Raw genomic sequence first — 72089 nt, 5'->3', positions numbered from 1 at the left:
TGCATTATAATGTGAGACACTCTTATGTAAATTATCTTGTAATTTCATTGTAATGTGGCACACTCCGGTTGTTACTATGTTTGTACACAGACGTAGTGATTTAATCTTGATTAGGGTCTAATTCTCAAGATTCCATATACTTATCTATTTTATTGTTTCATATTAGTTTCGTAGAACCAATGTCTCTCCTGACCTATTTTATAATTTCATATTAGTTCCATAGAACCACCAATGCCTCTCCTTGTGGTAGTCACATGCTAAATCAAATTCATCACAGAATGAGATGACACCGATAACACTAGTGATATGTCACATAAAGTATTTGAATTCCTCCTCCTCCACACTAAGCAAGAGCTAGATCTACCAGAATTATTTATGTTGATTTTTTGGATTTAAAGTTAGTTCCATCCAACTTACCATTGACAATTAGTGGAGGTTGAGCCCTTGTGTGGGTGTGTTATTTGTAGGTTAAGACTTTTCTCTGAATCTTTTGAGTCCTATCAAAGTACCCCAACAAGCCTTCCCTAGATCCTGTGTTGTAATACCATACAAGGAAAATATAACAGTATGCCTTCACATAAACATCAAAATTTTCCACAAGGTAAAGAAGTTAATGCAATAGAGATGGATAATAATATTGAATTACTATTACAAATCAAATTTACAAATTGATGGCGTTTTCTCGCCAGTGCGCTTTGAGTGCATTTGTAGTGTTCTTTGAGACTCTAAATAGGTCTGAATAGAGAATGTCATGCATTGGCAACAGTGCATAATACAATGAGGAAGGATAGATTTAAACTTGATGATCTTAAAATGACTAAGGATGCTAATGCAAGAGAGATGGAGAATAATATTGAATTACTATTATAAATCAAATTTACAAATTGATGGCATTTGCTCACCAATGTGCCACAAGTAGCTTTGATGGCGATCTATCCAAACTCTAAATAGGTCTGAATAGAGGATGTTATGCATTGGCAACGGTGCACAATATAATGAGGATAGATCTAAACACTTGATGATCTTAATATGACTAAGAATGCTACTAAAGACTTCTATTTATAGTACCAAGGGTTGGTCATATAGGTCCATCATGTTCCGCCATCACCGCCACCCTAAAATGGTCCATATAGACTAATACTACAACAAAATGAGGGTGTAGCAGCGAAAATAGCAGTGCTTTTATAACTAGAAGGATAGGGAGATGTCAGACTTGCTATTTTTGTTGCGCTAACGGGATCGCTGCTTAGTAGCGAAAATAGCCACGATATTTTGATGTGCTAAACAGCAAAATGTCAATAATATTTTGCTGCTTAGTAGCGATTTAACTACGTGAAAAAAAAAGCTGGGACAAGCTAGGGAATCATCTCACAGGACTTCCCTATCTGCCCTAAATTTTTTTTAAATTATACAAATATAGTAAAACTAATACAAGTTCATGTCCTAATCATCGTCATGGACACATGTAATGTAAAACTTTACAAATAAAAAGAAAAAGGACAATTGCAATTCATGGTTAAAAAATGTCATAATTCTATTACAATACTTGGCAAAATTACATAAGTGTATGAGTCCAAAAAGGTCATATACAAAATGAAGCATAATAAAAATATATGGAGTTAGGAGCTACATTAAGGGGGTTTACATCTCATGCATTTAGATTATTATTGTCCCTTTCAACTCCACCCTCTTCTCTCACATTTCCATTACTTCTTGCTTGCATTAAGGGGGTCTACATCTCATGCATTTAGATTATTATTGTCCCTTTCAACTCCACCCTCTTCTCTCACATTTCCATTACTTCTTGCTTGCATTAAGGGGGTCTACATTAAGGGGGTCTACATCTCATGCATTTAGATTATTATTGTCCCTTTCAACTCCCTTTCAACTCCCCCCTCTTCTCTCACATTTCCATTACTTCTTGCTTGCACATTTACACCACCGTTTGTAGTAACACCATTTATAGCAACATGATTTTAAAACACAATAAAACTAACACAAGTGAAAACCAATTTCGCAAAAACAAAGAGGTTATGGTTTTAGGAATTTACTTACTTGCCATGCTTGCCAAGCATGTCCTCTAGTAATAAAAATCGATCCTTTGTCTTACACCCTTTCAAAGAGATCTTCCAAGCCCCATTGTAATGTAAAATCATATTCATCTTGCGTAGGGGAAGATAAGATACAGTTTGAGGCAAATATATACTTACAAATATTGTTAGGATATCTAATCCTCCTTCACGTGTAACATCGCACCGCAAGTTATTTGCCATCTATCCAAGAAGAAACATAAATACTTAAAACTCTTAGTACTTGGAAGCTATCGGCATGCCTAGGTAGCACCCGGCATGCATTGGAAGCTACCCATCATGCTAATGTATAGGCCTCATACATGAGGCTTATACATATGGCTAATGCATATGGCCACCTCTTGAGAGATGCATAATGTATAGGCCTCATACATGAGGCTTATACATATGGCTAATGCATATGGCCACCTCTTGAGAGATGCATAGCTCTCTAAAGACTATGCATAGAGGCTTATGGCTAATGCCTAAGCCTTATGGCTTATGCATGAGGCTTTGTGCACAAGTCTCATGTATGTGGCTTATTAATTAGCCTCATGCATAAAGCTTATGTAATGTATGCCGGACATATAGCTTATGCATGAAGCTAGCACATAATCCTCATGCATGAGGCTTATGTATTAGCCCACTGCATAAGGCCATATGTATAAGCCTCATGCATGAGGCTTATACATATGGCCTTATGCAGTGGGCTAATACATAAGCCTCATGCATGAGGCTTATACATATGGCCTTATGCAGTAGGCTAATACATAAGCCTCATGCATGAGGATTATGCGCTAGCTTCATGCATAAGCTATATGTCATTGGAAGCTACCGGCATACCTAGGTAGCACCTGGCACCCGCCATGCATTGGAAGCTACTGACATGAATTGGAAGCTACCCGACATGCTAATGTATAGGCCTCATGCCTCATGCATTAGGCTTATACATATGGTTATGGGCCTAAGCCTCACGCATAAGCTTTATACATGAGCCTTATCCATGAGGCTTTGTGCATAAGTCTTATGCATGTGGCTTATTCATAAGCCTCATACATAAAGCTTATATACAAGCCTCATGCATGAGGCTTGTATATGCATAAGCCTCATGCATGAGGCTTATGCATATGGCCTAATGCAGCACGCTAATGCATGAGGCTTATGCACTAGCCTCATGCATAAGCTTTATGTCTAGCATGCATTGGAAGCTTATGCATTAGCGTGCTGCATTAGGCTTATGCACTAGCCTCATGCATAAGCTTTATGTCTAGCATGCATTGGAAGCTATCGGCATGAGGCTTATGCACTAGCCTCATGCATAAGCTTTATGTCTAGCATGCATTGGAAGCTATCGGCATTGAAAGCTATCTGGAATGCTAATGTATAGGCCTCATACATGAGGCTTATACATATGGCTAATGCATATGGCCACCTCTCGAGAGATGCATAGCTCGCTAAAGACTATGCATAGAGGCTTATGGCTAATGCCTAAACCTCGTGCATTAACTTATACATGAGCCTTATGCATGAGGCTTTGTGCACAAGTCTCATGCATGTGGCTTATTCATAAGCCTCATGCATAAAGTTTATGTACAAGCCTCGTGCATGAGCCTCATGCATATGGCCTTATGTATATGGCTAATACATGTCTCCTACATAAGGCTTGCACTAGTAGCCTCATACATAAGCTTTATTTCTGGCATGCATTGGAAGCTAGTGGCATACATTGGGTACTATCGGCATGCCTAGGTAGCATTCGACATGTATTGAAAGCTACCCGGCATGCTAATGTATATGCCTCATGCATGAGACTTATACATATGGCTAATGCATATGTCTCATGCATATGGTCCTGAGAATTGTGGTGTGCCAAAGAGCACATGCCAAAGGGCACAAGGAAGAGGTAGGGAGTGAGTTGAGTAGTCAAGAAAGTACAAAGCATAGCATGAAGCCACATGAGCAAAGGGATATATCGCACATTGATGTACAAGCCCAAGGGTGTACCTTCTCATATAAAAGGAGGCCATTTCCAACAATGAAATCATATCACTCGCACACATCTCAAGCCTCTTTATGAGTACAAGTATTAATCTTGTAACCTAATTGTGCTTGAGTCTGCTGCATATACTCATCATCATGAGTAAGCTTAGTTTACACCCACCTCAGATTAATTCACTCTAATCACATTAGATTAGTGTAGGATTAGTACTAATCATCTTGCTCATGCACATGATATCCATGGATTTCAACATGGTATAAGTGCCTTCCCTATCCCCACATTACTAATCTCAGTCCGAATTAGTCTAAATCCTTTACTAATTAATTTCTTAATCACTAATTATAAGCTTATCCTCTAATCCTCTTTGTCGTGCTCTTTTGCCAAACCCATTTCTCCCAATGCTCATCACCATTGTTGAAACCTTTTTAGCTGTAGCTTTACCACACCAAGGCGGCCTCCCACTTGCAAAGGAACCGCCTGATTTTGTCGCCGTAAGCTCACAGTAACCAGATAAGTCGTTGTTGCCTTCTCATTCGGATTCGTCACCTGCAGTTGAATTGGCTCAAGCCCTACTAGATGTGTCTTCCACATATCCTAAGGCATCTACAAATCACATCTTAAGATAAATGGTTCAGTACATTGGCTACTACGAACAAAAAATCGATCGCCTAAAATCTGTAGAGTACGGTCATTTTTTGTGATTTTGAGCTAATTGGCTTAGTCTAGCCTTTGATCCCTTTCCCTTGATCCTCATCAAGGGAAAGAATCTAAAGCAAAAAGCCCCATCAAAATTGACTTCCTCAAGCTCAATTGAAGCCTCCAATAATCAGGCCTGCTAATCACTATGTTTAAGCACTAAGCACTCATCACTATCATTAGTACAACATTAGTAAAAATTAGGCCAAATTAGTATTAAATTGGATAATTGGAGCATCAATATACTGCTGGAAGTTCTCTCAAGTGCATTAAAATCCATTGCACCCATCTTCATTGCTCAATTTGAGTAATTTTGACCACATTTAGTGCGGGTGAAGATCAACAGTCTTCATAAAACAAAAACAGTTGAGAGAAGTAGGCCTTCGACACAAGTTTAGGTAGAGGACGAGGTAGAGGTCGTCGTAGATGTGGCCAAGGTGGTGGCCGAACAGGTAATCAGAATTATGGTCTCAACAGCAACAGTCCCAGGATTCTTGCAACAACAACACACAGGTGGTGGACGAGGCTAGTTTAGAGGCAAGAGGAGTCAACAAGTTTGTGGGTGGTAATTGGCAAAGGCACCATAATGAAACACGAGGCTATTTTTACGATGGTAAGGCTGGACATGTGTAGGCAAATTGCTATGAGAAATAGACTGACATGCAAAATGGAAAAGTGCAGCAAAATAACTATATGCGTCCTCTAGCTGAAATAATGAGGATAATGAGAGGTTGTCTGTTATGTAACATGTTATTAATGATGTGTCTGGAAATGATGTAGCAGCATGTAAGGACGATGTATGGTACGTTGATTCAGGTGCTTCGAGCCACATGACATCTCATGGTGAGTGGTTCAAGGAAACGAAGAGTCTTGAAAGACCAAGTTTTGTTGAAACAGGGGATAACACTGCTCATCCGATTGCCCATGTTGGAGATGTGCCATTGTCTATACATGATGGTAAGGTGAAGTACCTTGCAGATGTACTTCATGTTCTGAACATTACAAAGAATCTGGTTTCTATTGGCCAGATGATTGAGCAAGTTTTGCAGGTTGAGTTTAACCCTGATGGGGCTGTTATGTAGAAGACTTTAAAGATAAGTGCAGGTAGGTTGCAAAAGGCAATAGAGTGGACAGAATGTTTACATTGAATGTAAATATACCTAAAGTGAGTGCTGCAATGTTTGCAAATAGTTCAGGAGTTGTTGCAAATACATACATTTGGCATAAGAGAATTGGGCATGTAAATGTGCAAAGAATGAAGTCTATGCAGACTAAAGAAATTGTTACATGTCTGCCTATATTTAAGGTTGAAGGTATGTAGAAAGTATGTGAAGCATTTAAATTTGGAAAGAAAACAAAGCGTGTATTTCCACATGACAAAAATGTGAGCAGGAATGTAGTAGATGTTGTGCATTTAGATGTATGGGGTCCTACAAAGACTATGTCTATGGGGGGCTATAGGTACTACATAACATTCATTGATGACCACACGAGGAAAGTGTGTGGGTGTATTTCATGAAGGAGAAGAGTGAAGTTTTCACTCATTTTCAAAATTTCAGAGTGATGGCTAAAAAACAGACAGGAAAGCATGTGAAGTGCTTAAGGTCAGATGGAGGGGGAGAATACTTCTCTAATGAGTTCTCTGAATTCTACACTCCGCAGCAAAATGGAGTTACTGAGCAAAAAAACAAGCACATTGCATAGATAGCACGAGCATTGATGGCAGAGAAGAATATGCCGCATAGCTATTGGACTGAGGCTATGTCTACAATAGTTTATATCATGAACATGACTCCTACTACAGCCATACATGATGTAACACTAGAGGAGAAGTTTACTGGGAAGAAACCTGATTTGTCTTACTTAAAAGTTTTTGGATGTACTGCATATGTGCTTGTGCCAGATGAGTTGCGTACTAAGCTGGATCCAAAGGTAGAAAAATGTGTGTTTATTGGGTGTTCCCTTGAGAAAAATGGATATAGATGCTATAATCCTGCTACATGTGAATTGAGGGTAAGTAGGGATGTTGTATTTGATGAGATGAGTAGCTAGTATGGTGCTGAAAAAGACGTTGGGGCTGATGTAAGTGGAAATGTGGTTGCACAAAATGCAAGTTAGCAATCACAGTCATCATTGAGTGGACCAGGAGAGTTCTCATCATCCAGCGGTTTTGTTGATAGACCATGGAGTGGCAGGCTGCGTCATAATACTAGTTCTGGAAATGTAGTTGGTACATCACATAAAGGCAAAGAGAAAGTGGTTGAGCCCCTTAGTATGTCTAAAGTGGCTCAGAGATAAGCCTTGAGGAGCTTGGGATTCTAGCAATGAGGACACCTGGTGTGAAGAAGGCTATGGAAAACATGAATGCAAAGTTACGAAGATCTGGAAGAGTCAAAAACCCGGTGCAAAGGTTGACTTATGATGGTTATATGGCACATCACTATGCTTTGAGGACATGGATGCATTGTATGGAAATGAGACTTGGGATTTGGTGCCATTGCCTGAAGGCAAGAAAGCTATTGGTTGTAAGTGGGTGTATAAGGTGAAACATAACAGTGATGGTAGCATAACCAGGTATAAGGCTAGATTGGTAGCCAAAGGATATGCGCACACATGGGATTGATTTATGAGGAGACATTTTTCCCAGTTCCAAATATGGCAATTGTGAGAGTTGTGATTGTAGTGGCTGCAGCTAATTGTTGGTTTTTACATCAGATGGATGTAAAAAATGTGTTCTTGCATGGTGACTTGCAAGAAGAAGTGTATATGGATCAGCCACCTGGTTTTGAGGATACATGTCACCTGGAGTATGTATGTGAGCTTCCTAAGGCTTTATATGGGCTGAAGCATGCTCCACGAGCATGACATGACAGGATTGTTGAGTATCTTGTCACTATTGGTTTTCTATGGCAGATGCAGATCACTCTTTGTATGTGCGCAAAAGTGATAAGGGTATTGTGATCATCACCATCTATGTAAATGATCTTATTAATGGGGGTGACAACTTGGATGAGATTAAGCATGTGAAAAGGAAGTTTGAGATGAAGGATTTGGGAGATCTGCACTACTTTTTGGGAATTGAGGTCATTTGTACACCTAATGGTATTTTGCTGTCACATAGACAATATGTATTGGACATGTCCAAGTATGGGATGGCTGATTGTAAGTCAATCTCAGTGCCATTAGATCAAAATGGCAAGCTTAGTGCGGATGCAAGTTATGTGTTGGAGGATCCCACTATGTACAGGAAGATTGTGGGGAGTTTGAGCTATGTCACGATCAACAGGCCAGATTTGAGTTACACTATTGGCTTAGAGAACTAGTTTATGCAGATTCCTCGCAAACCACATCTTGATAGTGTGCGACGCACACTTTGGTATTTGAGGGCCACTGTTGATTATACATTGTTTTATATAGAAGGTGTACCATTGGAGCTATATGGGTACACAGATGATGCAGATTGGGCAGGTAGCATCTCAAACAAGAGATCTACCAGTGGATTTATGTTTTCATTGGAGAGTGCTGCTATGACATGGAGCAGCAAGAAGCAGCCCATAGTTGCCTTGTCAAGTACAGAGGTAGAGTACAAAGGAGTTGTGGTGGTAGCGTGTGAGGTAGCTTGGTTACGCAAGCTACTTTTTGTTGATTTGGGATTGCATGTGGAGAGAAAGGTTGTCATATATTGTGATAATCTTAGTAGTATACAATTGGCCCAGGAGCCCAGTTTACCATGCGCGGACAAAACACGTTGAGGTACATTACCACTTTATCAAGGAGAGAGTCTTGGTGGCAGGCGACATCGACTTGGCCTATGTCAGCACATAGGATCGGGTCACTAACATCTTCACGAAGGCCTTGGGAGTTGAGAAGCTCTGTAAATTTGGAGATATGCTTGGAGTTCATGAGTTGGAGTTGAGATTGAGGGGGAGTGTTGAGATATCAAGCTCAACATGAGCTAACACTCACGAGGTGCCTATATGACGTTCGACATTTACATCACTGGCGGGTTTGGTAGCTGACACTGACATATCTTCGCTAGAGATTCTACAACTGGACTACACCGACTAGTCCACACCTACGCACTTCACTTAGCGTGTTAACATTATAGACCGCTTGTATATACTCTACTATGTGTGTTAGTCACTTTATCTTCTTTGTAGACCTCTTTTGTTGTGTGAAGAAGAAGAAGAATTTTCAGCTTCTCACCTTTTATGTTCTCTTCTAAGATTTGTGTGAGTGTGTGCGCGCTTGGAAGAGCTCAAGCCCTCTTCTCCCATGCATCTTTTCACTTTTTAGCTCTCTACTCTACTTTCCCTCTTAGGTGTGTTTTATGTCCTTCTCTATGTAGGTTGTTTTCTTGGAATCTCTTGTTTCATAGTGCTTTTGTGAGTGTCTACATGTGAGCATTTCCATATGGGAACTTATGTGCTGATTTTTCGCAAGGGGAAGGAGAAAGTGGTGCCTATATGAAGGGTGAGGTTTATGGCAGTGTTAGAAGTTTCCATAGATTTTGTTTTGAAGCGGTGTGCACCTCTTGGGATCTGAGCACATGATAGAGAGGAGTGATGCCTAGAGATGGGAAGTGAGTGAAGCTAGGGAGATAAAATCCAGAAGATATGCATGAGAGGAAGATGAAATAGTAAGAGAAAATGTGGGGCTGAAGAGTGGGATTGTGGAAGTGCTTGTAAGAGTCCAGTGGTGGAAAAATCTTCAATTGTTTCACCTTATACAACTTGTAGTAGGAGTTTCACAACTTGGGTAAACAATACAACACTTTACTTTATTCATCATTTCACCTTGCACTCGCACTCACACTCGCACTCGCAATCACACTTGCACTTAAACTTATGGACACTTCACATCTACACTTAAACTCATGCACACTTCACACTCACACTCATGATTGTAAACACTTCACACTTGCACTTACACTCATGCTCATCATGCACATGCTTATGCTCACACTCATTCTCATCCTTGAAATCACTTCATGCTTATAATCACTTTGTGACTGTATTCATGTTCATGATTAAGTTCATACTTCCCACTTATTTAGTTAAGTTGAGTTTACAAGAAAGTAACAAGTATAAGTCTATTGAGCTTGGTTCTTGGATTCACCTTTGAGAAATAAGATCTTGAGCCAAAAAACTCTAATATTTCTAGTAAAACAAATGGGATAAGACTAGAGTGTAGTAGTATTTGATCACGTGTCCTACATTGTATTAGAGCTCTGGTTTGGTACAAAAGTTCCTTTTTAATTGCTATCTAGTAGTCCCTTAGATAAATAACACCTTCTGCAAGATCCTTAGAGTCTTCTTCTTATTTTTATTCCTTTTGTAGCAGCATAAATTTGATCATGTGCCCTTTCCTCTTACATGAGAAGCATGTCCTTGGAGCCTTCTTCCTTTTGTAGAAGTATAAATTTGATCATGTGTCCTTTCCTCTTACATGAGAAGCCTGTCCTTGTGGAGCCTTCTTCTTCTTCTTGTAATTAACTGCAAAAGCTTGGTCATCTATTCCTAAAGAGGTAGAAGACTTGCTTGCTTCTTTTCTAGTATCTTCCATAATGAGTGTAGAAGAGGATGAAATAAGAGAGAGGTTAGGCTAGTTGGCAATCATAGAAACAAACTATTCCAAAAGTAGGGGGCCTGCTAGAAAGGAGCACAAATACAGCTTCCTCCTCATCTACCACAACACCAACTCCACAGAGCTGTGAAAGATGAAAATGTCCATAGGGACCCCTCCCATCTTCAACTCCCCCAAGATTTTTTTTGTGGAAGATTGGAGGGTTGTTATGTAGAGTGGGGATATGCCTTAGCATGACAAAGCCTCTGCATGCCCATACAGATGTATGTACCTCCAAGGGTGCTAGTAGTCCTTGTAAAACACGGGGGACACCAGGCACATGTTGGCCAGCCACACCACAGTTCTTTCCCATTACATAGTATCATGACACATGTCATGGGCGGCATGGCCACTCTTGGTTTCCAAGATAGGTGACATGACCACACCCTTGGTTTCCAAGATAGGTGACATGGCCACACCCTTGGTTTCCAAGATGGGTAACATCGCCAGACTCTTGGTTTCCAAGATGGGTGACGGCCACACCCTTGGTTTCCAAGATGGTATATCCGAGCCTAGGCTCATGGTCTGGAGCCACTGAATTAAAACTTGCAAGTTAGCATTGATTAGGGTGGATAGGCTCAACATTTTGGTATACTCTAAGTAAAAACAATAATGATAAGGTAATAATAGTGCTAGAGAGTTGATCTCACACACAATTTCCATTAGAGGGGGGTCTTTAAATAGGTAAAGGTACATCATCATTAGCCCATGGATTAGATTAATCCTCACCTAAATAATATGCTCTAAATCATCTCCCTAGATTCTAGGTCCACCTCTCTTTATTTAAGGCTCATTCAATGTTGATTCAAGACTTTTGTGCTCTCTTGCATGCCCACTTGAAGTTCATGGGAATCCACCATATGTTGATACCTTTTGAAGTTTGTTGGAAGCCCTTGCACCATAGAGAGAGTGCAGGAACTAACCAAGGTCATGGGGCTTTTCCCAACCGCACTCGGGAGCCTTAAATAGCTTAACCAAGAAGCTAATCTTCCATAACCTAGCTCACAATTGCAAGGGCAAGGTGTGTCACTCACCTCGTGAGCGCTTGTGCTCAGATTCTTGTAGGAGATGATGTTTCCATGTGGCTATGATGTTTCCATGTAGCAACACTTCCAAACTTCACTCCAATGCCGCTGCCGCACTCCAATGGAAGCTTGACCCTCCTCTGACTCAATTTCCCTCTCTCACATGCACTCACACATACACAATGAGCATATAGTAGCTGTAATTGAATTAGGCAAGCAAGAAGACACACAAGAGTTTCCTTCGCTGCTTCTTTAGCTGCTGCAGCCTTTATCTCTAGTTCCTTTTGTGCGAGTTCATGATTTTGCTTCCTTCTAGCTGAGCAACTTAGTTTTGATTCATGAGAGACATCCACCTTAGCTATATCAATCAGGGGTGTTCTACAACACTTGACCTTTTGTAACTCCTCTCCCCAATCGTCTATGAACTTTCAATGTAAGTCAATTGCACCCATGTACTAGAGCCATTGGGCGGTAGTTGTCCTTTCTTGCAGTCTTTTATGATGATTCACTACATAGTGTTTACATCTCTGCCATCTTCAGAGATGCCCCTTGGCATCTTGACAAACTTTATCCCTTTCATTAGATTAAGAATCCGTATCAAATTCAGAGCTATTCCTTGCAGTTTCTTTGAATGTTGTGGGCTCTATTTTTCTTGTGGTGGTGACTGAGGAGTTGGTGTCGCTTTCAGTCTGAGTTTTAGACCCCTCACCACTATTGGTGCTTAAGCTTGAGTTATCTCATGTTGACTCAAGTTCACTATAACCAATCCCCTCGGTATCCAAAGGTAGAGCACGAATCATTCGTAGGGGCATGACCTTAAAGAGCCCCTCTCACCATCAAGTGTAACCCATGTAGATCCTCCAGCTCCCCAGCTATCAATTGTAGCCATCATCTATATCTAGTTTAAATCATCTTCAGGTTCAATATCTTGTTTCTTAGCATCTTTGTAGGGTGGATCCTTCCCTACATTGGTCTCTTCTCTACAAATATAGCATTATTGCAAAGGGGTTGAATGGATGGTAGTATTAGATCTCTGGTCAAATAGTCCACCACTACCCATTCGATGCATGTGATGAGTCTCGCCAGGTCTACTCTAAGAATTGAGTCATCAAATTATAGGTAGGCATGGTTTTTGGACCAATCATGGACCATTTTAGCTTCACGCATAAATGGTCTTCCTAAGATCATTTCATAAGAATCAGGTTGCTTGGAAAAGTCCATCACAATGAACGTATGTCTCACCTGATCTTTCAACAACTTGATCTTAAGATTATGTATCATCCCCTTTGTTTTGGTGATAGTACCATCAGCCATTTTAACCACAATGAAACTTTAAGCCTAGGTTTGGCCATTTTTTCCCAACATTTTTAGGTGATTATACTAACTCCCGCACCACCATCAAGGACTACCATTATTACTGTGATACCCTTGGCATTATAATGTGTTGGATTCATCATCTTCAAAGTATTGACCCAATTTGTCCAATAGAATTTTGACCATTGATTTGGAGTACTCATCCTCTGCTTGGGCTCTTGGATCTCCTATGACTTGAGTTGGTGAAATTCCATATTAGGGTTGAGTCTTGTGGATTTCTACAAATGGTGGTAGTCCATGTTTTCTCCATTTAAAAGAGATTTCAATGCTCTGTAGAGTTCAGGATCTCCACACAAGCGCATAGTCATCGCAGTCTTTGTTTCAGAAGCCATGAACTCTAGCAATTTAGGCATGTTCAAGGGAGTACCCATCACCTCTCTACCATATGAGGGTGTTGGTGATATTGGAATTTCCACCTCTTGAATGGGTTCAAGGTTCTCATACTCAAACATTATCCTACAGAGTTGAGAATCCATGCTTGGGACAGGTGAGTTCTCACTGACCTCAAGGATAAAACTAGGTATATCCAAGGGTTTGTGGGTTACGATCGACTTTAGGTTATTTGGATGCACAATGTCAGATATGTTTACTTCTTTTGGTCTTGTTTCAAACTCCTTGTGATGATGAGTATGTGTGATCATATCCCTAAGTTCATGAAGTTGTTTCAATTATTTTACAAGATCCGGATATGAACCAAGTTTCTCTTTGTTTGGTTTCTTGGGGGCTTGAATCCCTTCCTTTTTGGTCTCCTTAGTTGTTGTTTGAGCTCTAGTTTGCTTAGAACTAGCATGTGTGTCCACACTGAAAGAGAATCCTCATTAATATCATTCATGTAGGCTAGTTTCTCAAGTGTTCCCAAGTTTTTCATGGACATCCTTAGGTCCCCTAGCTCCCTTTGGAGTTAGGCTAATTCTCCAAATGCACTCACAATGGTAGTCGAGGTGAAGGGTTATATGACCCAACACTTTTCCTCTTGACATGTAATGGGACATTGGGGTTTGGGTGATGAAAGTGTGTTGGGTGCCTTTGGCTTAGGGGTGTGGATGGAGCTATGGTTGAGTGGCGACTTTTCCACCACCAACCCCTTCCTTGATTGGTTTTTAAAGTAGTATTTTGTGCAAGATGGTGTTTTCAAGGTTTTTGATAAATTGAGCTCAAGCTTTGAATGATGGACCTATTTTCTCTCTTACACATGATGTGTCTCTACTTGGGTGGTCATGTCTTGAAATTAATGTAAGGGTCTAGTAGAAGACAAGGTCTCTTGGATTACATGTTTAATAGCATTGGGGAAAGCATATGAAGAAAGATTGATTACTAAAGTATGAAACTATTGAGAGCATAAGGTAAATGGGACATTAGTGCCTTGACCTTAGTGACAAGATTGCTCGCGATTTTTCCCTTTGCCATCTAAACATTGATTAGCTTGTGGATGATGTATATTGGCCACCAATACCTTAGCCTCATGACCGCTGACTTGGTCATCGTCATCATTTCTCCTAAACATTATTTAGCCCATGTGGATGAGAAGGTCATGTTAATTTCCTAGCTACTGAAAGGTGGCATGCACACAAACTATGATGTGAGGTTGTCACAAGAAGGCCATAGAGGGGAGAAGCTCCCTATATGATGGCACACTCAAGAAGATATAGTAACAATTGCATATTTCATTTATTTTTGTATTATATGATGCTAGGAGGAAGAGGAAAGGAGGAGTAAAGATAATTTCATTTGTGAGGCTTAAGTTCATGAGCATGGGGTGTGTAGCGAAGGCATTGGTGAAAGCTTTATTTTTTATTAGGTCAGTAAAATGGAGGCAAAGATGAAAGGTGTGGTAGATGAAAGGTGTCATGGGTGGATGTTGTGGCTAAATAGCCCCCAATGACTTCTTACCCACTTATATTAAGCAGTATGGAAATAATATTCTAATTGTAATGGATGCAAACACAGAAATGCATTTTCCATTTGAACCTCTATATCAAAAGTAAGCGCCAAAGATCAAAATTGTCAAGAAGGAAATACACTATGATGGAATGGGGGTGGCCTGATGGGCAAGAGAGGAGGAGGGGAGACATGGAAGAAGGTAGTAAGGTAAGCATAAGGATATGAAGGAGGGAGGGTGAAGCTAGTATAAATAGAGTCTAGAGAGGAAAGTTTAAGGATATGGAGGAGGGAGAGTCTAGTCAAGCTAGTATAAATAGTCTAGAGAGGAAAGTGTAAGGATATGGAGGAGGGAGGGTGGAGTCTAGTTAAACTAGTATAAATAGAGTCTAGAGAAGAAAGTGTAAGGAAGGTGAAAGGGAGTACTATTGTAGTGATGATAGTGTGTGAAAACACCAAAGTTTAGGCCGTTTACACATTGCATGGATTGTACATTTTTGACAGGGAAGGTTGCCAAGAGTTGCAAGTAGAGCCTAGAGCCTTTAGACACTGTCTATCTAACAAGTTAAACTCTTGGGCTCATGCACCTAGCAATTGTTGTCTTTGCTTTATTGTGATTCCTCATGTGTTGATATATTTGCAACTCTTGAAGTTATGAATTATTAGTAAATTTTATAGTTTTACTTATGAGTACCTTTAAATTTCTCAAATGAATAAAATAAACTTCAATGCTTATGGGTGTACCATTTCAACAAAAATATCTTTACCCTACCTTACTTGTGTTTTTTTCTTGCCTTGGGAGGAAAGGAAGCTATTGTGCATAAAAGTGTAAGGGCTTCTAGAAGTTTGAAATATTGTGTATGTTTTGTATACATAAAGAAGTCGTAAGTCTAGATAGTGAACATTGTGAAAGTGTGTTTGGGAAAGATAGGTTTGACTTAGCAAGTTAGCCTAGACCTTATTTAATGTTTTTTCTTGTTGAACTCCCGGTGGAGAGAAAGTTGCCACCTTAACCAACCCACTTTTTCCCCCACCCTTGCCTTATTCAATCTTCAAACCTTCTAGAGTTCTCATGTTCATGGGAGAAGAAAAAATTATTCCTCAAAAAACGCCTTCTTGAGTTCTCATGTTAAGGAAATATTCTTCCCCAAAAAATTCAAAACTTAGTTATAATTCGAATAAAGTAAAATATGGTGTGAAGAGAATGCATGCTCAATTTTCTCAACATGGAAAAAAGGATTGATGTAATGCTTGGTAAAAGCTTTTTCTCCTTTAGTACATTTAAGCCTCCTTCATTACATAAATGACTTATTTATTATTATAGAGAAAAGAAACCTTTGTTTTGTTATATTACCTCTATAAAAAATAGGGCTTTTTAGAGTGATATAAAAAGGGGCACTAGGTGGTTCGGCCTTTTACGTAACTAGTGGGCACTAGGTGGTTCGGCCTTTTACGTAACTAGTGGGCAACCCGTGCTTCGCACGTCTTTTGAGACTCCAAATTCAAATTCTACTCAAACCTCCTCCTCCCTTTTCCAAACCTTTATATTCTTGCCACCTAGCAGCTTTGTGAAACTCTTCCTCACACTAATATAGAGAAGAGAATAGAATAGAAGACCTTTCCTTCCATTTCTCCCTGTCCCTCTCTCCATAAATTTTTTTAAAGAAAAGATTATTATTATTATTTTTGTCCTCCAATAATAATTCTTGGAAATTTGATTTCCCCCGGTATAAACTCCTACCCTTTGTATGCTAAAGCACAGAGATTGGTATGGCGGAAGCAAGATGGAGCTCATCAGAGGCGCAAGCTATGGTAGCACTAAGCGCCCTGGTTGTCATGATCGTTGCACTTCTCACTTTCTTTCGTCGCCGTCCAAATCTCAGGTTGCCTCCAAGCCCCCTATCTGTGCCTTTTCTTGGCCACATCCATCTCTTTCCCAGACCCGTTCGGACGGGCTCTTTGAAATCCCTGCGGGAAAGCTTGGGTCCGATCTTCACTCTCTATCTGGGCAGAGTGCCCTTCATCTTTGTTACCTCCGCCGCCCTCGCCCACGAAGCGCTGGTGGAGAAGGGCGTACTCTTCGCCGCCCGCCCTTCCCTGTCCTCCGACAACCTCTTCACCAGCAACTACCGCAACATCAGCGCGGCCTCCTACGGGCCTTACTGGCGAGCCTTGCGCCGAAATTTGGTCCATGAGATGATCGGCTCGTCCAAGATCCTCTCCTTCAAGCCCGCCCGGGAGCGCGTCCTGGATCAATTGATCCTCCGCCTGCGGAGTGAAGCCCTGCAGAACGAAGGTGTGGTGGCTGTGTACGCCAATTGCAGATTGGCCATGTTCCAGCTCCTCCTCTTCATATTATTGGGGTTTCACATGGAAGAAGAGGCTATCCTGCAGGTTTCCGCTCTGCTCGAGGAGGTCTTGCGGTCCCAAGGTGGGAAGCTGGGGGATTTCTACCCCTTTCTGCGCTTCCTGGATCGCAAGAAGGTGCAGAGGCGTGTCGCCCTTCGGGATAGACAGGTGCACCTCTTCACCTCGCTCATTGAGCAGCACCGTGAACTCCAGAAGCTCGGGCAACTCACCCCTGGGAGCTACCTCGAAACCCTTCTCCACATGGATGCTTCCACCCAGTTATCCATCAGTGACCTCGTTACCCTTTGCAGCGAATTCATGGTTGGTGGTACGGACACCACCGTCACTACCCTTGAGTGGACCATGGCCCGCCTAGTCATGGACCCTCCCATCCAAACCAAGCTTTACCATCATATCCATGATGCCATCGGCAATAGGCCCATTGAGGAGAACGACTTGCCCAATCTGCCCTACCTGCAAGCTGTTATCAAGGAGACTCTCAGGCTTCACCCGCCTGGCCATTACCTGCTACCCCATGCTGTCTCCGAGCCCTGCAAGCTAGGTGGCTATGATATCCCGCCTGATGCAGTGGTTAACTTCAATGTCATATCCATATCCAGAGATCCTGAGATATGGGAGGAGCCCTTGAAATATAGGCCTGAGAGGATTCTGGCTGCAGATGTGGACATAACAGGGACTAGACAGGTGACTATGTTGCCCTTTGGAGCAGGCCGTCGAATCTGCCCGGGACTAGGGCTTGCTTTGATGCATATGGAGCTGTTTGTCGGCCGCTTAGTACAAGCATACGAGTGGAGCAGCTCAGGCGAAACTGTGGACCTCTCTGAAAGACCAGTTTTCACTGTTCTCATGAAACATCCTTTGAAAGCTCTTATAAGGGAACAAAGGGGGCCTTGAATGTGATGGTGGTGCTCTCTGATGTCTGAGCATGCTCTTTTTGGAAAAAAGTACTTAAGATCACATGTTTAAGTCATGTGATCCATGCATGCATTTTACATTGATTTCCAATTGCTGTTGTCCCAGTGCTGCATAAGATTAAAAGGCCGGCATATCTTTTTTATATATACTGCATAATTCCTTTATTGTATCAATAAAGAGCATGATGTGTTGTCATTTTGCCAAAATTAATTTAAGTCTTCTTGAATTGTGGATGGCTAAGTTTGTGACTGGGTCTGGCTCTGGCCAAGTTAAAGGCTCATATGTCACAGCAAGGTTATTGAGGTGCTATAATGGGATGTGCAATGGGTTACATAAGCAAAATTTGGAGAGTCCAAGTGAGGAGATGGTTTGAGGGGGCGAGCTTGGCGTGCAAGATCATTGTCTTTAGGAGTTGCTCTGAGGCTATACATAAAAAAGAGTAGGTAAACAAAATTGTGAGGGGTGATATGACTTGGAGTTTTAAGGATTAGGTTAGGGGGTTAAATGTTGGAGGGTGGAACCATCTAATACCGAAAATTGGGACCTAAACTGATGGTACCTAGTGCAGGGGAACAAGGTAGGGAAGTCAAGGCTATAGCTACGAGGCTATAGAGGTGGAAGTAGAGAGGTTCGATGGAGAACAAGTGAGAGATGGTGTTGCATGGGTGGTTAGGGGTAACAATAGTGGGTAAACGCAGTATACAAACATAGGGAGCTTGCCATAAGAGAGAACTTCATTTATCCTATGCCATCCACAATTTTGTTTGGTGTTTAAGCTTAATGAGAAGGAGACTCCCTCCCTCTCTCTCTCTCTCTCTCTCTCTCTCTCTCTCTCTCTCTCTCATTTTTGTCATTACTCATCTTGTGCAAAGAGTGTTGATGGAACCTCCTTTTCCCATACAAGAACATTGAGGGGAGAGTTTATTATGTTTAAATTTGTTTACTAAGGCATTTAAGAGTTAGACTGAAAGTCAAGAGCCTAGAGATACAACTTTTTTACGAGGATTATTCATCTTTTTTTTTTTTTTGGAAAAGGGGGGGGGGGGGACTAGTAGCTAGTCATCTGGCTAAACTGAGAAGCCAAGTTGGTTTGTAGATAGGATTATTATTCTTTGACCTTAACAAAATTTTGATGATAATAATCACATTGAAGATGTTATTACTCAGCTAAACATGCATGATAAAATGGTTTGCATGTGAAATTAGTTATAAAATAGGAAAATGCATGGTTGTAATTGTCAAACAAGTAACTTTGAGTATTCTACTATAAGCTACTAAATCTACTACATTGTTGCTCTAAGGATAACCTTAGATACAACTAATCATTTATGTGGAATTGATTTTTAAGCTGTATTTTATTTATAAGGTGTCCACTTATACTCTCTTTTGACTTGTTCTTTCCATTTTATTTACAAGGTGTTCACCTACAATCTCATTTGACTTGCACTTTTGAATGTGCACATGGGTGGGTAGACATTTCTCTTGGAGAGAATGTGGAGGACCTGGATGAGCCAATATGGGCATGGAAAGTGGGATAATCGCTACATAGATTCTAGAAGTTCTTCATGGGTCAAGCCTACACTGCACATAATAACATTGACTATGATTGCATACCAACATGGTCTAGTCATGGTTGCCCCATGTCTTCAAGCCTAAATAGACGCACTATGAGGTTTGTCTCTACACAGTTCATCAATCATCACTGTGTGTTTACCTCCTTACGTTTCTTAGTAATTCTAACAACCATCTAAGCTCCCTATATGAGAGTGCAAGGGTGTGGAACACAACTGCCGTCGTATCTTTGCTTAGTGCAATATACACGACTTCTCTCTATCATTATCTTCTATTGTGCTTAACCTTTTTTTTTTGAAAAAATGCATGCATTGATTGGGAGTGTATCCCTTTGGTGGAATGTCACTAGACAGAGTACGCGTAACCTAAGCCTTGGGAAGCCTTTCAAAGATCGATCAAGAAAGATTTTCTACCACCATCTTATAAAAGCAAAGCCAAGCAACAATAGGATATCTTTAGGCAGCTAGAGAAAGAGAACATATCTGCTTATGTAGATAGGTTTTTGCAAAAATTATGTTGCAGCTCCAAGCTTGAGAGAAAGTACGGGAGAAAGAGCAAAGAAGGGTTGAAGCCAAACATAGAGTTGAAGTGAATATGTGTAACATTGTCATATCATAAGAAAAATAGTATTCCCAAGGAGTTTAAAGCACCAATACCATCTTCATAAAGAAATCCTAGATATTGATCCTTTTCTAGACCATTTAAAATGGTATTCCCAAGGAGTTTAAAGCACCAATACCATCTTCATAAAGAAACCCTAGATATTGACCCTTTTCTAGACCATTTAAAAGAAAAGACCCAAGCCCGATTGAACTACAAAAGGGAATAAATCAAATACATCTACAAAGACTAACAATGCATTTACAAGCACAGAGTACAATTGCACAAAAGAGGTTAAAGACCTAGGTATCGGTATTCAATCCTATGAGAACATCGGGGATTTCCTTGTAGCACCTTTATAGGGAGTAGATGTAATCTTAAGTATGTCATGGCATCATCAGTATAATATCAGTATAATCCACAAATAGATTATGATACTCATGAGATGTGGATTCAAATAGATGGTAAGTCCATTTGTCTAAAAAGTCAAGTTAGAATGGATGAGCAAGATGTGTATAAGATTGCCTTTAGGACGTAGACCGACCGACCATTATGAGTTCCTTTGGAATGACCAATGCTCTTGCAACTTTATCATATGATGAATCAAATCTTCCTCAAGCATCAAAACTTTGTGGTTGTTGTCTTCAACGATATATTAGGTTTCAGCAAAGATGTGGAAGAGCATAAAAAATATTTGGAGTTAGTATTCTCTCTTCTAAAGGAAAACCAACTCTTCCTCAACCTTGAGAAGAGTAGTTTCTTTCAAGATTAGATTGAGTACTTGGATCACATTCTTTCTATGGAAGGAATCCAAGTTGATCTTAAGAAAGTTGAGAGTATTGTTACTTGGCCTCTCGACCTCGTAATATACATGATATTCGATTTGTGTAGTTACTATACTAAAAAATATTTGGAGTTAGTATTCTCTCTTCTAAAGGAAAACCAACTCTTCCTCAACCCTGAGAAGAGTAATTTCTTTCAAGATTAGATTGAGTACTTGGATCACATTCTTTCTATCGAAGGAATCCAAGCTGATCTTCAGAAAGTTGAGAGTATTGTTACTTGACCTTGACCTCGTAATATACATGATATTCGATTTGTGTAGTTACTATAGGAAGTTCATAAAGAATTTGCAAATCCACTTATCGAACTCCTAAAGAAGACTAAAATCTTCCATTGATCTGAACGACAAGAGAAATATTTCAATCTTTGAAAGAAGCTCTCACTAATGCATTTGTTTTACAACTACGCGACTTGCATAGACGTTTCTTTGTAGTTGTAACTGATGCTATAGTGGTCATGGCATTAGGGAAGTACTTATGCAAGGTAGACATCCTATAACCTATCATGAGAGTCACAAGTTAAATCCAACAGAGAGTAATTATAGTACTTATTACGAGATAAGGAATTGATTGCTATAGTGCATGCTCTAAAGATTTTGCAACACTACTTTGATGGGATCACAATTTCTAATTAAAATTGATAAGCCACTTGCTCTCTTTGCCCCTATTCTTAGATAGGCATATCAAATGGGCATCATTTTTTCAGAGTTTTCATCCCCTTATTTAATATCAACCTGGAAAAGAAAACATAGTGAGTGGAGCTCTTAGTAGGAGGCCTAGTATTAAACATATTTTTGCCATTGAGAGTGAACCATTTGAAGCTATGAAAGATACATATGCGAGTGATCTAGATTTTAAATTTCTCTAAGGTTTGGATTAGTAGGGATGAAACCCTAAAGGTAATTATTCTCATCACACAAAGGCTATCTCTTTTATGAAAAGATATGTGTGTAATACAACCACTTAGACGTATGGTCATGGAAAAGATGCATCAACCTCCGTAAATGGGACATAGAGGTATTTCATCCACTCTTCAATTTGTTGGCTAAGAATTCTTTTGGCCTTCTATAAAGAAAGATATTGCTTAATTTGTGGCCGATGGTATGCTAAAGGATTAAGAGCTTCAAGGGAAAGACTTAAGGAATTTTAATGCCTTTACCCATACCTACTGCGTCTTGGGAGAAAATATCTATGGATTTCATTACAAGTGTGCCTGATATAAGCAATGATGTCATTGGGGTAATCTTTGTAACCTATAAAGGTGCATGTACTTCATTGAAGAAATCAGAAAAACTATTACATCATTGAGTTGTGTACTCCACTCTCTCTCTAAGAGCTTTGTTCTTTATTCTCTATCTTTTGCACACACACACTCCTTTGTCATGTTGGAATTGGGGTTAGGGTTGCAACAATGCACACACACAAGATAGAGAAGCTTGAGAGCACACAAACTCACTAGATTAGAATGAACAAATGTGTGCCGGATACAAAAGATAAGTACACACCCCAAAATGAGTAGATAAGAGGGTGTACATATGCACGGGGGAAAAGACCTCCTAGTGAGGGAAAAAGTGTCATGACGGTCCAAAGTGTGTTCACACACATCACTACCATATAATGCTACAAATCCCCCCTAGAGTGATGATGTGAACATATACAGGGTATGGCCGATCAATCCTGAAAAGGCAGTAAACCCAAAGCTTTACGAAAAGCCTCGAACTTTTCACGAGGAAGAGTCTTCGTGAATAAATCTATCATGTTGTCATGTGTAGGCACATAGATCAAAGTGATATTTAATGCAGAGAGTATTTCCCTGACATAGTGGTAATGCATCTCAATGTGCTTAGTGCAAGCATGAAACACTGGGTTCATCGAACTTTTCACGAGGAAGAGTCTTCGTGAATAAATCTATCATGTTGTCATGTGTAGGCACATAGATCAAAGTGATATTTAATGCAGAGAGTATTTCCCTGACATAGTGGTAATGCACCTCAATGTGCTTAGTGCAAGCATGAAACACTGGGTTCATCGCAACTGCTAATGCGCTCTGGCTGTCAGTGAAAATTGTAGTGCTAGACGACTGTCCAACACCCAAATCAGCCACCATAAGAAGTTCAATGCCATCATTGCGCTGTATAAATTGAATCCCCAAATAGTAATGCAAGAGCCCAAAATCTGACATCTCAAACAATGATTGCAAATCAGCCTTAAAGGTTAAAATCTGATCTATATCGGCTCCCATGAGTAGCATGTCATAAACATATAGAACGATGACCAAAAATGTGTCCTTACTCCTCTTCACATAGAAGGTACTCTCTTTTGGACTGTTGTAAAAATCATTTGCAACCAAGTATGCATGAATCTTCTCATACCATGCTCTAGGAGCCTGCTTAAGGCCATAAATTGCCTTTTTCAACCTGCATACTTTAGACTCTTCTCCTTTCACACTCTCCTTTCACACAGCAAATCCAGGAGGCTGTGATACATACACCTCCTCATGTAAATCACCATTCAAGAATGCAGTCTTAATGTCCAACTGATGTACATTCCACCCATGACGTGCTGCCAAAGCAATGAGACACCTAATGGTAGTTATACAAGATGTGGGTGCAAAGGTCTCATCATAATCAATGCCCTTTTGCTGGGCATACCCCTTTGCAACAAGTCTGGCCTTGTAGCAATCAATGCTACCATCTGCTTTACATTTTAACTTGTAAACCCACTTAGTACCAATGGCCTTCTTGCCATGAGGTAGATCTGTCAAATACTAGGTGTCATTCTTGAGTATAGAGTTATACTCATCCTGCATAGCATGCATCCAACGATCATCATCCTATGCTTCCTCAAAGGAAACAGGTTCCTCCTCATTACATAAAGTAGAAATGAGAACATGATCCACATGAGAATAGTCTGCATGATGGGAATCTGCACGAGTTCTGCTAGGTAAAGGAGCTACCAACTTGCTATCCCTCAGTGTCTGCACAAGCCATTTGGCATATGCCTAGATTCTTCTATGGCTGCTCTCTCCTCATCCACTACATCCTCAATAATTGCCTCATCAAAAGGCTGATTTGCAGGCTAATTTTGCACATGCAAAGACTGAATTTCAGTACTTGGTTGAGCATTCAATTTCTCTACATATAGTTGCCCTCCATTAAACAAAGGTAGGAGCGAATCAAACATGTCTTGTGAGCATACATTCTGCTATTTTTTTGCATGAAAGTATGGGCTGAATTGAGTTTTCGACAAAATCAACATCTCTACTTACCAAAATATGCTTTGAGGCCGGATGGTAGAGTCTATATCCCTTACTTTCTGAATTGTATCCCAGAAATATGCATTTAACTGCCTTATCATCAAGCTTACTGCGTTGTTTCTTAGGCACAAGAGCATAAGCAAGATAACCAAAAACACGCAAATGAGCCACAAAAGGCTTCCTGCCATGCCAAGATTCATATGAGTTTTAGACTGCAAGGCCTTGGTAGGGCATTTGCTCAACACATAGTTTGCACATGAGGTAAATCTTGGGGTTTCACCATACATTGTGCCATCTCCATGAGAGACATTTTCTTCCTCTCAGCCACACCATTTTGCTGAGGTATGTATGGCACTATACATTGATGCCTTACGTCACGTAGGCTGTAATGCCTATGAGTGACCGACGGCAGACCGGATGGCCATGTCCGGGGTTCAGTGGGAGAGGACGCCCATGCGGAGTCATGGGCGGCCAGGCTAGTGTGGACGGTAGGCCACACACTATATAGCCTGGGGGATGAGGGGCAATCCTCATTCTTCCTCTATGGCTGGGTGGTGAGCCAGAGGCCGTCCCCTCTTGTGGTAATGCCCGTAGCGACGTTACGGGAATGTAACACTGGTATCAGAGCGTGGCTCGATGGGATTGTCAGAGCCCGCGCGTGACCGGGGGACCGGAGCCCACTCGATGGTTTTCGACCATTTGTCTCCTTATCCTTATCTCGAATGGAAGGTGTGGAGGGAGGCAGCCATGGAAGAATGCAAGGGAAGAACTCTCTCTCTCTCTCTCTCTCTCTCTCTCTCTCTCTCTCTCTCCCCGTCACACAGCAAGCAGCATTGGAGGTAAGCAATTTGTGTATTTTGCTGCGTTGAAGCTTGTGTGCAAAAGAATTAAAAAAAAAATTTCGTTTTCTGTGTGGAGAGGGCGGCACAGCCCCACTCTGTGAAACTTGCGTTGAGTGTGGGGGAAGGCGAAAAGCAGCCCCGTACCTCACAAAGGGGGGGGGCTTGCTTTGGAAACGCGCACGGTGACATTACCAGAGATGGGTCGGTTCGCTGCCGTCCGTTGGCAGGGGCAGGCTCGGGCTTGTGATGAGGAGTAGCAAGTCAGAGAATACCACTCTCACTGTGTGTAGAGCCTAGAGGGGGGCGAAGAGCAGCCCCCAGCGACGAACAGACTTGAAGCTGTTTGCTGAAAACGTGCAAAGGAACGTGCGTCGTCTGTTGAGGTGGGGCGAAGAGCGCCTGCTTTGTGCTGGAACGCCTGCGTTGAAGATGGGGGCGAAGCGCACATTGAGTGGCTGCGCTCTGCCAACGGAACGCCAGCCCAACGAACAGGCGGCGGGCCGGCCTAGGCAGCCAGCCAGGCGGCCAGTCCCACGGCGGCCAGCTGAGGCGGCCGGCCAGCCTTAGGCGCCCAGCGGGCGGCCAGCCAAAGGCCAGGCGGGCGACCAGCAGAACGGGCGGCCAGGCGGCCATCAACGACCACCAGCGACGACAGCAACAGAAAAAAAAAAGAAAAAAGAAAAAAGAAAAAAAAAGGGGTTAAAAAATCTATATATATTTTTAAATATATTTTTATTGCTCATTTTTATGAAATTAAAAATGAGAATTTCAAACGAATCCTCTCTTGAATGGGGAGGAAAGATCTGGCAGGGCACAGCCTCTCAACCATTTTTATTTTTGTTATGAAGACTCTGGGAGTGTAGCCTCGCCAGATTTCAGTTTACACTTTTGCGAGCGTCGTCTTGCTAGAGTTAAAATTTTGTTCGGACAAATTTGTGTTTGTTCTGTAATGCAAACAAATGTGTTCTTCTGTAGACACACCCCATAAAACCAACCAACACGGCCGTCATGCCGTGTGGCCGTAGTGCCTGTTTTCCACGAAAGAGACCCACCGCACACGGCCGTAGCGTCGCGTGCTAAGAGAGACAAAACCCACGGCCGTAGTGCCGAGTCCTTTGAGAGAGACGCTCTATGGCCGTTGTGCCTAGTGAACACGTCTATGGCCGTAGCGCCTCGAGAATAACACATGTGGTGATCACACATTTGGTTCGGAGAGACTAAATGGAAGCGGAGCATACACTTAGTATTGACCATCAAAGTCACGTAGTTTAGCTATAGTGTAAATCTGAAACCGCGGTGTGTTTTACTTGGGCTAAGACCGGCATGACGTCAGTTGTGCCCAAATTAGACGAAGTGCTTATCACGAGAAATCTAGATAAGCCTAATTGAGCCGTAGTGCTCATAACCCTTCACAATCTTTTAACAGTTGCTAGAAGATTGTGATAAACTTTGGCAAATGAGAACCATGTACAAGCGTAGTCTTGATATGGTTATGCCTTGTGTCCAAACAAGTTGCTTACTGTTTGTATTAGTCACGTGATTGGATTATCTAGGAGTACTAATCTGAAGGATTAGCATACGCCTAGATAATAATAGCAGATTTAGGATTGATTTGTAGAAATCAAAGGTAAATCTGAAGGGGTTTAGTCTTGAGATGTAATGCTCAATACCCTTATAAAACTTGATCGAAGAGTGTTGGAATTAGGGTTGCAGGAAAGCACACAAAGCTTGGAGAAGAAGAAGCAAGAATGCACACAACACAAAGTGTATTAGATTGTGTCAATGTACAAAGATAAGTTAGCCCTAGAAGGATGGGCGTATATACAAGCCGGGGGAAAAAACCTCCTAAAGAGGGAAAAAGTGCCTCGGCGGTCCTAAGTGTGTTCACACACATCACTGCCTATATATATGGCAACAAATCCCCCCTGGGAGTGATGGTGTGAACGAGAGCTGGCACTCATGTATAGGGGAGTGCCATGCCCGAAGTAGATCAATCCAGTCAAATATGCATGTATCTTTTCATACCAGCTCGTGGAGCTTGCTTTAAACCATATAAAGCCTTTTTCAACCTGCACACTTTGTTTTCCTGCCCTCTTTGAACAAAACCACGAGGCTGCGATACATACACCTCCTCATGCAAATCTCCATTCAAGAACGCAGTCTTTATGTCCAACTGATGTACATTCCAACCATTATGAGCTGCCAATGCACAAATGCTTCGAATGGTAGTCATACGACAAGTGGGAGCAAAGGTCTCATCAAAATCAATGCCCTTTTCTTGAGCATAACCCTTTGCAACAAGTCTAGCCTTATAGCGATCAACACTACCATCTGGCTTTCGTTTCAATTTAAAAACCCACTTACATCCAATTGCCTTTTTACCAATAGGCAAATCACACAAAGACCATGTACCATTCTTCATTATAGCATCATATTCACTTTGCATTGCAGCCAACCAATTTTCTGAATTTTGTGCCTCATCAAATGAAAGAGGTTCTTCCTCTTCACACATACTAGACACAGCCAAATCATAACAATCTGATGCATAAGAGGCATGCTGAAAACCTGAACGAGTACGACTAGTAATAGGTGCATCAATCTTACTATCACGCAAGGTTTGCACCAGCCATTTAGGCATACCTCTAGCCTGCTCATTTTCAGCCCTATCCTCATGAATTACATCCTGTAAATCTGCATCAGAAATAGGCTGATCTATGATGTCATTTGAAATCTGCGTAGGCTGAATATTTGCCTCATCAGGACTTACATTTGAATTCCCACCTGTAAAGAGAGGCAACAACGTATCAAATACATCCCGTGAGCTCACACCTGTCTCTTTGGTACATGATAACAAGGGCTGCACAGCATCTTCCACAAAAACAACATCTCGACTAATCAAGATACGCTTTGACTGCAGATGATACAATCTGTAACCCTTGCTTTCAGCACTGTAACCAACAAAAATGCATTTGACAGCCTTATCATCCAATTTTCTGCGTTGTTGCACAGGCACTAAAGCATAGGCCAAGCAACCAAAGACACGCAAGTGACCAATAGAAGGCTTCCTGCCATGCCAAGCTTCGTATGGAGTAATAGACTGCAAGGCCTTAGTGGGACACCTGTTGAGTACATATGCAGCACACATGACAGCCTCAAGCCAAAACGCATGTGGTAACGCTTGGCTCTTGACCATACATCGTGCCATCTCCATAAGTGACCTGTTCTTCCTCTCAGCAACACCATTTTGCTGAGGGGTATACGGCACTGTACATTGGTGTTTTATCCCACGACTAGCCAGAAATGCATCAAACTCTTTAGACATGTACTCCCCCCCTCGATCAGTACGGAGGGTGCCCACAGTACAATTGGATACATTTTCAACCATAAGAAAAAACTGTTTGAAGCACAAAAACACTTCGGACTTTGCCTTCAGTGGATATACCCATGCATGCCTTGAGTAATCATCAATGAAAGTCACGAAGTACAAGTGTTTACCAAATGACGGAGTTTGCATAGGCCCACATACATCACTATGTACAAGCTGCAATTTGCGAGTGGCCCGCACAGAACCATCCTTTGGAAATGCAGAACGCTGCATTTTGCCCAAAATACAGCCTTCACAAACATGTTTCAATGGTGCCTCAAGAGGGGGCAATGAAGCAACCATATCAAATTTTTGCAAATGCAGCAAACTAGCAAAGTTCAGATGACCAAAACGAGCATGCCATAGTTTTGCATCTGAAACTGCCTTTTCATCAGAAACTGCATTTGCTGAATCTTCCACACACTTGTCATAAGAATTGAGCCTATACAGCCCACGAAACAAGGTGCCAGATACAATAATCGTATCACCAGAAGTCAAATCATGAATAGTACATCTGTCATCCACAAATTTGACTACAAGTCCAAGTCTAGCAAGCGCAGAGACAGACAATAGATTCTTCTTTATCCCTGGCACATACAAAGCATCTGAAAGTGTGAAAACGCTACCATTTGCAGCAGTAAGCATAATTTTACCAACGCCCTTCACTGGGTAAGAAGCATTATTGGCACATATGACAGTATTCCCATTAGGGACAGCCTCAAGAGAAGTAAACATATCACGATGCGAGGTAATGTGCTTTGTAGCACCACTGTCAAAATACCATACATGAGAGTCAACAGAAACTGCCAAACATGCATCATGTACAGATGGGTCATACTGGCAATACACGCTAAACGCCCATTCTGTATCCTGCACAACATTTACAGAATCTGCATTTGTAGATGCATCCGCTATTGTGGCTGCATTTGACTCTTTCTTCTTTGCCTCTTTAGCCTTTAGCTTAGGGCAATTCTTAATGACATGATCATTTGCCTTACAATAGTTGCACCTGGTCTTTTTCTTGCCTTTATCAAGAGCCTTCTCAGACTTATTGTTGCTACCTGTGGAAGGAGAAGAAGTTGCAGACCTACTAATAGGAGAAGAAACAGTGGAAGGGACTGCCTTACCATTTCTTCTCTGCTCTGCTGGGCAGCAATAAATGCTTGATCAACTGCACGCTGCCTGGCCCTGTTTTGCCTGGACTGCGCTTCTTGCAAGAGCTTGTTGACTAAAGTATCATACTTGACAGCATCAGGTCTGTCCTCATTAAGAAGTCTCCACGTGGAAGCAAAAGTCTGATATGTCTCAGGTAAAGCATCAAGAACAGTCTGCACAAGAGAATGATCAGGAATAATCTCACCTGCAGAAATCAACTGTTCTTTGAGATCTTTAATCTCAGCAAGAAAAACATTCATGTCATCATCTTCTTGCATAATCTTCAATTCTAGCTCTTTACGCAGGTAAGCGATTTTTGCCTCGTTACGACCTGCATACAAACCAGCTAGAATATCCCAAGCCTGTTTTGCTGTTTTAGCTGAACGAATATGTGGGGTGATGTTACGTTTGACAGAAAGTGCAATCAAGGCATGAGCCTGCGCATCTTTACCATCCCAACGAGCTTGTTCAGCAGTGGGTAAAACAGCAGCAACAGTAGAGCTGCTAGAACTTGCAACATCCTCAACAGATCCTACATCCACAGAACTTAGACGTACATCCGTACCCTGCACAATGTTCCACACTCCTTTTGCAACCAAAACATGCTGCATCATGTATGCCCAAAGTGGGTAGTTGCTGTCTCCATCCAGTTTGTCTTCAGCAGACAACATGCGAAATACATCATTGCTGTTATCAGCCATGGCCACTGACTGAAACTGATGCAAAAGCTGCCTGTAATGAAGCAAAGACTGAACAGAAAACAACTCGTGCTATGTAGCACGGTCCACAATAGAGTATGTATGCCTGTTTTGCAGAAAACTGCACTGTCGAAATTTCTGCAGAAAATGACGAAAACACCTGTGCAGAACTTGAAATGCAAAAACGGAGCCCGAAACGACCTCAGATGCAAATTCTAAGAATGCTAAGCCCTATGGGCTTATTTGCAGAGTATAGGGACCTGCAAGCGCTCGTGAAAACTCACCTCAATCGGAGAACGTGAGTCGGAGAGTGCTGGTGGCGTAGCCCTGGGAGCCGATGCCTGCTCTGATACCAATTGTTGGAATTAGGGTTGCAGGAAAGCACACAAAGCTTGGAGAAGAAGAAGCAAGAATGCACACAACACAAAGTGTATTAGATTGTGTTAATGTACAAAGATAAGTTAGCCCTAGAAGGATGGGCGTATATACAAGCCGGGGGAAAAAACCTCCTAAAGAGGGAAAAAGTGCCCCGGCGGTCCTAAGTGTGTTCACACACATCACTGTCTATATATATGGCAACAAAGAGAACTATTCTTAAACTCACTAGCATGGTTTTCTCTTCTTTTTACTGCCATGCGTCGACATCCCACTGCTCGAGAGTTTGTGGTGATCTTTCGAGGGGGGAGAGCCTTTTTATATGTCACATCAATTGGTTTGGTGGTAATTTGATGGTATTGAAGAAGCATCAAATGGTTCCAATGGCATCCAATGGTATATGGAATTGATTAAGAACTCCCAAAATTGAGAAGCATGGCTTGATCATTGGTCTATTTGAAGCATTATCTTGGTTAATGGCACCATTAGTGTACCTAATGATGATTAGACAAGGCTAATGGCAAGTTGAAGTGGCCAATGTCAAGAAATTAGAGTTTCTTGGAAGAAAGCCCCAAATCTCAAGTGGAGATTCAAGAAATCCAAGAAATCAACCAAAAAATGCAAGGGAATGCTTAGCAAATTTTCAAGGACAAAGCCATAATCTTGAATGTTGGTAGCAAAATGCCCTTGCCTTGATGAAAAATGTGGACCTCTATTTGTAGCTTTGTAGTGAGTCCATGGGCTTCATTACTTAAGAAAAAAGGCTCCAAAATTGTAGAGAATGGTAGAATACTCCATTTCTAAGCTTGAGAGGGAATTTAGGCATGTAATGAAGCTTGTAATGAGGTGCTAATGAATGATTTTGCCACCCTGCTATCCTCAATTTCTCTACCCTGTTGCCGCCTCTCCATAGCTTGAATCTCATACATATGATGCCCAAGAAGCACTACTAAGAATTGATTAGATGCTTGGTAACATGTATGTGAAGTTTGAGCAAGAAATTTAATGAAACCTATGAGATTCTAGGGTTTTCTTGAAGCACAAAAGGTGCTGAAAATTTTACAGCTTTCCAAGATGAAATTTGGGGAAAATAGGATCAATGAGAAGCTCTATCAATACCACTGCAATGTACTAGCATTGATCACTCAAGGAATGGAGGGATAACATGGGTGTAGTATCACCATCCATGAGTAAGAAGAAGGGCAAGATTGCCATGAAAGCTTTTTAGCTTGTAATTTGGATTAGTATGAGTTAATTATGATTAGCAGTTCACATTGGCCTATATACCATGGCCCCCTTTTCACACATACTTATTAATGTCCACCCTACTTGACCTTTGGACCATAAGCCTATGTCCCTCACTTACACGTGGCCCTTTGGCCCAATACAACTTATGCTTGGCCCTTCGCCTCATATGTACAATTTGTGTCCCCCACTTCATTACAACAAATCTACATCCTTAATAATAATCCACTCAAGCAAACTCTAGATATTTCCACTACATTAGAGCATGTCCACATGAGCAAGAATTCCCCATATTTGGGGCTATTTACCATAAACCTAGTTTATGGGGCTAAATATGTAAGTCTACTATGTGTGATCATTAGGAGGGTTTGTTTAAATCACTATTTTGAGAAAAATTTACAAAAATCTACTAACACATTTTGAAAAAAAACCATAAGTTTATAAAGAAAAAATGGTTATTTTATTAAGTTAAAATTCACAAAAGGGTACTTTTTAATACCCTAATGCACGTTATATGCAGGTCTTCCTAAAAGTACACCCCGCTCTTGGGTGGGGGATTCACTTCCCATAGAAAGAGGGACATCACCTCTGCTGTGCATGAAACTCATAAAAATCCCCTATTTAAGTTTCTCTTTAAAAAAAAGCTATACTCCTTTCTAAGCTTATGATTCCTAATTATGAAACTCAAGTACCCCCTATTTAAGGTTTAAAAATTAGATAGTAGGTATTACTGTAATACATGTGGTAAGATGTAGCCCATGTAATTACCATGGTAGGTATTACTGTAATACATGTGGTAAGATGTAGCCCATGTAATTACCATGGGTGTAATTGCTAGAAGTACAAAGGCCTACATGTACCCTCCTAAAATTATTTCCATGGGTGGTCAACTCAAAAGACTTACTGATAAACTTATCCAGTTTTCAACCTACACCAGTACAAGTAGAAACCAATCCCCTGCTTCCATTTGCAACTACTCTCAGCCTCCCCCCCATAAGATCCCCCTTACCCCCAGAATTATAAGCTTAAGCCCACCCTTCCAAAAAATCCATCCCTTACACTCACGTGAAACCATAAGTTTTGGCTTATGAATCACCTTAGACCCTCTCGAGAGTGTTGGATTTTCACAGTGGTCCTATGCACATGCCCAAGCTCCTAGGTGATTAGAGGAGCTTTACTTTTGCAAAGTTTATAGAATTATGATTTTGCATAGTCCTCTAGGAACATTCTTGGGTTGACTTTTGGGACTCATCTCACCATATCATATACTTAAATTTAGGTTTTGTCACTTGCATCAAGGTCACATGTATTTAATACTTACTATATTAATATATTCAAACTATGGGTGGATTTGTTAATTCACCCATAGTTTGTTAATTAACAATGGATTTGTTAATCCATTGTTCAATTCCTATCCCATAATGTGGTTTTGCATAGGCTCTCTTAGATAGTGCTTGCAAGTTATAGTCAAATCTAATTATGAGAGGGTCATAAAAAATTATTATCCTTGACCAAGTCCTCTTAGATAGTGCTTGCAAGGTATAGTCATCCAAAATTCTTATCGTTGATCAAGTCCTCTTAGATAGTGCTCGCAAGTTATAGTCAAATCTTTTCGAGAGGGTCATCCAAAATTGGCGATGTTCGAGGTGGCAAAGGTGTTAACTCGATTGAGTTACTCCTCCCTATTGAATGCCACTTGGCATGATTATAATGGAAGCATAACTCAATTGAGTTAAGTTGATCTTGTCCCAGCCTGACGGTACGGTCCCAAAGTGAGGACCCTTATTGTACAATGCATTGCCCACAAGTTATATTCAAATCTAATTGTGAGAGGGTCATCTAAAAATATTAGCCTTGAACAAGTACTTAGTGACATCCTCATAGTTGGTCATTTAAAAGTATAGAGTTAGAGAAAAAAACATACATAGGGGCCTTTATAATTCACAAGAAAATCCATACAAAAGGGGTTATCCTCTCAAAATTTATAAAAAGGGTGTATCACTACAAGGGATCGGGCTCATACCCGCGGCACTGTTAGCCGTGGAAAATGACTTGTGAAAAAAAAGTAGCGAGCGCGTGTATAATCGCGGCCATAGACATGCGTGTAAAAGCATGTGTATGATTCCCGTCAGATGCATTGATACACGGGCTTATACATGCATTTTACCAGTTTTGTTGCGTCGATACACGCATGTTTTAACAAATTTTCCACGCATATAAACGCGACTTTGGGAGACTTTATGCGTAGATACACGTGAACAGAGAGCAAAAATAAAAAATTCCAGAGAGTGGTATTTGGTGCCTGAAATCTATTCTACCATTCGAGCACCCAATAGCACTCTCTGGATTTTTTTTGGGTGCATTGCACCATCCACGGGGAGAACATTTTGTGCATTGTCAATACATGATTTAAGAACGACATTATCAATACACGCTTCAAGAAAGACATGAATGCAATACTATCAAAATTTTATGTGTGCTAAAATAAGCCCATGGCTTTCATTATGTAAAAACATATATACAAGGGAGTCCATATGTAGAAGTAGCCCATGGCTTGAATATAAACAAATATATACAAAATCAAATTGGTTTGTCTAAAAAAGCCCATGGCTTCAGTTACAAAAATATATATGCAACCACATCCTCAATACGGATGTGATACTATAAGTCTGAGTACTACTCAGACTCAGATGATGACAAGCTACTCCCTCCAGGATCAGATGAGCTCACATTGGTATACATGTCCGAAGAGTAGTGCTCACCTTGTTGTTCACGTCTAGCAGGAGCAGGAGCAATGGCGGCGGGTTAATCATCAGTAGGTACAGCAGCAGCTTGTGCTTGTTCAAGTAATATATCATATATAAGTATATATATATATGTAATTCAAAATTTAATAAACCAAAATCATTCGTTTAGAGTTTTCAAGTACCTGTCGACTGTACGGTCTCATGGCCATCTCAAACTACGCGTCCGTAATACGTCCCTTGGTTCTGAAGAGGGCCCATGTGTCATGTCTGCTATGTTGGCGAGCATACGTAATCTCGTGGGCTGTGGACTTCCTCCCCATAACCCATCGCTATAACATAATCAACACAATTTGTAAGATTAAAACAATCAGCGCATCAATGAATTAAGTAAAAAATCAAATAAGGTGGCAAGATACTTACGAACCCTGCCTCCCATGACTCGATGCCTCCAAATCCGAAATGCGAAGATCCAATGGTCTCCATATGGATTCGTCGTGCCTCCACATACTGCCTGCTCTTCACACCACCCTCTGCTCATTTCTTTGCCTCCTTCCACTCGCGTTTGTGGGCAGTGGCAAGTTTCTCGACATGATAGCCACCCGCAGTTTGATTTACCCAATCATCATACGCGAGTTTCTTAATGTGAGATCTTTTATTACTTAAGATCCCCCTTATTCGCGTCCTTCTCCATACATCTGAGAATGTCGCATGTGGGAGATTGGGGTACCGACTATGTACATCATCTATCACCTCCCCAACTAATCGGCTATTTTGATCTTTAAATTTGATAAAATAATTTCTATACAAGTTTGATACTACCCCATGCATGTATTCCATTACCTCTTTCCCCCTCACATACATCACTATCCCGCCCCTATCCGTCACATCATAGTATATCTCTGCAGGTGGAGTCACGACTTGGGGATTGTGTACGTGACTGTGGACGTGACACTGAGCATGACGGTGGCTATGAGGGAGTACGTGATGGTGGCTATGAGCCCTAACATGACTGTGCCTGGGAGGGGTGCGTGAGTGTGTATGGGAAGGGGTATGTCTCCTCGCCGGACTCGCAGAGCAGGCACAGAAGGTTGTGGAGTGACATGGGCACTCGGGGAGCGGGGTGACTATACCAGGGAATCTAGGAGGAGGATGGGCATACATATACTCTATAAGCTCAACTGGGCCGCCAGGGTGGCGCCCAAAATGATTTAGCATCTCCATCATCCAAGTGCCGTACGCAAATGGATCGAATGAAGAACCTGGATCCATGAAGAATCTGTAAAAAGAATCCATTTGTATGCATCATGTATCATGAAGTGTATCATGCATCATGAAATTGCATGTAAATGAGCGTGTAAAATCCCATCCAGGATCGCGTGTATCTCCACGTGAAAAAACTATCTAGCACAGTATACGCAGGCATGTGGAGAATTCTCGCAGACACTCCTACTTGGAAGCATATTGAAGATGAGTGGCCCAGCTTCAAAACAGAGCCCAGAAACTTGAGACTTGGCCTAGGTATGGATGGAGTGAATCCATTTGGTTTCAAAAGCACCGCATACAGTGTGTGGCCAGTTGTGTTGGTGAATTACAGCCTTCCACCATCAATGGCGATCAAGAAGGGACATCTTATGTTATCCCTTCTAATTCCAGGGAAACATAAAGTAAAGCACATGGATGTTTATCTCGAACCGTTGATTGATGAGTTGGAGGAACTATGGAGAGCTGTTGTGGTGGTGGACGTTAGTAGGCCTCCCTCCTCTCCACACTTCGACTTGAAAGCAGTGTTGATGTGGACAATGCATGACTTTCCAGGATACAGTGATTGTTTTGGTGGTAAGAATTCAAATAACTCCCTACTCTAATACTATTGGTTATATTAATTACAACTATTGACTTTATTATTCTAACTTTTATTTATATTTTAACAGGTTTGAAAACATCGGGTAAACATGCATGTCCTGTTTGTGGTCCTTCGTTTTAGTACATGAGTATGCTGATGGTTTGTGTAAGACCATATTCGATAATCATCATCGATTTCTCCCGTCAGATCATCCTAAATATGTTGCTAGTAAGAGTAACATTCCTCCACAAACACTTCGTGTGCATTTAAGATTGGAAGTGCATTTGGGAGTCTACAAATATTCTTCCTCCCCAGATGGCATGAACAGGTATAGTAATGTTTTTCAATCTTTTTTTGTGTAGTCTCTAATTGGATTAAAGATCACATAGAGCAATCATGTCATGGCATCTCTTGTGTAGGTACTCCATTTTTTTTCGGCTACCATATTGGACCCATCTCAAGATCAACCATCTTCTTGATCCCATGCACATCTTCAAGAATGTGGCATCTGGTATTTGGGAACATGTTATTGGTAAACGAGACAATGTCAACGTACGGGAGGACTTGCGGGTCACAGGACGGATGTGTCAAGCTTGGCCACGAGAGGACAGAGTAAAGTAATTGATAGAGCATTGATTGATGATCTCAATTTCACTTGCATTCTTAATAGTGATGTGATGAGCAGATGGGTTACAAGATATGAGGATGCAAAGACAAGAAGGCAAGTAGAAAGAGCTCTCTTTCGGAGGCAACATGGCTCTCCTAAGGTGTACCCTAAGCATCTAGCAACACTTCCGAATGATATCCATGTTGATTAGTTGCATGAGGAAATGGAGAGTGCAGAGAGAGACGAGGGGCTACATATCACGGTGGAAGAATGGGAGTATGCATGAGGATGCATGTTAAAGGTACATAGAACTAATGTTTTGCATTAGTTGTAAGTGATTTGCTTTTAATATTTATTCACATTGCTTACACAAATATTGCTTCTATTTTGGTCCAGTGCACTATGTTCAATGCTATATGGTGTGAAGGAAAGCATTTTCGAACACAAAGAATTGATGATAAGAGGAATACACAAGATTGCAGTGTCATTAGTAGCTTTGAGGGAGCCAATGGAAAAATAAATGATTATTGTGGCATATTCCAAGACATATTTAGGCTTGAGTTCGTCGCTTCTTTGTGTATGTTTTGGATGTCAAATGGCAAATAAACATGGTGGAAAAAGGGCCTAATGCAATGATAAAACGCCATGCAAGTGGCTACGTAACTATTGACTCTACAAAGTTTTGGCAAACAAAGAAAGATAGGCTCGTATTGCCACAACAATGTGAGCAGGTATGCATTTTTTTACTAATGTATTTCATGTACATATATATCTAAGCTCACGTACCCCTTGACTTTTGATATGCTAATTAATTGCAGTATGTGTATTTGAGTAGGTTATCTATCTGCCAATGGTGCATGACACTAAATGGTGGTACGTCATCCCTGTTGTACCACGTTCCAAAGTGATGTACAATACATTCACTGATATGGAGCATATGGAGGATGTACCAGGCCGCAATGAAGATGATGTCGAACATGCCAATGAAAATATTGTAATCGATGATCAAGATAATGAGGATGAGCATGCCATTTCTCATGATCATGAGGATGACCCTACCATTGATGATGGTGATGTTGATGAGGATGATCAGGGCATTGGTACCATTATCAATGGACAGAATATTGATAGTGGAATAAATTTAATCATAGCCTTACAAATTGATCAAATGGATATTGGTGTTGATCGTTTGGCAAGGATGGATCTTATTGAAAATGAGATCGAATCCTAACCAATCCATCATTGTATCGTTCTAAATTGATGACAATTCTATTGTATATGTTGTCTTTTAATTATCATCTCATTATTTGTTTTTGAATATATATTGTTGTAAATATATGTAGTGGGATTGTGTAATGATATGTATTGTAATGTACTATGAGATGGTTTAAAGAAGATGGTTTTTATTTTTTAAAAGGTATGGAGTTTTTCTTAAATAATATTTGCTCTCTGCTATGGAGTTTTTCTCTGCTATCGCGTGTAATTAGGCATGTATATCTGCATCTAAAACACAGTATTTATGCCTGTATATACACGCTCTGTTACACATGTTTATGAACTCAGTATACACGCGAATTTAAATGCCCATATACACGCATCTGATTTTACTCATATATACATGCACGACAATACACGTGCCCGATTTTACTCATATATACATGCACGACCATACACGCGCCCGTAACTTATCGCGTGTATCGAACGCGTGTATAGAAGCATTGTCTTGTAGTGTATCTAGATTACAAAAATTTATAAATAGAGGGTTTTTTTAAATTACTTGTCGAATGCACATGCTATATGGGGTTTCTACATCGTGACTCTCCCAAGAACAAACCTAGCAACATCCTTATCCATCAGTACTTGGCAACATCCTCAAAGTTGCATTGCAAAAAAATATATAATATTAACACGTGAAAAATATTTAAGATATCGCGTTCCCTCAACACGTGAAATCAACAAAAATATAGAGTTAGAGAAAGATCATCCATAGGGGCCTTTATAATTCACAAGAAAATCCATACAAAACGGATTCATTTATTATCTCTAAATTCATGAAAGGGCTATATCTAGATTATAAAAAACGTGAATAGAATGATTTTTTAATTACTTGTCAAATTACATGTTATACATGGGATTTCTACATATATAGTGAATTTCCCAAGAACAAACCTGGTGCAATATGTTGAAATTCACGTTTGGGAGTTTAGGCACCTTGCAACAAGGCTATAAAGAATTCACTCCTTGTCATCATATGTAGTAATTCATAGAAAATACACATGGTTTGATTGAAAGTACTATGACGGTGGATTTTATAAAACCATTCGGATTTTATAAAGCCATCCGGATTGTTGATGGGTGTTTTGAACGTTTTTAGGTATTTTGGATGTAAAAAACTTTCAAAAATACTTATCAACTAGTATCATAAATTGGTGAAATACTTGTAATTCTCATCCTTTTTTTTTTGGTCAAGCTTGACACTCTCATCCCTTTTTTGTCAAGTTTGACGGACAAGGGTGCCTATCAAAAGGCAACCTTGAACCAACGTTGAGCTTTGTTTTGTGAAATGGAGGGCATTTTTTCAAAATTCTTTACAAACTACACATAAGGTTTGTGCTGAACATGCCCTTAGTCAAGGAATGTAGGGCATCTCCCACCCAATTATTCCGGCCCATGCTAATCACATCCACTTTTTCTCTTTATTTTACATCAGCGCTGGAGCATTCCATTCATAAAACTAGCTATCTTATTTATTTTTCCAGAAAGCAGACAGACCTACAATAGAATATATCAGAGGGATATATATATATATGTATGTAGTGCCAAATTCCATTATTATATTTGCATGTATAATGCCATGATGAAGCACATCAAGTGTACGTTAACCGCTTTAGTAGACTGTTGACATTAGGAGAGATCCTTCTTTACTGCCCAGAACTATTTATCCACTCTTCATCACCGTCATTAGAGGCAAGTAATTATAACCAGTTCATTCTTTTCCTGGATGCGCTTACGTGATAGTACTAATTCAACATTAATATCCTGCTTAAAGGTATTAGGCCCCGATTTGAGCTTAATCTGCATGGCTTTAAATGAAGCCGATCCTGGCTCTTCGTGTTCAGTACGCAGTCTCACTTTTTCAGCTTCACCTGCACCTGAACGCAAGATTCAGATGTTTAGACCTTTGATCGTTAATTGATGTAAAAGGGTATGTAATTAAACGTTCATTAATAATGATTTTGGACAACGTCAACCCATGGCCATGCATATTTATAACGATGCCTTGACAACATTGTTAAGAGAATAAAAAATGTTACACCTGCAATTGAGCTGCTGTTATAAGGAGTACAAATGATGCAGTCTTCCCTGCCGAGCCATTCAAGTTAAAATGGAGATACTTCTACCTCAGTTAATTCAGAAACAGATAATGGGACTAATTAACCGCGTTTAGTTCAATTGTGGGCTTCAGTTGGGGTGTTTAGGCAGACTGACTTGAGAAGCGGGAGTTCCTCTGCACAAGCGACCGCCATGCGGCTGAGGCGGCTGCGGCCGATCATGTAGCTGGGATTTCTATGAGAGAGTCGGGGGGAGCCAGTTTGTGTCTGGTGGAAGTGCTGGATCATCGGTAAGGGGGCACACGGCGGGGGTGCTGAGGTGCGCGAGATGCTAGTAGATGTTGGTTCGGGAACGGGAAGAGGCGGGTCATGCGGCGGCATGATATGATGATCGTCATTACCAGTCTTTGTCATTGCACCGCTCGCCGGCCACTGATCTGTGTTAGAAGTGCTGGTGCTCTTGACGCGTCTGTGTAAGCGGCAGCGGAAGGAGCCCGGGTGTGAAGTGGGAGCACACAAGCAAGCCATGCTTCCTTAATCCTCTTAAATCGTAGGCGATAGACGGTAATTCCTTGAAAACCCACTGCTACAAAATGAGCAGTGTGCGCTCGGGCTCCAACCCCTGCGAGCACCACCACACATAGATAAACTTATTGCAAACCTTCCATTATACAGTTGCAGTGCTGGCCCTACTTTCTTATTCAACGGTCTTATCACTATACACCGCGTGCAAGCCGGAAACAGCTCGATATCACAAGCACACGTGAAGCCATTAACGTGTGCAACTTTGCAAGGAAACAACTTGCCAAAACAAGCCTTATCATCCAAATCAAATTCTTGTTTCTCTCTCATACGCACAATAAGAGTTTTCTCTCTCTCTCTCTCTCTCTCAACTTGCCAAAAAAAGTAAGCCTTTCTTCGATCCAACGAAAACACACACGCACAAAGGCAATATTATTTAGCCCCAATCCCCTCCCCCTCCCAAATCAAACGCCTTCCTTCGATCCGAAGTAATCTCCACACACACCCTCTCTCTCACACACGCACAAGAGCAATATTGTTTTTCTCTGTCGCGCACAAACGCAAACCAATCTCGCGCTCTCTCTCTCTCTCATCAAATGCAATGCCCTCTCTCTCTCCCACGCCAACACACCGAAATCAATCTCTCTCTCTCTCTCTCTCTCTCTCTCTCACACACACACACACACAAACACACGAACATATATCTCTCACTCACTCTCTATCCCGCCCTCTCTCTCTCTCTCTCTCTCTCTCCCACGCGCACGCGCGGAAATTACCTTGGTAGCCTACTGTATGACGATCACTTGTTCCAAATCATGTAGTGTTTGTTGTGAGACACACCTTTAAGGCTTATATACATATTACATGAGAAGCTCCACAACGGCGCTAGGAGCTCTAACCTTTAATGCCCGTCAGCTAACGACCACCCACGCCGTCACCCAACTTCTAAATAATTCGCCCGCCTTTACTACGTATCATATAATTTCTCATGAGTTGTCTGCATTTCTCCCTTTATAACAGAGCCTCCCCACAAAGTGATTGAGGTGGTTGAATGAATCCATTCTTTGTCCCAAATAATATGAAAAGAAAAGCTAGACTTGGCTTTGAGGCACACGTTGTGATAGTAGAGCTTGCCTTGTCACAAAGCTAATCCCACTTTTGAATTTGGGCATGCCTTTCCACTGTTGTTGCATCTTTCAATCCATGTGATTTCTACGGAAAAGCAGCTTTGCATTCTTTCACGTGTACGAGCTGAAAGGTCTTATTCCTTAAATATTTATAGATTTACATTAATTTACTTTTGGAAATCATATGCTTCTATAGAGATCAGCTCCGAATAGATACTGTGTTCTTACATGATAATTGTCCTCCACAATTCAATAATCACCTTTACTTGCCCATGATCTACTCTCGATAATTCCAAGGCTCACATTTGTGGTGCCCCCCTTATGTGACAAGTTGGCACCTTCTTTGAATTATGTGCCAAAATATAATGTGCACCATACAAGTTGGTGCATTATATACGAGTGTTATTCAACCACGTCTAGTATTATTTATCCACCTTATTGCTTCGTAGCTTTCAGTACGCGTGCAAGAATTATCCCAGCAATATATTTGTACATATCAATACCATCTTACGCAATAGGAATATTGTAAAGCTGAAAATATGCACATTCCACCTCAACTTGATTTCAGTGGACATTTCAAATAATGGGCATGTCCTAGAGTAAGCGTTTAAATGTTAAAGGCTACATCCACTTTTTAAGTAAATAATAATAATAATTTGGTATGGATGTTTGTATTGTTCACAATGCTCAAAACACTAGAATGTCTTGTGTTTTTTTAGTGGAGCAAGACATAGAAAGTACTTTTGAGTTGTGAATAGGGCGTGTGCATCATTCACCTAATCTCGATTAGACATTTTGACCACTTCCACACCTAGGTTAGGGTTTTGATTAGGGTGGCCTCACATCATCCTCTTTAGCATGGACTCATGGAAGTCCATTGAGGACCTCATAGCTATGATTTACCATGAGCTATCGATGATCTGTGCGAGTGCGGGTGACACACCATCTACCTTGGACGACCTAGAGATGATGTTATCCTCCTTACGTACTAGCCTTGGTGCATCGTACCACTGGAGTTTCACGCGGCTTGACCTACCGTGGGGCTAGACAAGTGATTCCAAGTACTCCCATCTAACTATGGCAGCACATATTTATAACCAATATATAGCCTCTTATGGGAGGATGGCACACCATCGTCAGATTCCCTTATACTTTGCAAAGCAATTATATGCAAATTTTGTATTGGGACTAGAGGTGGGCTACAGTACTACTCGTCCTAGTGATGTTTTACAAACAGAGGTAGTTTGGGCGAGTAGGGTAGGTCGTGACCCCCTCCTTCCTTTATCCCTTCAAGTTCTGGGGACTCAATCTTTGTGCCACTTTCAAGTGTTGAGGCTCTTGGGTCATAGGTTGGGGTCGATGTACGACTTGCCACCACAAAGAGCTATTTTTCACATATAGTGCTTACAGTGGCTGAGATTGGTACCTACCTTTTATTTGTTTACTTACATGTATGTTAATGTCTCATGTATTTTTGCTATGTATCTTATTCGTGTTTGCTCTTTCATATAGACATCACCTGCACATACTACTACAAAGCCAACATTATTAGAGGCAGTGCAGAGAGATTGAGTGCATAGGTCAAGAATATGAGATTAGAGATGGAGTAGATGAGAGCATAGATGGAGGACCAGAGATAGAGCATCCACGAGGAGGTCATAAGGCACCGCATAGAGCACTTTTTTAGAGGCTCTATGAGGAGGTCATGAGGCACTCCATAGCCAAGCATGTTTTTTAGTAGTATTAATAGATTGATCGTAGTCGAGGAGTGTCTAGTGACCCTTATCTTGCCCTATATCCTCGACCTCCATCTGAGATTCTAGCATGATATACCCATTTACCACATGGGCCCCATAGATTATACGCGAGGGAGAGTTGTGAGTTTGTTTTTAGTCCCTCGATGTGATAGGGACATACACATTGGGGTGTGTTTATTTTTTTCACCTCTATTATATCTCCCTCCAACTGGTGCGATGAATAGATGCCCATCAATGATATAGCATTGACCTAGCTATCTATCGATTTTTGGTCATTTTGATGCAAGGAAGAAGTGCCATTATATGATCAGGATGACTAAAAGCATGAAATTCTAGTAGCTGGATGAGGCTATCAGGAGATTGATCCACAGCTAGGGAGGCCGGTCTCTTACATGACATCAGAGGATTTACATATTACTTGCTAATGCAGTACCTCAATGTCAATGACATCCCCCTCAAGCATAGCTGTTAATCCCATATTAACAAAGATGCTCCTCCAATTGAGGACATTAATAAGTGTCATGAAAAGGCATTATAAAAGTTCTATTGAGAATCTAGCCACCCAAGGCCTTAGTTGGGCACCCAAGGGTGAATAAGGGCTAGTTGTATATAAGGCAATTCTCATAATGAAATGATACAATCCCCCTTTGTGCTATGAGAACTCTTGTACTTTGTCGAGAGAGAGAGAGAGAGAGAGAGAGAGAGAGAGAGAGAGAGAGAGAGAGAGAGAGAGAGAGAGAGAGAGTACATGTGCCTCTTTCATGCACGCATGTGTGTGAGAGAGTGAAAGGTTGGTTTCCTTATATTCGTGGTGTGAGTGACTTTGCGGGTGATAGCGTGGAGGTGGTGTTCGGAGGAGTGGAGCTTCCAAAGAGAGCTTGAGAAGCCTCAAGGGACGCGAGCTCGAAGCATTGGTAAGTACCCAATGATTGTTGTGTCTATTGCCTCTCCCATTGATGGTTGTGTGGAGTTCTGTTGCGTGACGAGTGAAGATCAATGCAAGGATGCAACAAAAAAGACACTTAGGGCTCTTGTAAAGAGTTCCAAGTTGTAGATGAGTGTGGGAGTGGGTTTGACAATAATCCCACATGGGAACATTTGGGAGTTTTAGAGTTTTTGTATAAAAAGTGGCTCATTTGAGAGCTTATGGACACATTGGGCAAACTCATGTTTGAGCTCTCTTGAGACTAGCTCTCCCTCTTTCCCCATAGAGATACAAGCTCTTCTCTCTCCTCATCTACATTGTTGTAAGTTCTATTTTTATTGATTCAATGCAATGAGTTGATATGTGTCTCTCTTCTCATGTCAATTCTCTAGTGTGCATGTTTCTTATTGATAACTTCAAGGGTTGTGTGCATGCTAGGGAAATGAGTATTTGAGAATGAAGAATGCTTTGATCTTGTGCATGCAATAGCTAAGCTTTCTTCTTGTTTGGATGCATGGATGAGTAGAATGTGGAGTTGAGTGAGCAATAGCAAGATTGAGCTTGTGTGTATGTTAAGTCTATGTCAATAGTAGTATTCCTAGCATTCTCTCCATCAAATGGATAAGCTTTTGTGCACCGGTACGGGTTGAATCCCTAGCTCCGAAAGGGATGCAAATCCCATTGGATTGAGCTAAGTGTGGATCATACTACTCTTGCTACAAGTGAGAGAGTTTTTCGTCTCTCCATTGGCACCGTTGCCGGGGAGAAGACTCAAATCCGGTTGAGAGTGTGTGGAAACCACCACTATTTCCTCTTTTGGTTGCAAAACCATTGAGTGATTAGGTTAAGTTTGGGTGTGCGATCCCGGTGTGAGTGGATATGGTTAGGATAAGAAAAAAAAACCATTGAACGGTTGAGGTTTCTCCCGCATTGTTTTTTATGTTTTATTGCTTTTCAAGTACCGTCAGTATGCTTACATTCATTGTTTTTTTGCCATTTCATGCTTTCATGCTCTTTGTTAACATGTAATTAGTAAAAAAAATAAAAAGAAAAGAGGTGCGTTGCTAACTCTTCCATAGCTTATGCAAGCTCCATAGGCTCCCAAGTGAGAAGCCTCCTTAAGGAAGAGAGGAGAGAGGGAAAGAGAAGGGAGAAAGGAAGAGAGGAGAGTTTGAAATTTTATTTTTTGTTTTATATATATATATATATATATATTTTCTTGGTAAAAAAAAAAGATAACACACAAAAGTTGAAGGCGTGTGGGTCTGCGTGGAGAGGCCGTAGAAGAGGCTGCATGGAGTGTGAAGCCGACCTGCGTGGGAGGTGAGTAGTTGGAGGCGCAGCAAAGAAAATATATATATATATATATATATATATATATATATATATATATACGCTGAAGCGTGGAAGAAGGCGGGCTGTGGGGGTCGTCTTCATCGGGCGCAGCAGCAGTGTGAAGGCGTTGCTGTAGGCGACCAAGCACTAGCAGTTGAAGGCGGGTTGTGGGAGGTAGAAGGTGGTGGCGTGGAGCAGTAGTCGAGGCGGCCGAGTGGTGTGTGGTGGCGTAGGGCGGCACTCGAGGCGGCCGAGTGGAAAAACCAGAGCAAGACAAGAAGCGTGGAGAGGCCGTCGAACAGAAGCAAACGAAGTAGTTGACGTGGCGTGGAGGCTGCGTGAAGGAGAGCTGCAGCAGCCAGTAGAAGGTGTTGGCAGTAGGTGAACGACGGGGAGATCTGCGTGTGGTGGCGTAGGGCGGTGAGGAGGTCTGACTGTGGGAGGCGTGAAGTTGAAAGCGTGTGGTAGCGTCGAAGCTGCAGTTGTGAAGGCTGGCAGCTAGAGGTGCAGCAGTTGTTGAAGGCACGTGGGGGCCGAGTTGCAGAAGGCACGTGAAAGGAGGCGAACGGCGCAGACGCGATAAGGTCAGTGATTTTCTTGTTTTTTTATTTTTTTATTATTTAGTATTTATTTTTGTTAATTTCCTTGTAATTATAATTTTTTTAAATAAAAATAATAAAAATAAAAATACAAACCATAAAACAATAAATTTAAAAAAAAAGAGAGAGAAAAAAAAAGAAAGAAAAAAGAAAAAACCATAAAACAATAATTTTTTTTTAAAAAAAAGAGAGAAAAAAACAATTTTTGTGTTTGTATTTTGAATCCATTTTTCATTTTTTAAATTTCTGTAAAATTTTACATAATTAAAGTAACTTACATTTTTTTAGATTTTCTGTAATTTTGTGCATAATTAGTATTTTTTTAGCGTAATTCATATTTTTGTGTAATTTAAAAAAAAATAAAATCATAAAATCATAAAAAAATAAAATCGTAAAGAAAATAAAATTTAAAAAAAATAGATAGTTACACACATACTCATTTTAGTTGCATTTAGTGGTTAGGTAGGGTAAAATATATATATATATATACACACACACATATATATATATATATATATATATATATATATATATATAATAAAAACAAAAACAAAACAAAAAAAAAGAAAAAAAACACATAAAAAACCAAAAAAAATTGACCTTATGCACTTGCGGTCAAGACGTCTTATAGATTCTGCCATAGGGCCTAGGGCACCTTCTAGAGTACCTACGCAGGAAAGTGGGACCCAATCAGTAAGAAATTTGGCAGATATTGCTGAAACCTTTTCCGAATCCCAATCCGACACCCTTTCCTCCAGAACAACTAGCTCATTGTCCATGGACAATCTAGGGCCGTCAAATAGTCATCCCTTAGCCCCAAATAGGACACCCACAAGATCTTTTAATCTATTTGAAGCCGACACCATGGGGTTAACACTCAATGTGAGACTCCAATATGTCTACACGAATGCTCAAGAAGCTGAGATCTTTAGGGATCCACAACAACGGTATCTTGTAAAGATAGCAGACATTTTCTCCGAACTTGATAGAGCACCTCTAGTCAATGACCAGGGTAACATGTACATGGGTGGAGATGGTGTTCACTACTACGAAGTCACCTACCATCCAGAGAATATAGACAAATTAGGGGAGCTCTCTAAAACCGAGTTCTTAGACTTATCGAAACTTTCTAGAGTAAGGGAGTCTAGAGATGATTGGCTCATTGAGCCGGACATGCCTGGACCATCCAATGCCCAGTCCTCAAAGCCATCCATAGATGATTTACTTCTTGTAGATCTAAATTTGGAAAGGGATAGGAAAGGCAAGAGCAAAATGGATCAGGGGGCTGAGAACCAATGGGAGTTTGTACGACAAATTCCAGTGACAAAGGTCTTACAGGATGACCCACTTCAAGAGGTCTATAAGGACTCTTTAGAGGGATATTATGCCACAACTAGAATGCCAGAGCTAGATCTTCCTCTAGCACTTGTGGTGGTAGTTGAGAAGCTTGCAGGACACATGAACCGAATAATTGATAAATGGGCCAATGAATACCGAACCTTAGATTGGAAGGAGATTCGGCGGGAGCTCATGTGGAAAGGACAACCATTATTCATGGAAGTGTTCTCAACAAATACAGCCAAACTAGGAGAGACAGCCTTTCTTGGAGAAACTGTTGCTCCTCCCCTACGAGAGTTCACTAGAGAGGGACCCTTAACATCAAAGTGGACCACTGCTAGTAGCCCAACTCTAGCACCAAGATATTGTCCTACACCAAAAGTGCGACCACACGTCACACCACAACAACATTTCTCTCACTATGACAATCGGAGGGTAGGTGAGCCAACTCGGCCTCCCATAAATGCACCTCCTGAAATGCGAGTGACAAGATCTTTGGAGGGGTTTGGTGAGGCTGGTAATAGGGGACCCACACCAATTTGGGATGCATGTGGACCATCTTACCAAAGAGAGGAACAATTCCCACTGAGAGTGAGAGGCCGTAGGCCCTATGATGAATATTCAAGACAAGTAAGGCCATCAACTCTTCAGAAACTGGTAAAGAAGTATGAAGGGTCGGGAGATCCATATGACCATGTAGCAGCATTTAGGCAAGCAATTCGAGCTGAGCAAGTGGCTGACAAGCATACTCAAATTGAAGGATTTGGTCTCACTCTTGAGGGAAAGGCCCTTGCTTGGTTTCAGGCACTAGAGGCTTCAGACAAATCTTCTTTACGAGTTTTGGAAGAGAGATTCATTGCTGCTTTTTCCTTGATGGGGATTCAGCATGACACGGTAGCAAACATCTACTCTTTCAAGCAAGGTGAGAATGAGAGTGTTAGAGACTGTGTAAATAGAATGAAGCAGTACATTAATCGTTGCCCAGAAGATGAGAAGCCCGCCCAGAGTCGATTAATTTCTCTCTTCTTAAAAGGACTCAAAAATTCAACACTGCATACACATCTCTATGCAAAGAAGCATACAAATTTCAATGAGTGTTGCCATGATGCTATGGATTTCACAGATAACTTCAAATTCCAAGATGGTTCTGGCCCTGAGGTGAAACCTAGAGATCAGTGGGGTGATGACCAAAGTTCAGGGTCTAGCGCGCTAGTAAATCCAGACCAGATAGCTAACCTAGTACTAAGGAGATTGGGACAAACCTATCGCCCACCCATGCAGCCACAACAACAGCAGCAGCAACGAATGAGGAGTGTACTACCTACAGGTCCTCATCTTTGTGGAGCATGTGGCGGTAACTATAAAACTGAAGAATGTAATACCTTTTCTCCTCTAGTCACAAACCAACCCACAAAGAAGTGGTGCCAGGCCTGTGTTTGGAACTTTACCCATACCACACAGGAATGTACTCGCATTGCAAGAATGAGACAGGAGCATGAGCAGCCAAGGGGTGGAGTGGCTCCACAAATGTATCAACACTATATTAATTTTGAACGTAAGCCACCGATGGCACAAGAGCAAGCACGACCTGTTCTTGGAGCTCAACCTCCTGCTCCTGGGACTGCTCCTGTGAGGGTTGTTGACTACGACAATTCAAATATGTGTAGAGACTTGGTAAACCCAGGCTATGTGGAGGAGGAATATGCATCATATTCATCCAAGGAAAATCTCTTTGAAAGTCCCACATACCCAAGCCAAGCACTGGAGGCCAGGGGAACAAAATTCTTTGATGTTGCTAGGTGGCTACCAACCTAGGACTCCAGGCCCCTCAGGTCAATGGCAGCAAAGGAAAGTAGAAGCCAAACTAATGGGCCCCTATTATGAGTGCGGAGAACCCCATTGGGCTCGTGATTGTCCACATCGCTCAAGGCAAGCAGCTCAATCCAATACAACAGTACCACAGTTTCCACCAATTGAAAGATATTGTCTAGGGTGTTGTGTAGAACACTTCCCAAAGGATTGTCTGCTGAAACCACATGAGGAAGGCACCTCTCAACCAAAGGTCTCACTCAACCTTGTAGGGGCAATTCCATCACCACCTTCATCTGAGAATGAGGATGTCGTGCCACTTAGAGTCATGACTAGATCACAGACACGAAATGCCGAAATACAGACTGATGAGACACCTCGAACTAGGGATGCAAAGGCAAATCTAGTGGACAAGACCCTACAATCCAATAGAAAAAAGACCACTAGGAGGAAAAAGAACCGCAACAAGCGAACTAAAAGTGCATCCACTAGTTCTCAAGAAGCCTCTAAACAAAACATGAGGGATCAAACTTTTACATCCCAAGAAGTGCATGAGGAGCATCAACCTCAACCTGGGCCTAGTGCTAAACAAGATGAGGCTAGTACGACTGAGGATAGTTCTGGGGGTTCTGTTTTTGTGGATAAAGTGAATGAGACTCTAGATGCCATCATTGATGCTCATAGAAGTCGCATTGCAGCTTTATCTGAGCTACCCAAGAAGCTTCAAGAATACCCAAACCCTCGTGAGGAGAAGATCAATCTAGTTGTACATCAGCAACTCATTAGGGAAGTTCAGTCAATACTTGAGGGACCACCACCACCTATTCCTCGGGGCCAAACCTCTCTTAAGCCAACATTAGAAACCATACCAGAAGTGTCATCAAGTCGGGAAATGAAAAGTGAGCTCATCTCACAAGCTCATAGCGAGAGGTCTGCACCAATTGACACCCCATTGAAAGAAGAAATTCTGCCACCCCCTAGCCTTGTCTTCCCATGCAATGATGAAGTTATTGATGCTAACGAGGACATGGCAAATGAGATGTGGGCAACAGCAGTTCACGAGAAAGTTAATGAGAACATGTCCTCTATTAGTTCACCTCCATTCTCTGAGGTGGATTTTACCAGGGGCACAGAAAACAATTCTAGACGCCCAAGCATCTAGAAGGAAGTTCAAACAATTGTTTCTCCTAGAAGTAAGCATACAATGAAAACCTTACCATCATATCTGGGAGAATATGAGAACTGTTCTCAAACCTTAAGGATACCCTCCATGCATAAAAGGTTGACAAAGGAGAAGGATATGAGCATCGTGTAAGCTATTTTGTCAGCACCAGTGGCTTGTACCTTACCTTTGCTTGATTTGATAAAGCTTCGACATGAGTTGTGGAATGATATTGCCACATGTTTGTCAGAGCAAGTATTGCTACAAAAGGGTCACCATCATTGTACTATACACCCTGAGACAAAGCATGTTATGCCAGTTCCTATCAACAAAGTAGGAAAATTTTGTGAGGATGATCAAGGAAATGCTACCCTCCCATTAGAAGTGCAAAAAGTAGCTTCAATTGCAATACTTGATAGTGGTGCAGGGGTGGGCATTGTGACAAGGTCCATTTGGGAAAAGTGGGGCAAACCAGCTATTAGGAGTACCAGGATATGCTTGCAGCTAGCAGATGGAAGCTTAGAACATCCCCTCGGGCTGCTTGAGAACATATTGGTCACCACATGTGGGATTGAATATGAGCACACCTTTGCAGTAGTGGATTTTGGAAAACATCCAAACTATGAAGTGATATTGGGTAGACCATTCATGCGACAATTTCAAATGATTCAAGATTGGGGATACAATTATTTGTACCTCCGACATGATTCTATCATCACAAGGGTCAACCTAAGGAATCACTCATATCGTGATGTAACAAGGTCTCCAATAGATGAGTTTGATTCTGCTTCATCTGAGGGCTCAAGAGTTACATTGTCAGATGGGCAAGAAGATCTGTGGATGTGTGGAGCCTCATGTAGGGATTTCAACATCTGAGGGCTCAAGAGTTACATTGTCAGATGGGCAAGAAGATCTGTGGATGTGTGGAGCCTCATGTAGGGATTTCAACAGTGAGAGACTTAAGGGTAATCGAAGTGTATCAGATGAGGCATAAATTCCACAACCTTTCCCTGAGCATTTAATTGGTCCACTAGAATGGGGTCATGTCCTTGCAACATTATCGACATGTGCTTTACCTAAACCAATTCAATTTTGTGACTCAGATGGATATGACATTATTCCTATACGAATGGTACAACCATGTGACCTTCTAGATGATTTGTACTATAGGGATGCATCCACAACAGCACTGCATGTAGAGGAAGTCTCAGTGGAGGATTTAACACTCGAATCTGCTAATGATGCTTATAAGGAAGATGGATGGGACTCTAATTTTGATAATGATGTGATAATCCCTGAGGAAGAGTTAGGAAAGGCACGCCTACTCTTGAGAGGAAGGGAGGTTCAAGTAGAGATCCCTCGAAGCCGACCTAAACATAAATGCTGTAAGAGCCATAACAGAATCCGTAAACAAGATGAGAGGGAACAATGTGAGAGACTACAAAAAGAAAAGGAGGAGTCTAGGAGTGAACACTCTCGACCACCACCTCACTTCTCAGGAAAGAATGGATATCTATACTATGTCCAAGCACAAGATAGTATCAAAGACCAAGTAAAACGATCAGATGGATTCCAAGCAGGAGAAAAGCTAAAAATTGTTAGCAAAAATCGTAAAAAAACGAAGAAACAAAAACCAAAACTCAAGTCTAAAACCGATTCAAAAGAGAGTGTCGGAAGTGCAGAGACAACGGTTGAACAAAAAAATCCGATGCGAGATGGCAAAGGAGAGCTCAAAACCACATGGTCTTCAATGAGTGACGACTCAAGTGGACAAGAACACAGTACACTCTTCAAGATCGGAAGATTGTTCTTCAACAGCCCATGCGACAAAAACCAAGCATGCCAGGGGTTTCATATGATGGTCCAGAAGATGCAAAAAAGATTGATATTGCTAAGCCAGGAGAAGAGCCTCGCTATGTGTGGATTGCCACAGACTTGTCCTTAGATGAGGAGAAGTTATTAATTCAAACAATAAAGGAGTATCGCGATGTTTTTGCTTGGAGTTATAAAGACCTCAAAGGAGTTGATCCAAGCATATGTCAGCATACAATTCCATTGCGAGAGGATGCAAAGCCTTCCAAGCAACGTCCTTATACTTACAATGAGAATTTTGCATGGAAGATAAAGGAAGAAATAGACAAGCTCTTAGAGGCAGAATTTATCTATGAGATTGAACACACTGAATGGGTCTCCCCTATTGTAGTGGTGCCCAAGAAAAATGGAAAACTTCAAGTATGTGTAAACCTCAAGAAGGTAAATGCAGCTACTGTGCGTGATCATTACCCACTTCTAATCACGGATCATGTTCTGGAATGAGTTGCAGGGAAAAAGGCATATAGTTTCTTGGATGGATTCTCCGGTTACAATCAGGTGTCAATTAATCCAAAGGATCAACACAAGACAGCCTTTTTCTACTGAAAATGGCATTTTTGCCTATCGTGTTATGCCATTTGGTCTAACAAATGCACCAGCAACCTTTCAGTGGTTAATGAGTCATGTATTCAAGGAGTACCTTAGGCAATTTCTTGAGATCTTCATGGATGATTTATGTGTTCACTCACAAGAGCGTGATGATCACATAGAACACCTCAGACTTGTGTTTCAAAAGTGTCAACTTTATCGTATATGCTTGAATCCTGACAAGTGCAAATTCATGGTAAGACAAGGGAAAATATTGGGCCACATTGTTTCTCACAATGGGATTTCAACAGATATGGATAAAATTGATGTCATTGTCTCATTACCTCGGCCTATCAACCCTAAAGGGGTACAAACATTCATGGGACATTGTGGCTATTATCGTAGATTCATCTACATGTACGCTGTCCTAGCCAGACCATTATATACTCTTCTTGTAAAGTTTAATTGGACTGATGAGTGTGAGGAATCCTTTGAAAAGTTGAAGCAAGCATTAGTGACTGCACCCATCTTACGGGCACCAGATTGGAACCAAATCTTTCATGTCCATATTGATGCTTCAAATTTTGCAATTGGATGTATTTTGGCTCAATCGGGAGAACATAATAAGGATTTCCCAATCTCATATGCTAGTCGACAGTTGAACAATGCTGAGAAGAATTATACCACAACAGAAAGAGAAGGTTTGTCCATGATATATGCAGTGAAAAAGTTTCGCCATTACTTTTGGCAAACAAATTCATATTTTTTGTGGACCATCAAGCACTGTTATATTTGGTGAATAAGCCTTGTGCAACTGGAAGGATTGTGAGGTGGTTTATCATCCTTCTTGAGTTTGATTTTGAAGTGGCAGTCCGAAAAGGAACAACTCATCTTAGGGCGGATCATTTGTCTCGAATCACCTCTGATGAAGCTCCTGTGGGTGTGGAAGATGATATGTTAGATTTAAAACTTTTCCTTGTTGAGACAGCTCCTAAATGGTCTGAACCCATCTTAGAAATTTTGACAAGTGGGCAGATACAACTAACGGGTCCTAATGTGGACCTATGGCAACCATTCAAGTTAATCTTAGGGAGATTATATCGTCAGGGTAATGATGGAGTGTTGCGACTTATACCTAACCCTGACCAATATGAGGAGATCTTGGAATGGGCACATACGGGTATCGGTGGAATCCATGCATCAGCTACTACTTGTGTGCGACGAATATCTCAGGATGGGCAATGGTGGCCTACCATGCATGCGGATGCTGAAAAATTTGTTTGTAACTATGCTTCATGTCAAATTCAACAGCCAATTCATAATGTCACATTATTCCAAATTTCAACTACACCAAGTTGGAGTAAGTATATATTGTGGACTATCTTCAGCATGGTTATATGGATCAAAAAATTCCTAAACATCGAAAGCGAGCTATTAAAGTTGAAGCAGCAAACTATATGCTGATAGAGGGCCAACTCTACAAGAGGGGGCAGGTGTTGGGGGTGGACACTTTTCGGGCAATACCACAGCTAAATTGACTAGGTGGTCTGGGCTTTGGTGGCCAACCTTACAAATGGATGCCGAAGAATATGTGAAACGTTGTGACGATTGTCAAAGGACCAAACCTCCCATCACAAAGGACAATATGCCATTGCGGCCTATGTTAAGCACACGTGCTTTTGCAAAATGGGGTATTGATTTTGTCGGTCCCATTAAACCTCCAGCTCATCACACGCATGCAGAATATATTATAGTCGCAACCGACTATTTGACCAAATGGGGTAGAGGCAAAGGCTACAGTCAAAAATGATGCCAGAACCACAGCCAAGTTCTTGTATGAGTACGTGTTTACACGCTATGGCTTACCTATTGAGATTGTTAGTGATCAAGGTGTGCACTTTGTGAATGAGGTCATAGAGTTTTTGCTTCAAGAATTTATGGTAATTCACAAGCGTTCTACACCCTATCATCCCCAGACCAATGGACAAGCTGAGAGTACTAACAAGATTCTCTGCACAGCACTCACAAAGATTGTTGAGGGACATAGGACTGATTGGGAGCAAAAGTTGCACTCAATTCTTTGGGCATATAGGACAGCCTATAAAACATTTGTGGGCACAACCCCATTTGAGCTTACTTTTGGGCTAGATGCAATTCTTCCCATTGAATTTCTTGTACCTACTCTACGAGTAGCTAAACAATTGGACTGGACTGGTCATGAGCTTTCACAACGCGTTGACAAATTGGAAAAGCTTGATGAGACCTGCTTATTTGCGGTAATGGGGATGTATGCCGAGAAGAGGAGATAGAAGCAATGGTATGATAGAAATGTAACAACTGGCCGATTCAAAAAAGGGGACCTTGTGCTCTTGTACACACTTAAGAAGCATAAACGAAAGCTCAAGAAAGGTGGTCTAGGACCGTTTGTGATTAATGAGCTTATTCCAAGTGGTGCAGTGCGTTTAGAGACACTAGAAGGTGAGCAAATGCCTAACTTCATTAATGGAAGTCGTCTCAAAAAATACAATGAACCATTAACTGAAGCCATGCTTCAACAAATGCATGCTGCACAAACACGAAAAGAAGCACTTGACCTACTTAAACGTCAGGCTCAAGAAGAGGCTAATGCTAGAGTTGCAAAAGCTAAGGAGTGTCGCAAAGCTTCTATGTTGGCCTTACAGTTGGCTACTGATGAACCATATGTCGATCCTTTCAATATTCAAGTGTGCCTTCATCTTCATAAGACTACCTACTTTGTCTCTGCCTTAATTGACTCTGGTGCAGATTATAATGTTCTCTCGTTTGACACATGGAAAGCCTTGGGACAACCAACACTTGTGCACATTCCTATTGACTTACAAAGCTTCTCAGGTGAAGATAACCCTATAGAGGGAAAATGTGTCATTATGATGTCCATTCAGGATCACCAGATGTCAGTGCACTTTTATGTGGCAAGTAAGTCCAAGGCAGTGGTAGAGGCTGTTCTCGGTCGATCATGGTTAAGTGCTACCAATTGCTCATTAGATTGGAAGAATAGACAATACAAGTTGCAAATTGATTCTGATTGCATCTTGGGATCTGCTACTCCACGAGCTTTATCATGTCAAAAGAGTGGTGTTTCTACCCTACACAACCCACTTTCAAAATCTGCTCTTGAAGCTCCAACACAAATGATGTGGATAATTGATGAGTACTCAAGTGAGGGGCATGGCTGGCATGTTCCAACTACTTTAGTCACTGCTCAAAGAAGGCCAGGCAAGAAGGAATTATCAATTTGGCTATCCAAAGATGCTTGTACCATCTAGCCCAGTTGCTAAGCCTCCTAAAAAGCACATCTTTTCTAAGCCTAAACCTCAGATTGTTACTCGATGGGTCCCAAAACATGCTCTTAAAGCACAAGGCTATTATGAGGGTGCAACAGCAATTTGGCTTCCAAAATGCCATGGTTTGCTAGGGGTAAAAGAGTGTATCAGAAAGATTCCAAAAGCCACCCTTGGTTTTCCATATCAGTGGGTGCAAAAGAAATCAAAAACTCTTCAAGATAGGATAGGTGGCTATGATAGCACCTACAAATCCACTTGTGTTGATCTTCCTAAAACATGTATTGAAACACCAGTTGTCCCAAGACAAGTCCAAATGAGTCTCATTTGAGCATAGATTCTAGCACTTCAATGCCTAAATCCTCTTATCTTGCTCAAATTCCTCGACAATTCATTAGGACTTGTTTGGGGTCTTCTTGGGCCCTTTTATTTGGACACTTAGTGAAATGCTTAAAATGCTAATCAAGCTTTGACCAAGCTAGTGGCCTAGGCCTGAAAATGCATTTTTCCTTTTCTACAAAAAAGAAAATAGGCCTAAAGGTAATCTAATCATTAGATCTTCTGTCCTTGGGAAGGAATATGGACCTAACTGCCTTTTTGTCTTGTAGTGAAGTACCTTTCACAAAGAATGTTTGAAAATTTTTGTCACTTTGTTCCCTCCCTTTTTGGAGGTGCTGCAGATCCCACTCTCTCTCTAAAACGCGTTTAGGGTGTTTTACTTGGGTAAGGGCTTCTTTTTCTCTCTCTAGGAGCCATGGCCTGCAGATCTGGACCTCCTACTCCATCATCCTCTCCACCAGCTCTCATGGAAGAGCTCACCATCCCCTCTTGTGAAGGTACAAATCTACACATCCTTTCAAGCTGAAGCTCTCCATCTCCATCACTAGCAAGCTCTCCATATCTATCATCCTCTCCACCAGCTCTCATGGAAGAGCTCACCATCCCCTCCTGTGAAGGTACAGATCTACACATCCTTGCAAGCTGAAGCTCTCCATCTCCATCACTAGCAAGCTCTCCATATCTATCTCCTCAAGGCCTCCATTTCTCTATATCCATCTGCATCTCCTCCACCTCCATCTCCATCACCATCTCCATCTTCATCTCCTCCATCACCATCCACATTTCCATCCTCCACCTCCATCCTCCATCTCCATCATCTCCATCACCATCCACATTTCCATCTCTGTATCCATCTACATCTCCATCTCCATCACCATCCACATTTCCATCTCTGTATCCATCTACATCTCCATCTCCATCTACATCTCCATCTCCATTTGCTAGGTACAATGGCTCTACGGGACATCACCAACAAGCAATCAAAGTTTCGCTTGCACGTGGACTTAGACGAGGAGTATGCCACAATGCGAAGTAATCGAACGAAGGGATGTATTCCTAATGAGGTGCTACGACTTCAAGGTGCAAAAGCCATTGATCTTTGGACTGATGGAAGCATTTATCCCCTTGATCCACAGACTGGTGCACCTCCCCCTTTTCGTAATATCACGCAGGTCGTACGCTTCTTGGGTGATGGTTATAATGGTTTCTTAGGGTACTGTCAGAGGCTCTATTCTTTGTACTTGCAGGAACTCTCAAATCAAAATCACCTCAGGAAGCTTCTAAAATTATGCAAGGCAGAAAAGGAAGAATGTGCGTCAACTTTCATGGCCACAAAAGAACATATGCTGGCTCGAGTCAAGGATCTAGAGAAGGAGGATGCAGAGCAGAAGATGAAGCTTGATAAAGGTGTGGAAAGGAGGGATCGAGCTATAGAGAACTATCTCCGTCTTCGAAACTCAACTTGGAACCTTCGCCAACGTGTCGATCATTTCACTCACCTCCCCGTGGGATATAATGCAAGGCAGCGAAAGCGCAAGCCTCTGAGTCTTCTTTCCAAAGATGGGGGGGCTCGCAAGCGACGTGTGCGTCAAACAAGGTAATCACAGCTTCAAAACTAGCATTACATTCCTTTTTCATATAGTTATGTCATTGACTCTGAACTATGTGATGTCCAGGGAATGTGCTAAAGCAATATTAGGTTGTTCCAATACTGAGGAGTCTATCCTTGAGCACATTATTCCAGAGCAGAAAGTAATCAATATGATAACCAATCCAATAAATGGTGCATTGCGTGACAGGATTCAAAAGTATTTTCTCAAGGAATTCGAGCAGATTGTCAGTCCCATTGACATGCTCACTGTGTGCGACACAGCAGGTATCAGTGATAAGGGATACAGGGCTTTGTATACTTGCATCACAGCACATCTACGAGGCAAAGGAATGACACGATCTATACTTCCAACACCATACAGTATAGTTATGGCAAGGAAGTCAGCAAACAACAATATTGCCGACTTGCTAGGCGGCTACAGATGGGTGGATGGTAGCATGCCAATGTCAAATTCAAAAGATTTTGCTTACAACAAGTTTAACAATGTTTACGTCGAGGTGGAGGCGCTTCAACGAGCTATGATTCAGTTTTATGATATGACATTAGAGGAGACGGATGGAAAGGCTATATTTGTCCTCAAATTGGATGAATGTCAGGTTGTAAAGGGCCAAAGGGTGGAACGTAAAAGTCTGACACTCATGAGCAGGGCATTGAAGCGAAAGAGCTTAGACGGCAAAGATGAAACAGGTGATGCGGAGAATAACTTGCACACAAAGCGACGCAAGCAAGATTACTTTGGAGTGCAGTCTGAGAAGAACATATGGTGGCAGGCGGCATGGACCCTTCCGCACGAGGACCATGACAGTCTGAGGTGGTACTTCACCCGTACAGGTATTCAAGGAGTGATACACAGGCAATCAAATGGTGAAGTCTTGCATGTGCCTGGCACTGGTCACTTTGAAATAGAGTGGCACCTTGGTGGTGATCTCAAGACCCTCAAATGCATGTTGGGAACTAAAAGCGGTGCTAACACTTTGTTTCCATGCATCTTTTGTTGTCATCCAAGGATGCCAAGTGTCGCAGTGGGGAAGGCCAAACAAGCAACCAAGGTGAAAGGTCGTAAGCAGGCAAGTGCAAAGGGCTCAAATCAATTACAAAAAGGGAAGGGTATGCATGTCTGGCTCAATGGAATTATGAGCTGCAATCAAAGCAAGGCACCATCTCGCGCAGAGGAGGATGCTACTTGGAACCCTATTCTTTCAATTCCACTGTCGCGAGTACATGTGTGTACCTTGCACGCAAGACTTAGAATTCTGGACAAATTGTTGATGCTCCACATCAATTATGCTTGGAACATGGAGCCAGAGTCACGGCGAGAACAGGGCATCCAAGAGCTTGAAGTTGTTTTATCATCCTTGGGGCTTCACGCAAGTGCTGTCACCCTCTCTAAGGATCGCAAAAACCCATCAAGTACCCAAGATAACCCTAATAAGATATGTATGGGTGGTGCAAAAGCAAGACACCTGCTCTCAAACTATGGTGAGGCTCAAAGCCATACACATTTTGAATTATGGAAGTAGATTTGTGATATAACAACCTATCGAGGCAATGAGGCGACACTAGGATTGAAGCGTGCACATGTGTGGGAAGCTTGTGATGAGATGATGAGGCTTCTTGAGCGCCCATATCTTGATGAAGCAGAGATAGCTACATTCAAGACTTCGATTGACAGATTCACAGAAGAAATGATCGATGCTTGGGGGGAAACTCATATAACACACTACATGCATATTCTCTATGCGCACAGTTCCTTCTTTCTAGATGAATATGGGTCTCTTGCACTCTGGAGCAACCAAGGCATGGAACGATCACATTACCAAGCCAAGGCGGCCTATTTTAAGAACACGGGTCATGGTGGTGGCAAGGTTCGCAGCAATGCGTTTCAGGAAATGTTCAATTGGTTTTACCATTTACTTACTGGGAGAAAGGCCCAAAAGCGAGCCGGAAATTTGTCTTTGAGGCGCAAAATCATGAAGGTGTTAGGTGCAAGGCGAAAGAGAAGGGTGCAATGCGTCAATGGCACGTGAAAGAGCGAGGCAATGGCATAGTGGTCGACTAAGAAATGGCCGTGTGTGGTTACCCACCCAATAATTCTTGTTCGCCACTTTTTGGCGCGTTCATTTTGTAAATTGACTTTTTTGTAATTTTGGCCCCCTATAAATATCAGTGAGTTTTATAGTCATTTTTAAAAGTCTTGACTTGTGAGCTCTCTCTCTTCCTCTCCCCTTGACTCTCTCGCTCTCTCTCTCTCTCTCTCTCTCTCGCTCGTGCACTAATATCTCACGCACATGGAGCCCCCAAATGATCCTCCCTCCAATACGCAGGATGACGTTTTCAAAGACCTTGGGCCCTTACCGGTGGCACATAGAACTGCAATCCCAAACATTTACCCACAAGCCCAAGTGGATCTAGAAGCTGAGCGTGTGAGGCTTGAGCGAGAGACCCAAGAAGCCCAAGAATGCCAAGAAGCGAAGAGATTACACAAAGAAGCAGAGGACATGGAGGCAGCTGAGAGAGCAAGAAAAGAAGCCGAAGAGACCGTCAGAACTCAAGAGGATGAGGCAGCAAAGAAAGCACAGGAGGATGAGGCTGCCAAGAAGGAGGAAGAAGACGAGGCAGTTAGGAAGGCGGAGGCAGATAAGAAGGCTGTAGAAGAAGCTCAGGCCGCCGCAAGCAACAAGAGAAGATTAGCATTCTTTGCTGCGGAGGAGGATTGGCTTGACAGAAAAGCTCACGGATTTGTTGCTGACCTGCGAATGGCCGGATACGAAGATGACACAATTTTGGAAGCGGCTATACAAAGTCTTCGAGCAGAATATACAAAGAGGAGAAATGAAGACACAGTAGAAAGGGAGCACCTGCCGAGCAATAGGATTGTCAATGCAATGCTAGACAGAGTCTTGGCTCGTGCACTTGGTAAAGGAAAGAGAAAACTCTCAGCTGAGGAAGTAGAAAATAAGAGACAGAAGCTTGAACGAGAAGCCAGGGCAGCAAAAACACGGAGGCTTCGTGAGGAAAAAGATAGGAAAGATGAAGAGGAGCGAGTAAGGAAGGAGGCAGAGCAGAGAGCAGCTCCGAAGACTCCATCTGCAAAGGCAAAGAAAACGCCAACACTTGCAAAGGCTAAGAAGGGAAAAACCATTCCTAAACGCACAGAACCCCCTTCCGATAACTTCCAAGAGCAGCGGCGACAGAAGTTTAAAAATGACACGCCAGCTTGGACTCGCCACGCGTAAGCACCACCGCCCCCAACAACGCAGAAGAAGCAAAGGTGGAGACCAGGGACAGTTGCCCTTAGAGAAATTCGCAAATATCAAAAGACCTGCACACCAATTATTCCAAAGGCACCTTTTGGGCGTCTCGTCAAAGAGATTATCCACGACCAGCGCCGGGATGTCAATCGTGTGCAAGCGGCGGCACTAGGCGCTCTGCAACAAGGTGCCGAGGATATTTTGGTTTCGCTTTTCCAAGACGCGGTTTTGTGCATGGTGCATGCAAAACGTGTCACTTTGAAGCTAGGCGTATTCGTGGAGAGGAAGCTCTCTTTCACTAGATATAGGGGAAGCCTTGTAATGCAACAAACCGTGTTTTGTAATCTCAATTTGATTAATGAAAAACCATGTCTATTTTCAAAAAAGTTATTTTCTATTGCAAGTGATTGTTGTCTTGTCAAGGTAATTGTAGTCTTTTGCATGTAATTGTTGTCGCTATGTACATTCGACCTCATGTGAATGCTCGTCTGCCCACCGCCCGTCCGACTTTGGCTCGACTCGACGGGCCGATTTCTCCCGCGTATGGCCCCAGAAGGGTATATCAGCTGTGCGGGGTGCGCCGGGGCCGAGGGGGGGGGCCGGTGGTCGCTCCGTGGAGCCTGTGTGCCACGGAGCGACTTTTGGCTGTTTGACCTGGGCCCCAGAAGGGTATATCAGCTGTGCGGGGTGCGCCGGGGCCGAGGGGGGGGGGCCGGTGGTCGCTCCGTGGAGCCTGTGTGCCACGGAGCGACTTTTGGCTGTTTGACCTGGGCGACCACCGGCCCCCCCCCCTCGGCCCCGGCGCACCCCGCACAGCTGATATACCCTTCTGGGGCCCAGGTCAAACAGCCAAAAGTCGCTCCGTGGCACACAGGCTCCACGGAGCGACCACCGGCCCCCCCCCTCGGCCCCGGCGCACCCCGCACAGCTGATATACCCTTCTGGGGCCATACGCGGGAGAAATCGGCCCATCGAGTCGAGCCAAAGTCGGATGGGCGGTGGCAGACGAGCGTTCACAAAAATTGATTGAAACATCATGACAGGACACGACAACAACATATAAACATATCAAGAAGATAAAACTTAAAATCAGCTCGAAAAACATCTTGATGTCATTAATTGTTTGATTTTCACAGACGAGCGTTCACAAAAATTGATTGAAACATCATGACAGGACACGACAACAACATATAAACACATCAAGAAGATAAAACTTAAAATCAGCTCGAAAAACATCTTGATGTCATTAATTGTTTGATTTTCACAGAAGGCAAATGAGTACATTGGATCTAGCCAACTCGCTTGATGAGCTTGGTGAAAGCCTCGTGGGTGAGAGTCTTTACTGATGGTTTGTCACCAATGCGTTCGGCTATCTCTTTGGCATCAGTGATGCCTTGTCCAAGGCTAAGGCCACAAAATCCTAGGAAAGACCCTGCACCTTTATCACCAAAGCTATAGATAGCTGCTTCCCTATTTACAAGAATACATTTATGGGCATTTTGGGCTATAGGGGCTTCAGACAGGATGGCGCTTAGGGCTCTGCACTTCAAAAATTCAGCTTGCGCATCATTTGAAAAGTCGTTGTGAATTACACGAAGCATCTCGGCATTGAAGCTCGGGATGTAGTGCCATAGCGCAGCATCTTTCCCCTCCACCTCCTTTCGTGCTCCACCCTTTCGGCTTGCGAACCAGTCCATTTCTCTTGCGGTCTACAAAGTAGATAGAAGAATGAGTTGACTTCAAAAAATTACAAATTAAGAAGGGAAGAAATTGGGTGTACTGCCTCAGTGGCATCATCATGATCCGCAAGGTCTGCATCACTAATATTGATGCTCCCGAGGCTGACGGAATCCGAAATGGCAAGCGGCTTGTGAGGGGCAAAGCTAGTTTCTGGCACACTCTCGTAGAAATCCTTGCACTGGGATATTTGTACAAGAGTCTCTGCCACAAGGGACTCTATTGAGGCATGATTTTCCGGGAGCGCAAGCACCTTTGTGACATCTGCGGAACTAAAGTCAATGCGGATGTCATCATCTTTGGACGGCTGTTGTGTGTCTCGCATGCCCGCGTACATAGCAATGACTGAGAGAGTTTCATCCTGGTGCAGCCCAAGGACATGGGCGATGTCATCCAAAAATAAGAACTCTACACCTTCTACTATGATGGGGTGTAGAGTTCGCACTTCGAGCTCTGGAACTTCATCCATGACATCGTCCCCTTCGATGTCCCGTTTCACAGCCTCAGCTTGCGGCTCTTCCGCCAGAGTCACAAGTGCAAGAGATGCTTCTTGCACTGGGGTGACAATCTCCTCCTTTGGGTCAGCTTCCTTGATCAAGAGATAAGGTGTGGCTTTCTTTGGAGAAGTGGCCTTCCTCTTTCCCTTGCTTTTCTCTGTTCCCTCTAAGATCAAGAGGGCAAGAGTCATGTCCCACCTCAAAAAACTTGTGCCAGTGTTGCCCATTCCAAGACCTACCAGGTTATCTTCTTCCTCCTCCCTTAGATATGCGCTACTAAGGCCTTTGAGGAATCTTGCAAGCCTGAACCTGAAATTTTTGTCCGCTTTGTAGGTATGCTTGATAAGATCCACAGGCACCCAAGTTCCCTCCTCGTCTTCAAAGTTGACACAATATTCAGCCATGTATGTGTCCATGTAGCTAGTGAACGCCCCAAACACGTCATTATGGAGTTCGGCGGTGCCTTCCATGTCAATAGATGTTTGAAAGATGGGTGCAAGCTTCTCGATCAAGTGACCGAGGTCAAGCTTGTGCAATTGAGATAGGAGAGCTTGGGCGGGGGTGGCCATGCTTGAGTAGCGAAGAAGGCAAGGGGATCGCAAAGATGCCGAGAGTGAGGAGATGAACTCAAAGTGGCCAAAAGTGACTTATAAAGAGGTCTTTAAAACTTTTTTTATGTTTAAAAACTCACTTAAAACCTCCAAAAAATTAAAAACACGTGACAAAACTTAAAAGTGCACAAAATTGAACGCAAATTGCGAGTAGCCAAAATTGTTTTGAATTAATCTCTCAAAATCTGTTACATAGCTTGCTTGATATGGATACATCTGGGGAAGGGAATGCTTTTACAAAAGTAAGATGCCTCTTTCCTCTTACGTAGAGGTGTGTTATCAATCACAAATGAAAAGTCACCTTTCAGTGCAAACCTAAGGCCTAAGTACTCCCTTAGGTTCGCCATATTCCAATCAGCATTTACTACGATATCCACACATCAGCTTACGTGCTAACATGTACATCAAGCTGTTCTGCATCGTTGATGTCCGAATCGAGTGCTTGCCATTCGCCTCCAGTCAGCTTCCAACGTCTGTAAGGGAAGATAATAGAGAGTTGTTGCTTTCCAAGCTGGTACCGAACGACCATCTTCTCCGACACCACCATGCACTTTATCTTGTCACCTTGATGTTGAATAACCTTCAAATCCCACGAAGGTGGCAAAAAGGCACTCATTACTGTGCCTCCCTTTGCAATCCACATTGTAGGAGTCCGGTGAACATCAGCCTCCTTGAACAAAAACACAAACAAATGTAAAGGCATGAAGAACGTGAGAGTCGCACGATGTGACCCATAGGTGCACTTCATTGCATTGCACACATCAATCTCAATCCGACGTCTGGTTAGTGCAACCAAAGTATTGTCGGGCTTTGGCCAATCATGGTCCGTGAGACTTGGTGTAGGGAGCCTCCGTAGAGTCCCAGAACCATCTCTTGACGTGGGTACAATATACTCTGCATGAAAGAAGAAAACTGAGCGCTCTAAAAGCTCTGATGTTGAACAACCAGTATATAGTAGCTTGCCGATTTCAAAGTGGTGCGCCTCAAAGGTTCCAGAAAGGGCCTCTAAAGGCTCCCATTCCACAAATGTCGACGGAAAGATGTCTGCACAGAACATTACAAGAACACACTTGAAAAAATCAAGCTTCCGTAACATGAAATGATATTAGCATGTCTCAGTGCAGCCCATAAAACAAGAAGCACAAATAAAACTTACAATTTGCAGGAAAGCGTTTGTGATTGGCATTGTCAACACGGAGTTGCGATGCCTTGTAGACGTGTTGGATCATCACCTGCTTGCTTCCATCAGCCCCCTGCTTGAGATCCACTATGCGACCCTTCCAATGGTGTGACTTTAACCCTATGTATCTGCGAGAGACTTTGTGGGCTCCCCTTGTGCTTGGACGCATCGTCACCCACATTCCTTTTGCAAAGGTGCTTGTAACCCACAAGCCAGTGTCGTCTTGTTCGTTGCTGCTGCTAAAGGACTCCACCCTTGAACGAGGTCAGCGACTCATTGTGCTTGGCTAACCGACTAAGCTAAATGCTATGAAGTTGTAGGTGTGTGAGAAGATCTCTGCAACCTAATGCTAGCAGAGCATATAAGCTGGCAAGAGGAGTCAAGAATGTGTATAAGCTAGCAAGAGGAGAGTGAAGAATGTGTGCAAGCAAGAGAGGATGGACTTGATGGGGAAAAAAGGACTGTTTTCCAAGCTTTCCATAGCCAAGAAGATCTCTGCAACCTAATGCTAGCAGAGCATATAAGCTGGCAAGAGGAGTCAAGAATGTGTATAAGCTAGCAAGAGGAGAGTGAAGAATGTGTGCAAGCAAGAGAGGATGGACTTGATGGGAAAAAAAGTGGACTGTTTTCCAAGCTTTCCATAGCCAAGAAGGCACAGAAAGATAGATCTAACTTTAGGAGGGAAGGGGAAGGCAGAATGGGGAGGGAGGAGGCCAAAAAAGATTCTTTTAGTTAGAGAGAGACTCAAAACCGAATTGCTAGTTTTAGAGAGAGGAAGAGGGAGTGGGGAGAGGGAAAAGTAGCTTTAAATGAGGGATAATGATGGGGGGCGTTTCTGGCCCTAGCCCACTTTTTGAGGTGGGGTCATTTATGCCAGTTTGAGCTGTCTTTATTAAAAAAAGGTGGGAAATCTGATTTTATTGAAAGATTTTGCATTTTCAGCCCAATTTCTTTTAAAAAAAACGTATGATTCAAGTTTGACCCCTACATATTAGGGGCAGGGAAACCCAACATTTTTATCCACATGGCCTTCTCCCATTGCACCATTCCTTAATGACTGTCATTAGGCTTGGGGCAAATTAAAGGGCCCAAGAAGACCCCAAACAAGTCCTAATGGCTAAAATTCCCACCTCTTAAGGACATACCCAAAACCAAAGATAAGGCATTAACACTACAATTGAAGCTCTTTGGTAGATCAATGTCTGAATAATGTGGTTCCTTATGTCTTTAGAGGATTGTGTTCTTTTTGAGATAATCTTGTTTTTTATTGGAATTGTAATGATGGATATGTGTGTTCTAAATTTCATTGTTCTACGTCCAGATAACTCCTGATGGATATTTGGCGAGATACATGTCCACCATGCATTGACCCTAATAGTACTCGACCTGATCATCGCGGGGGTTATAGTGCTCCTCCGTTTCAAACTCATTCTAGGTACTTCTATGCTCCCTTAGGTGAAAATTGCTGTGGGCATCACTTTGTCACTTTATTCTATCAACAGCATCACCCATTGACCAAATCAACGTAGATTACCTGAGGAGGTTCAAGCACAACAATGGAGGGATACAAGCTTAAATGACTTGCAACCACCTATCTTGCAAGCCCTCCTTCCCCAAGCCTCATCATGTCAATATTGGATCAATATGAGTACCTATATTGTGCAGTTCCAAAATTGAAACTGTCTGCTGAACCTTCCCATAGAACCAATGCCATATTTTAGCGAGGAAGCACTCCTTCCTCTACCACCTTCTCCAGAGGTCGATTTTTGTGAAGGGTTGTCCCTGCATCCTGAGGAAATTGATACCATCTTTCTAGCAGACGTGGACACGGATCCACCACCAGCGCAAGGGTAAGCTCAGTGACTCCACAATAAGATCAACAAGCCAGGGCAATTTTCTCCCATTGGGTTTTTCCCCTCGGCTATATTCGGTGATTGGCACCAATAATAAATTTTATTCCTTTCTTTTTTTTTCTTGTTTGTTAATAAAAATTTTGCAGAGATCTCAGCTAAACAAGAGCATCTAACATGCCCCAACAGTCCACCTACCGTGCACACAAATTAGGAAGGGGGGAGACATGCTACGCCTATAAAGACCAAGGAGGAGCAATCTACACAAAATCAGCAATGCATCAATGCAAACGAACAACATCAACGGGCACTACAACAGGTGTATTCAAATCATAATCTTTTGTTCTTTATGTGCTTTTATCTTTTGGATATATGGTTTGCATGTTCACACAATGTTGGCTGGTTTAAGTTTTTGATTAGTTGTTAAAATATGGTGAGTGAATTCTAGATTCTTAGAGAACTTAGTAGGAGATAATTCTATTTAAAGATAGTGTAGGATATATACCAATGGAGTATGCCAAGTTCTTATGCTTTCAAGGTATATTAGTTATCCCTAGTGGTAGCTACCTCTTAGGTATGAGCTAGGTGCTAGGATTAATAAAAAAAAATTTACGAAAAATATACCCCAAAAATATATATATATATATATACAAGTGAATCGAGACATGACGTGTCTACAACCATGTGGAATGCTTGGTAGGACCTGGGGTTGTCTTAGCACCTTGGGGCCGATGCCTTGGTTTCCATGGGGTGAACACTGACGTCTAAAAGCTTCAGAAAAAAGAACTTCAAGGAATCTATCACCTTGATAGATGTTGGTAGGACTCTGGGGTACATTATGGGCCCTCGAGACCGATGCCCTCATCTTCATGGGGTACTCCTTATGACAAAAAGAAAGAAAAGGGTTTGTCGCCTTTGAGATACTTAGCGGCCTTTAGATTGTCTTGGCGGAGGTCTCTTGGCCATTGCTTGGGTCTCATTGGGATGAAACCTTAATCTTTATCATCCTCTAAAAACACATCAAAAAGTTAAAAAAAATAAAAAAATAAAAAAAAACAAAAAGAGGTCCAATCACCTTTGCTCATATTTAGAAATAGGTTTGCCACTTAGGAATAACTTAAATACTTGTAGGACATTGAGACTGCGGTCATAACCGACGGTGTACAAGCACACTTGCCTTTGCATAGCACTATCTACCACTTAGTCTCACTTTGACTAGCCTTTACTCACCTATTTTAGCACTCTTTAAAACTCTAATCAGCCTTTCACTTGTATGCTCACGTGTGAAATTGTCATTGCTGGTTTTTTTCTTTCCTTTTCTTTTTTTCAATAAAAGGCTTTACTTGTATCCATTGTTTTTTGCAGCTCTTGCTTCTACCGCGCTCGAGGACGTGCGCAAGATAGGAAGGGGGGAGTGTTGCGTGACGAGTGAAGATCAATGCAAGGATGCAACAAAAAAGACACTTAGGGCTCTTGTAAAGAATTCCAAGTTGTAGATGAGTGTGGGAGTGGGTTTGACAATAATCCCACATGGGAACTTTTGGGAGTTTTAGAGTTTTTGTATAAAAAGTGGCTCATTTGAGAGCTTATGGACACATTGGGCAAACTCATGTTTGAGCTCTCTTGAGACTAGCTCTCCCTCTTTCCCCATAGAGGTGCAAGCTCTTCTCTCTCCTTATCTACATTGTTGTAAGTTCTATTTTTGTTGATTCAATGCAATGAGTTGATATTTGTCTCTCTTCTCATGTCAATTCTCTAGTGTGCATGTTTCTTATTGATAGCTTCAAGGATTGTGTGCATGCTAGGGAAATGAGTATTTGAGAATGAAGAATGCTTTGATCTTGTGCATGCAATAGCTAAGCTTTCTTCTTGTTTGGATGCATGGATGAGTAGAATGTGGAGTTGAGTGAGCAATAGCAAGATTGAGCTTGTGTGTATGTTAAGTCTATGTCAATAGTAGTAGTAGTATTCCTAGCATTCTCTCCATCAAATGGATAAGCTTTTGTGCACCGGTACGGGTTGAATCCCTAGCTCCGAAAGGGATGCAAATCCCATTGGATTGAGCTAAGTGTGGATCATACTACTCTTGCTACAAGTGAGAGAGTTTTCCGTCTCTCCAAGTTCCTTCTTGGGAGGTGTGGTGGCCCAAAATATTTTTGGTGCAGTTGCTGGGAAACACCTTTGTTTCTTCCACTTTCTTAGAGATTCAGCTCCCACAATGCAAGATTCATCATTGCCTTTACATTTAGAAGGTTCAATGTGAAGAAATTGTGTAGATAAGGTTTGAATGGTAGAGAAGAAATTGTTGAAAATCACGTGTTGAATGTGTGGGTGAGTACTTGGAAGAGCTTAGAGGAAAGCTACGTTAGTTTTTTCTTTTAATTGTGATACTTTTTTCACCAATCGTACTACCGTGAGCTAGCAGGCAGTGACACCTTGTTTTCTGTTTTTTCTAAAAATTCACAAAAATAAAGCACCATTGGTCGTGTTACATCTCCAATCCTTAGCATGACCAATCTAGATCAATTAGATAGAGAAGTAACACTCCAAAACGTCAATTTGCCGATGATGCGATAGTCTAACATGTGAAAGTGCACAAAATAGTTCATGACATGAACCATTTCTGGCCACTTCACAACGTGAAGTGCATTCTGCCAATCAGCGCCAGGGTTTTCGGGATTACCTTGCTAAAAATATGGGATTATCCAGGAAGAAAGGCTATGGAAGATGATGGCCAGGGGATTATCTGGTCTACAACATGGCACGGAAGATGATGCGCAATCTGCAGGCATCGGCTTGTCAACTAGTGCTAGACATGATCTAAGACCAAAATTACCAACCCAACCTTCTGGCTCCAAGCTTACTAAGACTATGAGGACCAGTGGGACAACCCAAGGGTTAGAAAGGATAAGGAAAATGCGGCCAGGACGACAGGACAAGTCTTAAGTTCTCCACATCAAAGGAAATAGAAACAGACTTGAAGAGGGTTAAGGAAGAACGACAATTGCGATTATTGAGCTTAAGGAAACAAGAGCTCGATACACAAAGAACAAGGGTAGAACAAAAGGAAATGGAGAATGTAAATCCATTGCAATCACGTGGCAAAGAACCAGAAACATCTAGAACTCCCATTGATAGCATGTGGATAGGCATAACATAAAGATTAATACCAACTCTAGAGCCCATCTATGAGGAATCAAGGTTGCATGAAGGCCTTGAGATGCAAAATCAGGAGGGCAATTTACCTAGGGTACCTGCAAGGTGAGGATCGCCTCTATAATAGAGAAGATATACATGAAATGATCAATGATCCTACATTCTTGTAGGGCATGGAGCTCTTAATCCAACAAAGGCGGGCTGAAGCCGCTAATAATGAGCCAAACAATGATAAGTTAGCTGGACCCAGCCACAGACCCGAATTACATAGAAGAACCAATGCAGGAAGAGGAAGAGGTCTAGGTAGGGGGGAGTAGGTCCTCTAAGACCAGTTGTGGATCTAAACACAGATCTGAACGCTGTCACAAAGGTGGATCTGCTAAATATGGATGCAAAAATGGGCTGAGGTATGGTCAGGGAACTAGGCATCGCCCTGGAGTCCAAACCATCCCAAATGAAGCCACATATTATTTCCAAGCTTGTGCAAAAGTTCTTAGGTGATGGGGACCCGATCCAGCATAAAGAGGTCTTTGAGTCAACCTATGAAACCTGTGGGGGCTAGTGAGTGATGTAACCATGATCCATGCTTTTTCACTAACCCTAGAAGGAAAGAATCACCAATGGTATCAAACCCTAAACCCAGAGGATAAAGTCAACCTCACTAGGCTTAAAAATGTGTTCATACCAAGCTTTGCTCGAAGTGGTGACAAATGGAGTCATGTGGCTCAGCTTCACAATATCAAGCCATGCGAGATTATGTATCTTGACTCAAGCACTTGAATTCAAAATGTAAGTTAAGGGAGAGGCTAAATAATGATTAGTTATTACCAAGTTCTTCCAGAGAGGAGTCTAAGATCATAAAATGCATGATTATCTAGTATTAGTCCGATTGGCTACTTTAGATGTGTGTTGTAAGCTGGCATAGGACAATATGCTTGAATTTCCACAACCTGAAGATGCCAAGGTAGCTTCAATAGTAGTGGCAACATTGCAGGTCTCAAGTCCAGGAACCCAGAATAAACAAGTTGGAAATATGACAGTGGAAAAGCTCAACAATGCCATCCTAGAGAAAAATCAAGGTCAGGGATGGGGGAGAAGCATTAGAGTATGCTCATCGCTACCCTCGAAGAGAT

General features: G+C 42.0%; 2 protein-coding genes across 4 annotated transcripts; one reads left to right on the top strand and one right to left on the bottom strand.

Annotated features, from left to right (window-relative positions):
* Positions 1 to 16235: 16235 nt before the first annotated feature.
* Positions 16236 to 18146, top strand: LOC147629119 (cytochrome P450 77A1-like). The gene has a single exon (XM_086812374.1). It carries the CDS (start codon positions 16437 to 16439, stop codon positions 17928 to 17930), a length of 1494 nt encoding a protein of 497 aa, XP_086668500.1. The 5' UTR covers positions 16236 to 16436; the 3' UTR covers positions 17931 to 18146.
* A 21030-nt stretch (positions 18147 to 39176) lies between these two features.
* Positions 39177 to 42220, bottom strand: LOC147629118 (uncharacterized). 3 transcript variants are annotated; one of them, XM_086812372.1, is made up of 4 exons: positions 41851 to 42220; positions 40587 to 41051; positions 40414 to 40460; positions 39177 to 40249 (listed from the first exon to the last, which is right to left on the bottom strand). In XM_086812372.1, the coding sequence occupies exons 2-4, from the start codon at positions 40955 to 40957 to the stop codon at positions 40059 to 40061; spliced, it is 609 nt and encodes a 202-aa protein (XP_086668498.1). In that variant the 5' UTR covers positions 40958 to 41051; positions 41851 to 42220; the 3' UTR covers positions 39177 to 40058. The 3 variants fall into 3 exon arrangements, with proteins under 3 accessions (XP_086668498.1, XP_086668497.1, XP_086668499.1); XM_086812371.1 differs by lacking the exon at positions 41851 to 42220 and adding an exon at positions 41728 to 41844; XM_086812373.1 differs by lacking the exon at positions 41851 to 42220 and adding an exon at positions 41123 to 41703.
* Between the last annotated feature and the right edge of the window lie 29869 nt (positions 42221 to 72089).

This window comes from Cibotium barometz, chromosome 18 (assembly GCF_041138505.1).
Source record: "Cibotium barometz isolate CiBa-2024 chromosome 18, ASM4113850v1, whole genome shotgun sequence".
Taxonomy (NCBI): domain Eukaryota; kingdom Viridiplantae; phylum Streptophyta; class Polypodiopsida; order Cyatheales; family Cibotiaceae; genus Cibotium; species Cibotium barometz.
The sequence above is the reverse complement of the archived record's forward strand: the minus strand, read 5'-3'. Positions and strand labels throughout refer to the sequence as shown.

Coding starts and splice junctions, on each gene's coding strand:
- LOC147629119 (XM_086812374.1), top strand. CDS start 16,437: ATGGCGGAAGCAAGATGGAGCTCATCAGAGGCGCAAGCTATGGTAGCA.
- LOC147629118 (XM_086812372.1), bottom strand. CDS start 40,957: ATGGCTTGCTTGTGTGCTCCCACTTCACACCCGGGCTCCTTCCGCTGC. Junction 40,461..40,586: donor GAGGAACTCCCGCTTCTCAA/GTCAGTCTGCCT, acceptor ATGGCTCGGCAG/GGAAGACTGCATCATTTGTA. Junction 40,250..40,413: donor TAACAGCAGCTCAATTGCAG/GTGTAACATTTT, acceptor TCTTGCGTTCAG/GTGCAGGTGAAGCTGAAAAA.